The sequence below is a fragment of the Emydura macquarii genome, unplaced genomic scaffold, assembly GCF_026122565.2.
Source record: "Emydura macquarii macquarii isolate MOO-44397 ecotype Brisbane River unplaced genomic scaffold, CSIRO-AGI_Emac_v2 contig_3295, whole genome shotgun sequence".
NCBI lineage: Eukaryota > Metazoa > Chordata > Testudines > Chelidae > Emydura > Emydura macquarii.
The window spans coordinates 967288-1039376 of NW_027133432.1; the positions used below are offsets into that span (position 1 = coordinate 967288).

At 40.7% G+C, this 72089-nt stretch overlaps 1 protein-coding gene across 1 annotated transcript; it reads right to left on the reverse strand.

Annotated features, from left to right (window-relative positions):
* Positions 1–7659: 7659 nt before the first annotated feature.
* On the reverse strand, positions 7660–35885 carry ASRGL1 (asparaginase and isoaspartyl peptidase 1). Its single transcript, XM_067532637.1, has 8 exons — positions 35241–35885; positions 33614–33726; positions 32307–32512; positions 26992–27134; positions 18506–18660; positions 15456–15574; positions 11969–12079; positions 7660–9131 (listed from the first exon to the last, which is right to left on the reverse strand). Exons 3-8 carry the CDS (start codon positions 32491–32493, stop codon positions 8908–8910), a joined length of 939 nt encoding a protein of 312 aa, XP_067388738.1. The 5' UTR covers positions 32494–32512; positions 33614–33726; positions 35241–35885; the 3' UTR covers positions 7660–8907.
* Positions 35886–72089: the final 36204 nt, after the last annotated feature.

Sequence of the window (72089 nt, forward strand, 5' to 3'; positions counted from 1 at the left end):
GTCCTGCAGCCCCTTGTGGATCACAGGAGTCGTTTTACCGATATCTATGTGGGGTGATATGGAAAGGTGCATGACGCGCACGTATTTCAGAACTCGAGGCTGTTCTCTAACATGCAGACGGGCACTTTCTTCCCAGACCAAAAAATTCACATCAGGGGTGTTGAAATGTCAATAGTGATCCTGTGGGATCCTGCTTATCCCTTGCTCCCTTGGCTAATGAAGCCATACACAGGGCACCTCGACAGTGACAAGGAGCATTTTAATAATAGGCTCAACAAGTGCAGAATGGTTGTTGAACGTGCTTTTGGGTGTTTAAAGGCCAGATGGAGAAGTCTCCTCACTAGGCTGGACAGGAGTGAAAAGAACATCCCCTCAGTGGTATCTGCGTGCTGTGTTCTTCATAATATGTGTGAAGTGAAAGGGTGAAAGGTTCCCCCAGGGTTGGGCTGTGGAGGCAGAAAGACTGGCCGCCAATTATGAGCAGCCAGATGCCAGCAATACACTGAGAGCTAACTGCGTAGTGCTTTGCATTAGGGAAGCACTGAAAACCAGGTTCTGCAATGAGTTGCAGTAACGATTTCTGTTCCTATATATTATATGCCTTTGCTTAAAATTCCCCCTACCATGGACGTCAGTACACTCCAAATCCCTCCCAAGCAAGATATGATTTAATAAAGAAACTTGCTGAAACGATGCAAACTTTTATTTATGAACATTCAAGTCAGTGAAGGAGGGGGGCTAGTGTTCATTCACAGTCTCAAATGGTAGTGTGATGGCTTGCAGGCCAGCTGTTAGCGGGGCCTTCGCTGCTTTCTGCTCGCCTCCACAGGGGTGGAGTGCACCACATACTGAAGCCTGGCCATTCTACTCCAAGACCGCTTGGGGGTGGGGGAGGGCAGCAAAGCCATAGGCTGAGGAGCGTTATGGAGGGGCTGCAGTGGGACTCTGCCTGGCCGCCGCTCCTCCTGAAGTTCCACAAGCCAGCGGAGCATGTCTGCTTGGTTGCGCATGATTCGCAGCATCTCATGCGTGGTACTGCGATCATGCTCCTGCATCGCTCTTGGACTCTTCCTGTCCATGTTCTGGGACAAGGTCATCTGCCATGCTCAGAGTTCTGTCTCTGCAGCCGTGGAGGCGTTCATGAGCTCGCCAAACATGTCGTCTCTTGTTTGTTTTTTTCCCCTCTTCCTCATCTGCAATAGTCTTTCCACAGCAGTTCGAGTGGGCTGGGCCAAGGCCAAGGTGTCTACAGAACAAAAAGAAATGCACAATGTTGCCATTGTTAGCATACCCAGGGAAATGAAAGAAATGCAACAATGTATAAGAAACTCCCCTTGCTGTGCACAAGGGTGAGACAGACCCTCATTCCATTCCACACATCCCAGAAGGGTCGGCTCGCTGTGCCGTTGCAGAGATGGTAAGCTAGGGGCACTTTACTCTGTTTTAGAGAGGATTAAAAAAGCTCATTTCAAATGCCCGGTATGAAAGGGGTGCCTGGGTGCCATGGTTTAATTAAGATGACTATTTTATCACGAGGTGGCCACAGGGGATCTGGGGACAGTGCGGGGGCGGGGGGTTAATAGCGTCCTCTGAAACAAATAATAGACAAATAATTAAAGTGACTTTCTTGGGACAATACAATGGGGAATAAACATGTGCCGTCTTCCCTAAGAGACCATGAGCGATATCAGTCTCCTGAGGGTAATGCACGAGGAAAGGGAAGATTTGCTGCACACAGCGGGGTACTGGCCTGGCCCTTATGCCGCTATGCTGTGTTCTGCCATGATGCCGGCTCCCTTGATTGCAGCGTGGTGCGGCAAAGTATTCTACCCGGGAGGCAGGAACAAGGCCCAGAAACCTTTTGCAAAGGATAACAGATTACCTACATGAAAGTTTCCTTGAGATATCAACTGATGATTCTCGGAGCATATCTCTGCACATAAATAATCTGTTGTGCAGTAGCCGCCCAAGACAGTACACTAAATCCCTGAAATCCCCTTTCCTCTCCCCCTCTCCCTTAAAAAAGAACATAACTGCTAAGAAGAAAAAAACCTCACCATATGTGCCTTCCCCGGGATCATTAGTGCTTTTCTGCGTGCTGCTGGACTGCTCTGGGGTCAGGAATAGGTCCTGACTGTGGGAGAAGGGACACCCCACTCTCCCGTACCCTGCTCTCTGCATCCTCCTCCTCCTCCTCATCCATGGAGTCCTCATCATTGTCCCTGGAGTGGAATGGAGCAGAGGTATCGATGCTGCGTGGTGGCACCGTGGTGGGGTCCCCGCCGAGAATGGCATGCAGCTCCTCATAGAAGCAGCATATTTTGGGCGAGGAGCCAGAATGGCTGTTAGCTTCTCTGGCCTTTTGATATGCTTGCCGCAGCTCCTTGATCTTCACGTGGCACTGCTGCACATCCCTGTTGTGTCCCTTCTCCAGCATGCCTTGGGATATCTTCCCATAAATGTCCAAATTTCTTTTGTTGGCTCTGAGCGGATCCATAACAGACTCCTTGCTTCACAGACTGATGAGATCCAAGACTTCTGGTCGACTCCATGCTGGAGTGTGTTTGGGCCTTGCAGTAGCCATGAAGAGTTCAGCTACCAGCTCCCTCCATGCTGGCAGGACAGGAAATGAAAACTGAAATTTTCCCGGGGCATGAAGGGAGGGACCATTTCCGGTGAGCATAACCACGTAACAGCAGAGCACGAATGTCCAGATCGGTCACAATGGGGTATTGTGGGATACCTCCTGGAGGCCATGAACATCGAATTACGATACGTTGGGTCTACACTGATGCAAAATTGAACCAATAAAATCGAATTAGGCGCTACGCCACTTGAGGAGGTGGTTTTATTATGTCAACTTTTGCCACGTGTTAAGTCGATGGGACTGCCGCGCCAGTGTAGACGCAGGTTTTCAGAGATCGACGTAAGTGACGTTACGTCAACCTCTGTCGCCAGTGTAGGCCAGGCCTTAGAAAAGCAAATCGGGGACTCTTTAAGAGTAAGTGTGCTGAATAACTAAGTACCAATTGTGTAAGTGATAATATAATAACGGGAGTTGTAACTGCAGCCAACGTAACTAAACGTAAGACACCAAATTGCCACAAAGTCAGAAATCCAGTTCCCTGGTGGAATGAAGCCAGTAAAGCAATTAAAGAAAGAAATAAACCATACAAGCAAGCAAAAAGTACAATGAATAGAAAGGAGTTAACTATAAAATATGTAAAGCATGGCACAAAGCAAAAAATGCAAAGATAGAGTTGGAAAAAGTATTCTGGGAAAGTGAACAGAGATTCCAAGGTTTCCGAGATAAACAAGTTAAAAGAATGAATGGGATTCGGGGTAAAGACAAATATATGCCTGGTCTTATAGTAAGTGATAAAGTTGAAATGTCTAATTTAGGAAAAACGAACATTTTAGCAAAAGAGTTTCAAAAAGTTTAGTGATACAAATCAAAGAACGGTGTTTTGTGAACAAAATATATTTGCCGAAGAAAATTGTGAGCTCTGACATGGCAGGGTAGAATATAAAGATGATGTTGTGAATGAAAATTTCAACATACAGGAGTGCAAAAAAGCTATAGACAAAAGTAAAAATGCAGCTCCAAATAAAGATAGCTTATGTAATGCCATGCTTAAGCATCTACCGAAAGAGAGTTTGAGTTTTATTGAAATTATGTAATATATGGGGAAAAGGAATACTACCAGCAGCATGGAAGCAAGCGATGGTTATACTGCTAGGAAAACCTAGCGAATTGCACAAAGACCTGATGCATATAGATCTATTGCCCTCACATCCTGCGTGGACAAAACTATTAAAAGACTGATAAATGAGAGATTAGTAGCATACTTGGAAAAAATGAAATTATAAACTGTGTGCAAAATGGTTTCCAGAAAGGAAGATGCACAGTTGATCATATTGTAAGATTAGAAACAAATACAAAACATAGTTTGATAGCTGTTTTTTTGGATGCTGAAAAACGTATGATATGGTGTGAAGGGAAGCTTGCTGTATAAACTAGCCACAATTGGAATAAGAGGAAGAACGTTCTGGTGGATAAGAGCCTTCTTAAGTGATAGAACCATACAAGTCAGGTGGGCTTTGTTGAATATTTATAAACTTACTAATGGTATTTCATAAGGGAGTGTTATCAGCCGAACCCTGTTTAACCTTATTATTAATGATCTCCAGGAGAGTATACGGGCAGGAATAGGGCTCAGTCTATTTGTGAATGACTGTGATATATGGGCCAAACATGGAAAACTTAAGATAAACATGGAGAGGATCAATGAGGCACTCGGGGATTTCAGAATGGGGAGATACTTGGGGATTTCGGTTCGCACTTGCTAAAACAAAGGGATTGCTCTTCACAAAAGAAAGACTGGGGAAGAATGGAACCTCTCCATACAGAAAAAAATCAGGTAGTTCAAAATTTTACATTCTTAGGAGTTATGTTCGATAAACTAACTTGGAAGGGTTATACAGATAAATCAAGATTAAATGTAAAGATAATTAAATGCTTAAAAGTATTGCTGGAAACAACTGGGAGTGCAGATAAGAACAAACTGTTGATGCTATATAGGGCATTAATAGGACCAGTTATAGATTATGGATACCGAGATTTTAATTCAGCTTCTAAATCAACACTAAAAAAGTCAGAGCCGGTCCAAGCCTAAACTCTGTGAATCACATGTTATGAGAGTATTATGACTCCCTTGTGTGTGCTGCAGGAGGCAATCCAAGCAATATCTATACATTTAAGGTTGAAATGGTTAGATTTAACCTTTTGGGCTAAGGGTAATGGAAATAGTGAAGGTAAAAGCACTAAACGAATATACGAGGATTGTTAGGAATTAAGTAGACAAGAAGTAACTGGGCACCACAAACTCCCACATACTAACAGAGTCAAAAGGTGGGTAAAAGACTTGAGTGAAAAGGAAGGTCTGGAAAAAATTAAAATCTTTAGTCATGGGAAATCAAACTATAGCTGAAGGGATGTCTTTCCAGTTGTGGATTTGGAATTATATGATAAAACAAAGAGAAGAGCAGGACCGTCGAATATAACAGCTAGGATTTACGAGTTATACTTAGCAAATGGGGTCAGCATTGCCAAATCTATAGTGACTGCGCTAGAGATGACAACACAGGTAGAGTAGAAAGAACCTTTTGTATCCCTGAATATGGAAGTAAGAGATCTATAAAACTATCCAATTTTGTGGCCATTATGATGGTCGAATCAGTGGGCATACTGTTGATTAGAAAGGGAGCTCGAAAAGCAGGAATGGTTCAATCAATTATTCTTAACTAAAAAGAGGGTACAACTGTGTATACATATAGTAATAGTGTGGATTCCGGCACTTGTTGGGATACTGAACAATGATATGGCAGATAAAGTAATGAAAAATGCCTTAAAAATGAGGAGGTTGACATAAAGATCCCTCTGAGTAAACAGGATTTCAAAAGTTTGCTTAAAGAGAACTAAGAAGGAATGTCAAGAACTATGGACCAAAGAGAAAAAAGGACTAAGGTTCTATATATAAAATGTCCTATACTTGAGGATAATACTTAATAGCTATAAAAAGTGAAGTAACTATATATTTAGCGTGCTAGCAGGTCCACTGTGAGTTGAATGGTAATTTATATTTTCTCAACAAGCACAAATATTGGTTATGGACAAATGCATAGTCCAAGAAACAACTGTGCATCTGCTGTGGCAATGCTGGGGCAGTTACATAGAATGAAAGGTTTTGTTAAGAAGAACTAAGCCGCCTCAAGGTGAAAGAACAGTCTGAAAGTATTGATGAGTGACAGGAAAGTGGGGTAGCATTTGTAGGCACCCTGTACTTCAGGGGCCTTGGAACTTAATTGGAAGTTTTACAATTGGGAAGATCCTGGGAGACTACAACTCCCATGATAGAATCATAGAATATTAGAGTTGGAAGGGACCTCAGAGGTCATCTAGTCCAACCCCCTTCTCAAAGCAGGACTAACCTCAGCTATATCATCCCACCCAGGGCTTTGTCAAGCCTCAGCTTAAAAACCTCTAAAGATGGAGATTCCACCACCTCCCTAGGTAACCCATTCCAGTGCTTCACCACCCTCCTACGGAAAAACTTTTTCCTAATGTCCAACCTAGACCTCCCCAACTGCAACTTGAGACCATTGCTCCTTGTTCTATCATCTGCCACCACCGAGAACAGCCTAGCCCCATCCTCCCTGGAACCCCTTTTCAGGTAGTTAAAGGCTGCTATCAAATCCCTCCTCATTCTTCTCTTTTGCAGACTAAACAAGCCCAGTTTCCTTAGCCTCTCCTCATAAGTCTTGTGCTCCAGCCCCCTAATCATTTTTGTTGCCCTCCGCTGTACTCTCTCCAACTTGTCCACATCCTTTTTGTAGTGGGGGGCCCAAAACTGGACACAGTACTCTAAATGCGGCCTTACCAATGCCGAATAGAGGGGAATAATCACTTCCCGCAACCTGCTGGCAATGCTCCTCCTAATGCAGCCCAATATGTTATTAGCCTTCTTGACAACAGGGCACACTGCTGACTCATATCCAGCTTTTTATCCACTGTTACCCCCACATCCTTTTCTGCAGAAAAGTAGATGCCTTTGGGAAAAAGGAGAGAAACTCTTCCCCTTCCAGGAAGTGAGAAAAAAGCATGTGGGGGACTCCACTTTGGTGCTGGGGTGGAGTGCAGCCGAGGCTGGAAGCTGCTGGGGTCTTGAAGCTGCTGCTGACTGCTGCCAGGGTCCCAAAGCTGCTGCTGGGAGCCTGCTGGAGTTTTGATCAAGCAGGGAGCTTCAGAGATTGGTGGCATTGCCCAAGCCAGGGCGGGGACTGAGCCCGGAGCTGACTGAGGTGGGCCTGCAGTGAAGGTGGTGTGAGTGCCCACCCCCCACACTCTTTTGTTTGGGGCAGGGCTTGTAAAGGAAGGGGCACAGCAGAGAGACTTTGACTGGGCCTGAGAAGAAGCAGAGAGAGAGATAGTCCCTTCAAGCAGGGCCAGGACTGCTGACATTTGGTTGGGCCAACTCCAAATCTCCAGCTTGATACCTGGGCTGAACTGGTACACTGAACCCACAGAGTGCTGTCTTCTTCTTCAGATCTTCAAGCACACCCACACAAGCGAGGGGTTAGGGCTCTGAACTCAAGGGGAGTGTACACTCTGAAGGTGGGGTAAATAGTGGCAATGTAGAGGCCAGTTAGACAAGTTTCATTTATTACTGTACACTATTTTTATTAATTGATTTATTCAACTGCCCTTGTAGATTTAAAATAACAGTGATGTTTAATTTTAGTCTGTTATGCCATATTTCCTTAATTTGTTAAGTAAAGGTGTGTTAACTCTAATTTAAGTATATTGGATGTTTAGTTTGCATAATTGCAATTGTTGAGTTAGACCTGTCTCAGATTATTATAATTATCAGACTAGGTTTAGTATTGGAAGCTCCCAAGGCCCACTATTGAGCGAGTGCAGGGGCCAGCCAGGTGGAGGTACCACCAATTTTAAATTCCTTTAGGAGTAAAGGGACTGCAGCAGAAGGGTGGATAGAGGATTCCCACCTATCTTACATCATCACTGGAATACTCAGGATCTCCTTTGTTTGTTGCACCCTTGCACACTGATACGTGTTGCCTGTTCCCAAGTAAAAAAAAAAGGGGGTTACACATTCAAAAATAATTACTTTGTTTTTTTAAGGATCAGGACTAGGTGAGAGGATATAGATTTTGCTTATGCAAGCACTGCTGTAGGTGGTGGTCATAGCCTCATCCTATGAGGCTACTGAACCAGGAAACAACAGGAAGCATAAAGAAAAAAAGAGGCTTTGTGGAGAGAGTGAAGAATTCTGCATTCACTCTTCAGATACAAGAGAGTAGCAAGACCCTGAGGGTCAAGGAGGAAGTCCAGGAAGAGAGTTGGTCCTAGGATCCTCTTATGAGAAGTCTGGCAAGAGGCCAGGTGAGACACAATGCAGCCACTAGGACTGAACAAGCTTCAGTATAGTGAGCTCTGATAAAAGGGCAGGATCTGGACTTCCAGAAATAGCCCTGGCAGGTGTGTAACTGTGTAAGGGAAACTCAGGAGGGATGAAAAGTGAAGTTAAGCAGAAGATGGGTTAAATTGTACTCTTGGTATGAGATTTACTGGAGGATTCCTGGGGGGAGTCCTGGTCCTGAGAGAAGGGTGAATTTAGAGAGGTTGAGGGAGAGGCCTGCTGACAGACTTGGTAGGAAGAAGTCCAAGGAGGCAACAGTAAGGAGTCTGACATGGTAGACTTTGCTGCTGGTTGTAAGGTCCTTGGACTGGACCTCAGTGTCGTGGGAGGGTCTGGGTTCCCCTGCTAGCCACCAGGGAAGGTGGCATGAAGCCCCTGATTTAAGGAGAAATGGACTTTTGACAGCCTTGAAATAAGCGGCTCTAAGGACTACAAGGGGCCAGAGTCGGGGCTGAAGACCTTTTGTAAAGGCATTGGATTATTTGTTGGACTTTACTATTCTGGAAGGGGTGGGACTAAATTATGACCTGGCTGGATTGCTAAATCACAAAGAGGCAGACCACCATAGGGCAGGAGCATCTGTTGGCGGGGGGATGTTAGAGGAAGAGAGCCTGCTATACCAGGCCCAGACATGAGGAGACACTCTTCTGCATGCCCATACTCTACCAGGTCTTTGGAAAGAGGACACCAGATGCCAGTGCTTTCTAGAGACATTTAAATGACCATGGTTTCCACATCCATCATCATTAAGCCTGGTACCTCTCTGCCTAGGTTTCAGTTTGCTTCTAAAATGTGGTGAATTCTGGGAACATTTAATAGAGGGTAAATCCTTTCATAGATCCCCATGAAGACAGATCTCTGCCCTGCTGTACTGTCTGCTTTTCTTCATCCCCAGAATTGGTTGGATTCACTTGGATTCAAGTGCTTCTGAAACAGATCTTGTATGCAACTCTCCAGTGTAAATGCCATACTGCAACTGGTCATCCTTCACTGAAGCCCAGGCCATCTGTTTGGTGGAGAACCTTGCTGTCCAGTCCCCTGAATTGCTGACAACAATGACACCTCCTAATCCATCCACCCTCGTTTTCATATAATTCAGGGCAGTGTCAGCAGCCTCCTCCGGTGACATTCCTGAAAACAAAAACATGGAAGAGTGATGATCATTTGGTATCTGCTTCTGGTCCTATTGAAGTCAATGGCAAAGCTCTCTTCAGACTTCACTCTGTGCAGAACTAGGTCCACTGCATTTCTTTCCTTTGCTGAATGCCAAGAAGTTACAAGTGTAATGGCTGGAAAATGCTTCATTTATGGAAGGGATTTGAACAGCTGCAAATAGCTGCTATGCTGTAGTAATATTGGAGAGACAGGGTTTATGTCGCTTCCCATTATTCTGAGGTTTCAGTATTTTTGACTTAGCATAAGTGGTAAGCTCTCTAGTTCAGTGACAAATAACGTGACTTTTTGAAGGGGTGGGAGTCACTGTTGGCAGTCTACAAACATGCCACTAGCGACCTACCAGAGAATTTCAGTCTAGTACGCTTATGACTTGAATACTCACAATAATTCATAGAGTCAGAGTATAAGGCCAGGAAGAACCATCAGATCACCTAGTCTGACCTCCTGTATATCACAGGTCCCAGCACCCACACACTAAACCAACAACCAAAATTAGATAAAAATGACCACCCCCAGGAGACTAGTCTATTATGTGCTACAGGTAGAGAATAGGAGGGACAGAAATGCATGATGCCCAAGGCTCAAACAATGACATGGAAACGATTGAGATATACCCAGATAATCCTGGCAAATGACCCATACCCACAGGCTGTGGAGGAAGGTGAAAAACCCCCAAGGTCACTACCAATCTGACTTGGGTGAAAATTCTTTCCCAACTCCACATGTGTTGATTAGTTAGACCCTGAGAGTATGAGCAAGAACCAGTCAGCCAAATGCCAGAGAGAATGCATGGAAAATTGAATTGAAACGTTACTCTGGGAATCCCCTACAAAGTTAGACCAATGAACACTGAGGAGCACAGAGTGTGAATTCTATTTCTGATTAATTTTTGTTATGTGGACACTGATGCTACTGTGGGTGCAGCCACTGGTGAGGGCAGGATCTGCTTGTCAGCCTTCATGTTGTTACTGGACTAAGCCTTTACCACACTTAATTCATACTGATGGGAGTACTTCATAAACAAATCGAAGAACATTTTGTCCTACACTGAAGTCGGTTAATAGTTGTCATGTCTGTGTTCACAACTGTAAAACACACACACACACTCCACAGAGTAAACTGGCTATATGCATTAGCCCTCCTTCAAACTTTCTGTGAAAAAACAGAATAGAAACTAGTCACAATCTTTGACACTGGTAAAATGGCACTCCATTCTCTAACACTATGTTGAAATCTTGATGACAAGTAAATGGGAGTTTTGCCACTGACTTCAATAGGGTCAGGATTTCACTCTATAACTTGTCACCAAGGCAACAGCTGCCACCATAAGGCAGAAATTCCAATAGCTGTTAAAATATTTTTTCCAAACAAGTCACAGATTTGGCCCTCTTTTGAAATGCTGAAGAATTGTTCATTTGCTGGGGTTTTTGCCTGGAAGCTGGGTTGCTCCTCAATACTGCAGGGAAGGCTGAGTGATGGCAAGCTAACAATGGTTTTACTCTGCACACTAAGGAATTTAGAAATGTTTAAAAAGTGTTTGAGTGTGATTCTCCTCTCAGGCTAAATCAGGTGTAACTCCATTGAAAACAATGGAGTTACTCTAATGTAAAACCAGGGTAAATAAGAAAAGAACCTGGCTCAATTCTTTATGGTAAATTAAAGATTGGGAGGCCATTTATGAAAGGAATGAACTCTGGTGAAACAGGACAGTGAAGTGGGGCTGTGGCATTTTAGGCTTTGCAGAATAATTTGTATTATATTTATATTATATTTTACACTTTTTTACTATATTTTCTTTTGGCTCTGCAAAAAAGGAACCCTGAATAGCATATGCAGGGATTACAAAACATGTAGCAGTTACAGGAATCTTGTCAGCTGTTACTTGCCTTCTTGTTTCATGTTTCTCTGATGAACAGGAATGTAAATTTAAAATGTTCTTCTGTAGTTCAGATTCCGTTAAGAGTCTCAAAAGTTATTGCTCTTTAATACTTACAAACCATAGCTTTCTAAAAATAGTGGTGAGGTCTACATTAATGGTTCTGTAACTGCATGCAATACAAGTATGTTGTCTGACTGTTTACAGGCTGTAATAGAATCAAGGGTTTAGATGACAGCCTAACTGATGGAGGTAAAGCTTTAAAGGGTCACCCACAGTTAGATTGTGTTACAGTCAGATGAGACACTCCATGCCAGCTGTTTACCACATATGCACCTGGTCTACTTAACATACAGTTTAGTACACTTTCCAAAACAAAACTAAAATTCAGTCATATTAATTCCTTTTCGAATAGAGAGAAAATGGTTGTAAGAAAGTTTCTGTTGCTACAAGCAATTCAGTCCTGTGAGTTGTTATAGCCTGTTGGTATAGAATCTCTAAGCTTCTTGTGTTATGGAAGCTTTGCACTTTCCTTTATTTTATGTTTGACTGAAGCTTTCCTTTACAATTTTAAGTGATTTCATAAGAAGAGAATTGAAAATATGCAAATGCAAAAAAATATTAGTAAAAATAGTACAAATGTATATGGATCTGACATTTTATGATGCTGTATCTAAAACATGAGGGAACAAAAATATCCACACTATTTGATATTCCAAGAACACGATTGGAATTTATTTGGCTTGCAGTTTTAGTCTTTCTAATTTTTGGGTGTGTTTTGAGATAATCCAACCATAAATTGCTTAGAAACTTTTTTTTGTGTGTGAGACAACTGTACTGCTAAAAGTTTAATTTATATAAACCCGTTAGTTCCAATCTTACTTTCCTTCAGCTTACTGGAAAGTTTATACTGTACCTTGTTCCATGTGATAGAGAATAAGTCTGGCTAGGACCACTTTCATCATGCTTTCTCCATAACCTGTGGTAGAGGTGGCACCAATTTGGTTATCAGCATAGCCTCCGCTTCCTGCTCAAAGAAGAAGTATGACACTAATGTTTTATAGCAAAAGACATTTACAAGCAATGCATAATTTCAATTGCAGGCTAATTTCTAAAGTTCTGGAGCTCCTGTTTGCTTCTAGGGACAAAAATCTTAAGGTTCATATGTGACCATCTTGTTTATGATTTCTTCCCAAAGTTTCAGCAACAGTGTGAAAAAAATCAGCCACCACAGCTGGAAGAAGTTGGTTGCTGAGTTATAGGGTTGTAAAGATAATAGCACAATGGGGAAGGAGGAATACTGGGGAGCCGGATGTTGGGATGGAAAGGAGTGAGCATTAATAGTAGCCAGATCAGCAGCAGGTAGATGGAGGAGAGGATGGTGGTGATAGTGAAATAGGAAGCCAGAAGCTGAGGAAGTGAGGCAGCAGAACCTGCACTAATGATTGACTGGCTGCGGAGGTACTGATCAACGAGCAATAAAGATGTGATAAGAACCAGCCAAGTAGCAGTACTAAGATTACACGGTGATGCAGCATGGGAGAAAAGCCCAAACAGGAGAGATGCTTCCAAGTTAGTTTTATAAATTCAAAAGGTAGCACTGCTGCAAATCTGCTGATGTCAGAGGAGCCCCGAGGTGCCATGCTTTAAGCAATGGGTGTTTGTGCTTCTCAGTTGGTCACTAGAACCAGCACCAAAATTAAGGTCCTACAGCCACCTGATATCCCAACTCTACTAAAACCACCATTAACTGATTTATTTATTTTTTTTAAAGTCCGTATAGGGCTCATGATTCATAGAATATTAGAGTTGGAAGGGACCTCAGGAGGTCATCTAGTCCAACCGCCTGATCAAAGCAGGACTAACCTCAGCTAAATCATCCCAGCCAGGGCTTTGTCAAGCCTCAGCTTAAAAACCTCTAAAGATGGAGATTCCACCACCTCCCTAGGTAACCCATTCCAGTGCTTCACCACCTTCCTAGTAAAAAACTTTCTCTTAATATCCACCTATACCTCCCCCACTGCAACTTGAGACCATTGCTCCTTGTTCTGTCATCTACTACCACTGAGAACAGCCTAGCTCCATCCGCCCTGGAACCCCCTTTCAGGCAAGTTAAAGGCTGCTATCAAATCCCCCCTCATTCTTCTCTTTTGCAGACTAAACAAGCCTAGTTCCCTCAGCCTCTCCTCATAAGTCTTGTGCTCCAGCCCCCTAATCATTTTTGTTGCCCTCCGTTGGACTCTCTCCAACTTGTCCACATCCTTTTTGTAGTGGGGGCCCCAAAACTGGAAACAATACTTCAAATGCAGCCTCACCAGTGCTGAATAGAGGGGAATAATCACTTCCCGTGACCTGCTGGCAATGCTCCTATAAAGGCAGCCCAATATGCTATTAGCCTTCTTGGCAACCAGGGCACACTGCTGACTCATATCCGGCTTCTTATCCACTGGAACCCCCAGGTCCTTTTCTGCAGAACTGCTGCCTAGCCTGTCGGTTCCCAGTCTGTAGCTCTGCCTGGATAGAGCAATTAATAGTTATAATGTCCAGGAGCCATGGAAAACTAAGTCAAATTATCAGTTGCTTTTACTTTTAAAATTCTTTGAATTACAAAAAAAAAAAAAAAAAAAAAGAAAAAAGAAAACCAGTAGAAAATCTTACATTCAGAAGCAATGTGATTTCATGCATGATCTTTTTTATGAATGTTGTGCCTCCCCTTGAACAATTAACATTAAAAAAGCCAAACACTGATGATGGTCATGAAAGCAGAAAGTCCTGGCAGCTAATATTTTTGAACAGGAAATTCCTGCAGACCCCTTGAAGGCCACATACAGGGTGCCTTATTCCTGCAGACCAAAGGGAAGACACAGGAGATGGGCTCCACCCAGGGAAGTGCATCACCCTTGCTAAGCATTAGGAGACTGGTTAGGGGCTCCCAACTCCCATTCCCCTGCAAATCTTAAAATGTTGTTCAGGGGTCAAACAAAATCTCTCCCTCCGGTAATCCTATTTAGGCTTTGAGATCTTTCAAGCCTAATAAGGCTCTTTGTGAGTGCAGATGTTTTTGAGGAACCCCATTGAGACAATTAAGGTAGATCAATGTCCAGCTAGTGTCCACAGACTTGTGGGGGTCGGGCCCTGATGAGCCTCCTAAGAACCACGGAGTGAGGAATCTAGGTCCTCAGGAGAAGCAGACTGTTCCCCATGCTGATGACCTCTCTTCCTGTCATCATCCAACCTCAGGGAGATAAGACTGAAGGGACAACTAACAAGTACATCAGAGGTGGAGAGTCTCCTTTCCTGCCTCTCCCCAGCCCCAGGAGACCTGCAGCTGCATTGGGGTGTCTGAAAGTAGGCACTGCTCCTGCCACACTGCTACGGTCTGGATGAGATAAAGCTCAAGGAAAAGGCAATTTAGTATGAGACCATGTTGGTTCAGTATATGCTCAAGTTGCAAACTAGGCCAAAAATAACCAGTGGGTGTCATAAATGCCTGGAAGCTCAGCAATTCAGGATGTAAGGCAATGGTGGCTCTAAGCTTACTACTCAGCTGCTGCCAGCGGGAGTGCTGGCTTAAGTTTGGAACATGTTTTACTAAAAATTATTGGTTTTCCAGTTTCTGGTTCAGCAATCACTGAATACAAGTCTGTCCCAGTAGAGGAACTCACTGGAGAAAGGATTAAAAGTCTCTTTATCAACAGATGAAAGAAGTCTTATTTCCTCTATTCTCCTCCATACCACCATGCTTTCCTTTAGCTCTTTAAGAACAGGAACTTATTGAAAGAGCCAAAGCGTTAAATAAGAGTTACTTAAGTTGCCAGTCATTTTAAAGATTTCTAGAAAAATTCTCATTGCTGTAATGAAACTCTTATTACAATTGGAGTTGCAGCTGATTTACACTAGTATAAGTGGGAGAAGAATCTGGTGCATTCAGTTAATTTTTCTCATTAGTTTTTACCCTTTTCTTTGGGAGACTCCTGGATTAAACACAATCTGAGCAACTACTAGACACTGCCTTAGAGAGGAGCAGGTTGCAATTTTGTCTGCGTTGCAAGGGAACATATTGGGGTCCAAAGCAGATGAGCTCTTTGTTTATGCATAAAAGAGTATCACAGTATGAAAGGAAGGATTGCTAGGGAAAAACCTAGACGATAGATACTGTTTCCAGGGAAAGGGAGGGGTGTCTCCTATTTGTTTGTTCAGACTTACCAGAACGCTGGACAGCAAGTGTAAAGCATCTACCCCTCCTGCAACCTCCTGGTTACGTTGAAGGAGTGGCCATTAAAAGGATAAAGTGACTCATTTTAATGTGTGTAAATTTAAGCCTCAATTCTAGATCAGCTAGTGTCAATGTTTCATTTCAATCATAGAAAATGTGAGTGTTAACTGATTTCATTGACCCCTACCTATACATGCTGAATCACCAACTCGGCCAACCAGTTTATTAGAGAGTCCCCCAGTGGATGTTGCACAAGCTACGTTTCCTTCATTGTCTATAGCAACAGCACCAACTGTTCCAGGGTCTCTGCCAAGAATAATATTTCACAGAATGAGACAGGGTTAAGAATACTTGCCAAAGCATATTGAATCCATTCTGCAGGTAGCTTTAAAAAATGTGAGTTTACAACAGACGTCTACAATTGAATGTCATTAACTTTAATCTAGCCTCATGTCAAAATCACTTCATTTTCATATTATTGTGGGGTTTTTTTAAATGTAGGGAGTTTCATTATGAAAAACCATTATCCATTCAGATAACAAGCAATATGTAATAATTCTGACACAGTATCAACATTATAATTGGTAGCACAGATGTCAAACCCTTGACCTGCTTGATCTATTTTTCTGATCGCCCCACAATAAATTTGTATAGTACAGTATGAAAGCTTTCATTTGGAAAGAATAATCAAAATTCCTAGCCCTGTTGACTGTGAAGATAATCTTTCAAATGGGACCCACTGTAGCTCTGACTTAACTTGAAACATCAACTCTGAAGTGGGAATTGCCTCCATTGTTTCAGTTGAATGAGAACTCTGAATCCTAGTGATGATACACACAAAAAGACAAATGAACAAAGAAACAGCAGTGGTCCTAAAAATGCCCTCCTTCCCCTGCCCCAGTCTAGTTGAATGCAACAGTAATTTTCTAACAGTTAAGATACATTCGACTCTCAGTCTGTAAAAGTCTCCTTATAACAGTGAGAAATCAAGAGTAATATATGGCCTGAATTTTGCAGCCTCACTCTATCGACTATATTCTAGACAATAAGATTCCAGAATTGTCACTCTGAAGCTTACACTGTCTGAGTCAGTGTGAAGTGACAGAAACAGCTTTAAGCATGGTTGAGAGCTCTTGATTCAGAATATCACCGTGTTGAATCATCACTGAGTTGTGCAATCTGTTGCCATCCTGTCTTTTGACTTTACAAATTACAGCCATGTGGTGTTCAGTTTAAGTTCTCAGCCATTTTTGGCTTTGTTTTAGATACACGGCTTTACGAATTGCAACCATGCAACAGCATGGGCTTTCAGCTAAACTAGTTAAGAATATATCATACCCTGTCTAATCTACAGTATGAGCTTGGCTGACCTCTGAGATGTACTGTGTGTCATACTACTTAACTATTCCATTAAGTAGTACAGTAACTATACATAATACAATGTTGTCTTTTTTTTTTTTTTTAAGGAGTTTTTGCCCCTTCCACTATCAGAAAACTGACATTCAAGCCATTTAGTATTATTAAACTCCCCCACACAGTGACACAGGGTAAGCCCTCCCCATCACCCCCGGTGGGGAAGTTCAAAAGGGTTACGAAGGGAATGGGGCGCCCTCCGTGAGTGCAGTCGACAAGACTGTGTCCCCTCGGCCCTGAACCCTGCATGTCCAAGGCCTATCAGCTGGCTCCCATGATGGGTAACACAGCCTAGAGGTCAGAGCTAATAACCACACTCAGGTCAGGGAGGTACAGCCTAGAGATCAAAGTCAATAGTCGACACCAGATTGGAGCGGTACAGCCTAGCAGCCAGAGTCAATATTTGCCCTCAGGGCAGCATGGTCTGGCAGTCCATTGGGATAGTGGGGTGCCCCCTTTGGGGGGAGTGTGGCACATGGGGTAGGGGGGCTCAGGCCCTCCCTGCTCCTCTGAGCCCCAGCCCAGGGCCCTATTGGCGTCGGGGTACCCCAACACTGGGTCAGCAGGGATCCTCCCGAAACATGCTGACTAGTACCTCTCTCCACTCTCTGTTACACCCTGCCAGCCCCCTGGGCTACTTCCTGCCCAGTCGTCGATGGGGTCATCCCTTGGTCTCCAGGTTCCCCTTTCTGCTAAGCTGCCACCCGCATCTCCCCTGGGTCATGGAGCCCCTTGGAAAAGGCGTCTTCTTGGATGTCTGGCTCCAGGCAGCTCTCTGGTGAGGTCTCCCGGGTTCCTGGCTCCCACCATCAGGGGCTGAAGCGGCTCCTGTCTCGGAGTTTCCTGCTCGCCTCCTCCCCCATTGGTGAATGAACTGAGCTGCTCCTTTTTAATGTTAGGGCAGCAGTTGGAACATGCCCAGCAGAGTCTGGGGTGCAGGACTTTCGCTGCCCATAGATTTGGCTTAATTCCTTCAGTGCAGGGTAAGTCCACCCCATCACAGTCAAATCATTTTGTTAGTTGATTATTCTCTCTGCCATTTCCCCCATTTTGTTATAAAAAGTTTATTTCTTTTAAATGTCTTTCATTCTGATGCTGTCTCCCACTCTCTGCTAACGGTTCGTTTTTCTCCCTCGTCCCCCAGAACTGTTTTTTTAGCCATGCATGCTTAGCACCACACTTTCTGGTCTGCTTATTTTCTCAGTGACTAAGTACCATTGCCAACCCCTGAAGAGGAGAACCATTAGTCAAAATTTGATAGATTATAACTTAATTGTTTGATTCAGTTTAAAACAAATCCCAGTCTATCTCAGTTATGGAGACTTATTTTCGATAGATATGTATGTTCTGCATAGCTCTGGCTGTCAGTTTATCAATGAAGACAGTACCTCATTTACACTGCACCTCCCCTCTGAAGAGTGACTGTATATAGATGGCACCTCCTTGCTCACCAGATCTGCTCAGTGTTTTTGTTCAGGATCCTATGTGCTAACTTCAGTAGAAATATATTTTCCCCCTACCTGCCAACCATGGAGGGCCTATGTTGCTAAGTGAGAATGAGCTGGATTCTCTTCCTTCTTGAGCATCAACAGGATTATTACCCAGATTCCATCAGTTACACTTGACCAAGCTTACTGGAGGACATAATTTGAGAACAATGTGGAAGACGTGTAAATCAGGGCAGAATTAAGCTTGCAGAGCAACTTTCAGATCCCAGAATGAGTCTGCATGGCTGTTGGTTAGAGAAAGCACATCGTTTTACTGATGCCACAAAGTGAGTGTATCAGAGACATTAGAATGTAACATTTTTTGTGCAGTACCTACTTTTTAAACTCCTGAGGGTTAGAATCTGGCTCAAGGTTCTTGCTCCATCTCTCCCTGGATCTTTCTGTTATAAGTTTCTCTCCTGGAATCTCAGGAACACCCATGGCCTTAGCAAAAAGGTATGCCCCATGATCAGTCAGCAACATGTGATCTGTCTGATAGGAATAGAAAAGAAACACTCTTGACACTAATTTAAGTTCATAACCTACCTGTACAGTCTTATAGAAACACTTCATTGTTTTTTAAAAATGTATGCAAAGGAAGTTTTGTTTTAAGTTCTTGGAAAACCAATAAAAGGCACCAATTATTGCCCTAATCCTGCTCCCACTGACTTAATTAGGAGTATGTTTGGATTCCGATTTGCTTTTTTGGTGGAACAGGAGATTTCGGATTCAATCATACAAAAAACCTCAAAACAATTAGCATTAACAGAATATAGTTGCCTTCTAATATTCAATATTCATTAGATGGGAAAAATAGAATTCCCCCATAGCAAAAATTTTTCTGAAAGTAGAAAGGACACACCGCTGCTATTGTGATCTTTTATACAACTTGTTCTGCAATTTCTTCCAATCAATCTTTGGGATTTTGCTTATCTACGTGATTGGTTTGACCAGGTCACAGAATAACCTAAACAATTATTGTTATTCTAAGAGAAATATACTCAGTGGTGACCTGCAGAAAAATGTATCCTCTGTTCAAATGCTGCTATTCTTTATAAATAATAAAATCATAATTCTAAACTTATCACACATTAATGTACATTATTCCTAACTTATAAAATGACTAAACTGACATTAACCCAACTCCAAACTATTTACTGATCTATTAAGGCCCAGCTCTGGTTCTTATGCATTCATATGCCATTCCCAGATTTTATGTGACAACCGATTCAAATATCCTCTATCAGTTTGGTGAGGGTCCATGTATTATTTCTTACTCTGTTAAGGCCCTGATTTAGCAAAGCACTTAAGTACAGTTTTCTCTCACTCTGAAGTCAATGGGTCTTAAGTACACATTCTTAAAGTAGGTACATGCTTAAGTGCTCTGCTGAATCAGGGCCTGAATGAATGTCCTGCTTAAACTTCTGAACCCCTTCCTACTCCCCCAAAAAAGTCCCCATGAATTTACTCGGTGTAGCACTCGAGTCATTCTGTTTTACTAGGAGAGTTATAACTTTCTATGACAGGATGAGGAAAGAAAATTTTAAACAAGAAAAGCATTTAAAAACATTAAGGTCCTTTAACCAGTGCCCCTAATCGGAGCAGTGGGGCCTGGCCTGGGTATTTTTGTTCAAGGGAGGATTTGCCCCTAACAGTCTGATCCAGTGAGATGTACCAACTCCCATTGACTTTTAAGTTTGTGACAAAATAAAACAAAAAACCCCCACCCACACCGAAGCCAGGACACAGTGTTCCAATGGTTTCTGGTTTTGGTCACAACAAACTAGAGACCTAAGACGAACACACAGTCAACCTGTCAAACACTTCTTACATTTTTTTTTGGTCAGACCAAGTCCTTATTCACGAGAACACAGAGACATGGAGTCATTTTCACTGTAGAAGTGGGGGCATGAGACAGGAGTCTTTTGTTTTTTCGTAACAATGCACCATACAGTCTTAAATACTGAGTGATGTTACCAAACAATTGAAGACTACCTGTACTGTGAACCTATTAATATTTGTCAGGGAGAAAAATAAAGACCATGTATTTGGACAACACTGAAATGCTTTCGCACTTTGCTGAACTAAACTTCCCTTGTATAATACTGGCCCCCCTCTGTCTTTGTAAGTAACCCTCCAGCAACCTGTGATCTAACACCTCCGAGAACAGGAGTGGGAAGAGAGACACTTAAATACATACATTTCAAAGAAAATTTTAAGACATCTACCTCCAACACCTGCTCTCTTCCGCCTCCTCCCAACACAGGGAAGATGAGCAATGGAAACCACTTCATAGTATTTATTTAAAAAGCGACCAGAAATTCTGTTTTAAATCAACTTTGCTAGAGGCCATTGAATGTCTAAATAAACAACATAATAGGGCATGTGAGATGAAAAGTTATTTAATTTTAAAAAGTCTGTTTAGCAAAGCAGCTCCCAGCATACACAGCTCTGGTGATGCCTTCACATCCTAGTGTAGGTTCTGAATGAGGAATCTTTGCCTATAGGGAGAAATGTCACAGAGGTCCATTCCTTTAAGTTGGCTCTTACTAGAAAGGAATATAAGATAGGCCTTCAGTGTTTCATCTAGCACTTTTCTAAAAGGTTGGTTTGTGCAATAATCTTATTGCATAGACTATAACAGAAAACCCAGTTGGAATACTGAAAAATGACTTCCCCTCCCTCTAGAGGCAGATATAATACTCACTTCTCCTCCCATCTCTCTTTTCTGGGGCCTTTTGAATATTCTTGTTAAATTATATGCCGCTTGTTGCCAATATCTGCAATATTGTTAAATAATACATAGAGAAACTAGAGTTTCCAAAATGAACAAGAGAGGTCCCAGGATTAGTGAGGTAAATAACAAATGGTCATGGCTGCCAGTTTAAAAGACTTCTGCAGCCACCCTTGAATTCAGACTAAGATTGTTGTTTGTTTATTCAAGAACTTGGCACAATACAGAAATCAGCAAAGATACTATCTCTGTATTAAAGATTTTATATTATGTATTAGAATCTTCTGGAGTCTAATTTAGGGAGGTGGATTGCACAGTAGTTGAAATGTATTCACATGTAACTCAATCATTGCATGGAAAAGCAAGTAAACCAGTATTCTAACCATTACACGATCTTTGCCTATTTGAAGTTTTTTCCCCCGTGAGAATGCCTAATAATCCTTTTTCATTTTTGGCTGGCTATTTTCACACACATACACCCCATACATCAGTTTTCTATTTCTGTGCATTGCAAATAATAATAATTTAACAGGAATTGCCTACTAAGGGATTTGGTGGCTCAGTACATTAACCTACTAAGCCTTTCACCTCTGGACACTGCTAAATTTTGTCTTATGGTAAGTCATCAGCTAATGTTATTCCGGTACTTTCATTTTCATCCACATCAAAAAACTGCTATGCCATTTGGCAAAGTTTGGCCTAGATGACAGTTTGAATAACAGAAAACTAGGATACCAAGGGCTGTTGAAGGATTTAAAGGAGTAATTTTGGCCACCAGAGGGAGCCCATATTGTTCCATACACAGAACTGAAACCCTGATAATTACAAAACAGTCTTGTTATTAATTATTATCTTGTTATTAATTATTACTAATTATTATTAATAATAAGGCTGTTTTTCAAAGGAATTTAAGGGAGTTAGGCACCTGATTTACACTGAAATCCAAGAGGATCTGAGCACCCAATTATCTTAGGCTCCTTTAAAAATCCCAGCCTTCATCTTCCATGTGTTATGGAGTTCAAAGTGTTCCTAGTTCATACAAATAAAATCTATGTAATATGCAAATATTAGACCTCCATTCAATTTATTAGCAGCTAAACAAGTTTTATTACCTTCCATAAATAGGGTACGCATTAAAATGATCATAGTGCATGATCTTAGTCTTTGTACAGCCCTAACTACTCTAAGTAAAAGTCACACTGGGGCAGAGGATGGCTACAAGGCACTCGTACCAACTCAGCCATCTGGTAAGGATGTGGTTGCAGCAGCCAACCTGGAGGCCTCTGCACCTTTTGTGCGCCACAGAGATGAGATCTGTACTGCCTACAAATATGCTGGTGGCCCAACATTTCTGTTCATGGGGACAGCAGCTGGTATTCCAGCCAACAGACTAGAATTCTGGGCAATGGAAGGGAAGAGGTGAATTTCCCTGCTGGCTCAGGATATATAAACTAAATCCCCACCACCCACTCAGAGTTCTCCACGTGAAGTCTGGTTACTAGAGCTTTGGGCAAAGAAGAGTTAATTTCACCAGAAAAAAAATCTCATTGCTTGTATTACTCTGAGAAAATGAAACAATCTGATTCTGTATAGTAGCACTCTATTATTTGATTTAAAATGTAGCCTCAACATTTTTGACACTACCAAAAAAAATTTACCTGCCATTGTACAAAGACTTTACCATGACTGCAGGGAAAGACAGGGGCAAGTAAATAATAATACCATGCAACTCTTGAAAAGTGCTTTTCATCAATAGATCTCAAAACATTTTACAAAGGTAGTCAGTACCATAATCCCCATTTTACCAGTGGGTGGGGGAGGACTGAGGAAATAGAAAAGGGAAGTTATTTGTTCTACATCACCCAGTAGGTCAGTGGCATTTCAGGGACCGGGATCTGGGTCTCCCTAGTCCCAGTTCTGTTACTTGGGATGGGCTTTTCAAAAGTGCTTACTGTTGGCCTAATTCTGTTCCTGCTCAAGTCAAAGGTGGTTTTACCATGTAAGGACCATAACTGAACAAAGGGTAATAAAGATGACATGTTAAAAAAACAAAACAAAAACAAAAACCTGCCTCTTTTAGGATGTTGAAAAAGGCCTGGAAACATTCCTCCCGGACTTATTTTTACATTAGAAATGTTAGGCCTCATCTACCCTGGTTTTGCCTGGACAACTCTATGAACATCTATAGAACTAATGAGATAAATATCACAGGTGAATGAAACCTGAGTAACTGACTAAAAAAGGGATTTTTGGGGTCAGAATCCTTAATAAAAACCAATCTAGGGCTACGGCTACACTGACGGCAGCAAAGTTGCCGCCGTCAGATCCATTTCTCTGGATCGACTGAGCGGTCAGTGAAGTTACGGGAGTTACGCAAGTAACTGAGGTAAGTGTAGACGGTCTAGGTTTTTTAAAAAACACATTTGTTTAACCCAGTGTTTTGATGACAAACACTGTTTGGTGGAAAGCTCTCTGTGTTAGAGATTCAAACTCCCTATCCTTCTATTGAGGGCGAAGATAGTTCCCACTCCAGTTCTCTAGTCCTTCAAGAAGCCTTTCAGGACAAGTTTTAATATTCCTGCTCCTACTATCATATCATACTAAGAAGAGAAACAAATGCCTTTAACCTACTTTGTAAGTCACCTTTCAAGTAGTCAGGAGGAGACTGAGGTTAAAGAAGCATGAAAAGATAAACTCACTTAGGTCTTGTCTACATAAAAATATTTCTTACCCTTGTTCAGCTATGGTGGAGCTGCACTGGTACTATTGACAGTGTAAACTCTAGTTTAGACAGGGTTGCAAGCTCTTTTAATCACGTCATATAATCCTAACTGGTAAAAACAGTGACACGCAGCCACAGTGGTGCAACCAATAGGGCAAGGTCTGTCTAGAGAAGACTATGCCATTGCTGAAAAAAACAGGTAAGTAATTTCCTCATGTAGACATCAATTAAGAAGTACTTGTCACTGGAGAAAAGTGACATTGTAGCAGTTAACATGTAGTCAAATCTGTGGTGACAGTATAATATCTAGTGACCGGCACTCGCCCCCGCTCGCCCCCTCCTGCTCGGCAATTACAGTAGACCTGACACCTTACCTTATCGGGACCTTTACTGACACACCTAAGATAGCACGTCTGAAATGGCAAACAATGGGACGTTGCAAAAAGCCCAGGGCAGCCATTGGCTGTTACGAATACTGCACACCTCTCACGAACAGGGGCAACCATCGGCTGTTATGAATATTGCACACCCCTCATGTACCAAGCATAGCCCGAGTGCATAATAACTGCTGCATTTCAGCGGGTCTGGCAGAAGAGCTGTCGGCCCACCAGACTGATCACATGGAGCTGCTACCTCTTCCCGCCCCCAAGTCCTCTGCTGGGCGAGAGTCGAGTCGAGTGTAACCGGTCCGAGTTTTGAACCCGAGCTTTTCTCGTTCCCCCATTGGTCAGGCGTCATGACCCTGTTCCTCATGGTGGTAAGATTTTAAATAGTACTCTTGTTATAGTTTTTAGGTGTTAGTAACATTAATTTGATTATACTTTTGAAACTCATATAATCGTTATTTAGTGTACTCTGTGTCTTGTTCTTCTTTTAATCTGCTTAAATCCCCCTGTTAAGGAAAGTAGATAGTTCTGTTATATGTATTGTTCCTTTTCCTCTCGTAAAACTCCACATCCCCTTGGCTCCAACTGAACTTGTAAATAGTTAAGAAACTGTTTTCTCAGCGTGGTGCTTGGTAATCAGGGGATCCCTTTACCTGACAGCAACATGGCGTCACGAACAGGATCCCCGGTTACCAACCCGCAATGCCCCTATCAGAATCCGGGTGCCACTAGCAGGGACCTCCAATTTGAACACCTTCAGCACCACCTCCTAGTTAATAGAGGGTCCCCGTCAGCCCTTGAATGGGTCTGTTCCATAGGAGAAGGGACACATTGTAAATCCTATACTGTTCCCTTAACACCCGACTCTGTAGGATGTTTAACTGTATGCCACCCTCAATTCAGAGCTACCCCTAGTGACACCAGTCTCCAACCCAAGTGTACCTCCACGGGAGACCGGGATACCGATACGGATCCCGCAGAACTATGGTCTCATTGTACCCGGGTCCTCAAGACTGCAGGGGGCCGCCCGCCCAAATTTACCCCAACCCCTCGCATCTTCCCCGGCGGGCCCAGCCACAGCCTCTTAGTCCAACTTATTGAGGCCCTAGAGGAAATCAAAAAAACAAAAAAGTTTAGACCCGACACTTATAAAGCTGACAAGGTGGCCACCTGTCTTCACGACATACTAGGCAAAACCCTGGACAAGCTAACTGTAATCCAGGGGGCGTTGGTCACAATCCCAAATGTCCACCGCCCCCACTACCCCGCCCGCTTCTTCGACCGGCCTCCCCGTCCCTCCCCCATATGAGCCTGAGCCCGAAGCAAAACCCCTCCTGACCAAACCTAAAAGCTTCTACCCCCCCTTACCGGAATCATTGAACCCAGAGCCCTCGGCTCCTGTCGAGGCCCTTCCCGTAACCGTCACCCGCCTTAAGGTGGACGGCCAGGGCCAACGAACCCAGGTCTCCGAGTCTAGGACTCGCACTAAACCTGAAATGAAGGAATTTATGTGGGATACCGGCCGAGGACCGCTTGAAGCCCCACTAATTTGGCTTGGGCGCATAATGTTGGAAAATGGTCAGGACTGGTTAGACCCTGCAGAGGTGACCATTATTGCCCACACGGCCAATTGGGCCAGGGGGTTACCTGGTCACGCGGTCACCACCAATACAATCTGGAATCTCACGACCCCGGCCGTAGCGCTTCTTCACCTTCATGGGTCGGCCCGGGGGATGCATATCCCCGCCAACAGTATTAAAACACCCCAACAGCTCATCTACACTATTGCCGGGGCATCTCTCACGGTATGGAGCCCCCACACCCACCCTCTCGGCCTTACCCAGGCTCAGGTGACCTCACCCTCACCATTCCTCTTCCTAACCGACCCCACCCAAATTCCTATCAATGAAGGAGCAATTGACGTGGCTCTTGAAGGCTGTTCCCACGTAGATACTGGGGCCCTCATCTGGCTGCGCACCTTTCAAAGTTACCCCATTAGTTGATTGTATGAAGCCGGCGACCACATTAAGTGGCCCCAGGATGCTCGGGAAGCCTTAACCACCTTGGTCTCACGGGAATGCCCAGATCCCCAAGACCCCCATTACTAAACCAAGACCTGATAAACCCCGTTTCCCTGAATGCACCAAAGTCAAAAGGGCCATGTTCAGGTTCCTCCTTAGCCAAGGGATTAATAAAGATGCCCTGAGCAAAATGACAGATAATGAACAAAAACAGTTAGCCATAAAATTGGGATGGACCGATTACGGCACCTCAGGGGAAAATTCAGCAACAAAATCCAGATGCTCATGATTTTATTTGGCACATATACAGATAAATTAGATATGTGTTCAAACAAGCTTAGTTACCACAAGGTGCATCTTTCACTGCTACCTATGCCTAGTCACAGTGCTAGTCTGTGACATCACTAATCTTTCCAGGCCAATCATCTGATTGTTTCACAAACAAAGTAGAAGTGGAAAGGTCATCTAGTGTATCTATTAAGCCATCTAATAGAGTCACTATTATGTCATTTACTTTTACCTCTAAACATTGCAGGATTGTGCCCTACCATACAGTCTCCAGTACATTGTCCCACTTTTTTTCCTGCAGGATCAAGTAGGAGAGCTGTGAGAGACACCGCCCTTATTAAAACAAACATCTGCAGTATTCGCTCAGAGAAAACTGAAAACAAATGGCAAAGTAAATTATGCATTTCAATTTCTCCTCAAGTTTGCAAGTGTATGCAACCTCTTTTAATGTTGGATAAAATTAGCACTTCAATTAATTTAAAAACCTTAACATAAAAAATAGTCTTGCTTCTTTATATTCATGCCCATGGTCTCTACCAGCATCACTGATTTTCTTCCTCCTTCTCAGATTTAAAATACTACACAAACAACATAGTCAGTGAGGTGTATCAATACATGCGATGAAGTCCTAAGGGAAAGAATGTTTCTTATTCAAGTGCACATTCAGCATACCTTTTCCATGACAAGACGAGCAAGCTTTATTGGGTTAGCTATACATTTAACTGCTGATACTGCTCCTGAGGCTAGATTTTTTCCATCCATGATAATGGCATCCATTTCTACTTCACCCTTTTCATTTAAAACAGATCCATAGCCTAAAGACCAAAAGAGGGGGAAGAAAGACAGTAAGAACTAAACATGGGGTGATTCAGTTTTATTGGCTTTTATTAGGCAAACGTTTTTTCCAATTTGTGCTTTAGCTTGTTTTAAGCCTCCTAAATGCCAAAACAGGTTTTGAAAAGAGAAACATTCCTGTTCAAACAGAAATGATTAATACACAGTCATAATAGGACAGTATATGGAACTTAGATACCATTAAAATTCAATTATATATTAAGTCATATTAGTTACGAAAGACAGAGTCATAAACAGCCAATAAATGAGACTGTTTCTACCCCAATATCACTTTTAACACATATAAAATCTATTTTAGCTCCACATTTCTCCATCAGTAGATGCAGTGCAACCTATTAGAATATCTTAGGGTTCAATCCTTTAAAGTGCTGAAGTCAATGGAAGATGAAGGCCCACGGTATCTTGCAAGGCCAAACAACAAGAGTTTAGCCATTTTTGGATTTGGAGCCATGGCATAAATGCAAAATTCAAGCAAGAGTGAAAAAATGTATTTTCCATTCACCAAAAGTCTGAAATACTGTGAAAAATTTATCATTAGCAAAAATAAATGAAGGAGTTAAGAAAAACACTAAGCCAAATAAAATGCTGTTAGCATCTGAGCAGTTAATTTATGCCAATTCTGTAGTGAAACCTTTTCTTTTAATAAAGGGATGTACTGTGTGATATGCAGGGTGATATTGCAAAAAGCTCTTTAATAACTGGAATATTTACCCTGGGTGCTCGTTAGTAATTGATCATCACTGAAATCAACACAAATGTGTAAGTCTTGCAAAGAGTGGGGAGGGAGGGGAAATACAACTCTATTTGAAACCAAGTTCCTAGTCAAAACACTTTCAGTACCTTGTTAACAGGATTGGCGCTTTATCTGTGCTTAAACTGTGAAAAGGTATTTTCCTGTTAGTAAACCCAGTTTCCACCCTTCTTAAATATTGGTTTAACAATCTCTGACATTAGATTCTTAGGCCAAAATATTGCTCACCTGAGTAAAATCATGCATGTGCTGATGTACAGGGGATAAAGTACTGGGAAGCTTAAATCCCCACTTTCTGCTAAAAGCAGAGAGCTCCCCTTTTCCCCATTCTGTAATTTGAATTCCCCCACAGCTGCTCCTGCACTATCCAGGTCAGCAAGTTAGCAGTCCATGATTACCACTGGCTGATATCTCCCAGCTGGGTCTCATATCTGCTCCTACCTCACATGTCCAGGAAGACAAGTTAATGCAGGTGTTTCAAACCCTAGGGCATCCAAACATGGACAGCAGCTGTGCATTGAGCTGGGCTTCACTGCATCAGAAGCCACTACGTTTGCAGCAGCACTGAAAAAAACATGTGTCATTTGGCCCAGCTTTGAATCAAGGGCAGGAAGCAAGTGCCAAGGAAAATCCAAGGGCCAGCAAGCAGTGGGCCTGACCTCTTCCAAGTTGTAGTGTGGGTAGCAGGGGCAGTACACTTAACTAGCAGATGAGAGGGAATGTGTGCTTTTGTCTACTCTTACTGTAGCCTGCTTCTCTACTGGTCTGGCTATCTATAGCACAGTGTGGCTGGGGCTGCAAGTGAGAAGAGAGCATAAAGAGCCTTATACTCATGACATAGGAGCTGTAGTCCTCGTACTGTGTCATGTACATGGTAGGTTCGGGGCAGGGGTGCTGGAAGAATTTGTATTGTGCAGGTGCTGAAAGCCACTGCACCAAACTTGTAAGCCTTGTATTTCATGGAAATCACTTCAATGCAGGGGGTGTGGTAGCACACCCAGCACTTCTAGTTTTTGCACCTGTGGTTCAGAGCTGCTACTAGCAGGTTGGGCTTTCTGTACCTGACATGGACTGGCTGCAGAGCTTTCTTCCCAGAGAGATACATCAGAGACTTAAGTTCACACCAGCTATTCCTGGTAGTATATTAAAGTGTCTTAAGGTATGTTATACACAGCACCACCTCGTGGCTGAACCATGTAACACAGTGTGGAATGGATTCTAAACTGAGCGTAAACTTGCACTGCTAGTCCCCACAGAGGTGGTGGGAAAGGGGTGTGATCATGGCCCCTCCTTACCTCAGCCAGTGGAGCTAACTAGCTTCATAAGGGGTGTATATGCTGCATGCCCTGTGCATGCTGTTAGTGCTGGAAGACATTGTGCCTCTTGTGCTCTTGCAAAGGCTGGGACACTCCACATCATTTACAACACAGGTCTGTGAGGGTAAGGCCCAACTGAACCCTGTGGTTTGAGAAGAGACCTGCATCACTTGGTCCTTACCCCTATTTCCTCCCCATCCCCCTCCTCGTCTCTTAGCAATGCTGGTGTTTTCCAGCAAACATTACAATAAAACCACTTTCTTTTTTATGGAGATAAACACCACATGGTGGGTTTTAAACAGCCACTCCAATCAGGCCTCTCTTCACATAGCTTTCAGCTCATTTTCTCCTGCTCATTGAGAACAGCTGTATTTAATGAGCTTTAACACATGTAGATGTATATGTAAGTGCTTACAACTACTTACCATGTACATTAGGGAAGCCAAACTTTAACAAGTGGGCTGCATAACTGTTTCAACTGAAAGCTTAGGTCCACAACCTTAGCAATTTTTTTGTTAAAAGTCAGTTGTCATTTAATGCATGAAGTACATTATGAACAGAGCAAAAAATACAGTTATTTGAGCAAAGAGTAACATTATGAAGCAAATCAATCTATTTCAGGCTTAAAATATCCTGATTTGCTCATTTAGAACAAAAAGTGGCCACAAGACTCAGTCCATGAAAAGGGAAGCCATATACATGTACTTTGCATTATATGATAATTAAATGTCAAAATTGTTGGCTGATGATCTTTTTGGTATGGAATAATCTGAGGTTTTATCAGCCATTTGTGATGGTTTGATAAATTCTGAGGAGCAGCTGCTTGCAGTCATTAAATCAGCAAAATAACAGTTTAAACACATGGGGCTAAATTCCCTTCTCAGTTACATTGGTCCACTGAAGCCATAGGGTTCAATGCAGTGAAGCTAATGAAGTAACACCAGTGAAACAGAAGGAAAATTTCACCAACAGATTCTTGGCCATGTGGTACACCCACTCCATTTTAAATTGATTTTTATAGTTGGTTAATACTGGGGTAGTAAATTCTTACAGTGCTCTGTCAGAAAGGACATGACTAAGAACCTCAAGTCTTGTATTCTAGAAAATGGGGCTAGGCTTCCTGTTGATGGCAGTGCTTTGCAGAAGATCAGTTTTCCTGCCCGAGAGAAAAATAGGTAACTTTTAAGATATCAGTTACTGTCTGTCTGAGCTTCATGTCTACAAGATCGACGACTCAGACAAGGAATAAAGACAAAGTGAAGGGTGATGAAAATATCCTCAGATGGACAAACTGGGTAAATAGCTGGTGGTGGCAAAAGAATGGTCTGCCTTTCCCTAGCCAACTTATTTTTTCTGCTCCCTCCCCCACCATCCCAGTAGGAATCAAAAGGAGTAATCCCAGGAGTCACAAGATACTGTATAAAGGGATATGGAGAGCTTCTGGTCAGCTTTTGGGTATTACCAGTTATATTATTTCAGTGGCCATAGTAGTCAGCCAGTTTCTGATCTTATGAAATATATTAAAAAAAAATTAAATTGCAATAATGGAACCCAGATATACTGTTAAAAGCACGACACACAAGTAAATCTTACTCATCCAAGAAGCTCTATAGTCTTCAAATAGATGCTTTTGTCTGAATAAAGATTACACATGTGAAAATGTATTTTTAATTTGTAGAACCATCTACACTTCTGCATAACAAACCAAGAGATCACATGATCTTTTGATTGTAATTCTTCCCTTTCCCTTCCCCTCCCCTCCTCTGTTTTTCATCATCATCACACATAATAAGTTTAAATGCCCAAATCCTGTGACTGGCTCCATGCTGGCAGATGAGGACCTACGACCACGTGAAGCTGCATTAAAGTTGGTGGGGTTCCTCAGGGGATCAGGGATTTGCCTGTGCAGACTTAGCTGATGTCTTATATGGCAAAAATGCAATGTCTGAACAGAGAAGTGCTTGTCCTACACGTACAAGATAAAGCTTTACAGTACTGAAGCATTAAAATAAAATAATGAAACAAAGATACTGATCTGTTAACATAAGCAAAACAAATACCCAAAAGTTGGAGGAGAGAATAAAGACAGGATAGGCAAAGAAAAGTGCAAGCTTAAGAAGAAAGAACAAATCTAGGGCTGGTTCTATAACAATCCCACTGCACACACCATGTTTGCCCCATGATTTTGTTTCCATTTTGCTAACTCAGAAAGGTTTATCACCAGCAGTCCATTCTACACAAGTCAGTCACAGAACACTATAAATTCTAGCACATAATGAAATGACTTTTCAGTTACAGGGTGGGGAAAGCCATATGATGCTCTCTGAACTAGGTGTTCATGCTGGAAACAAGTGCTTCTACATAAAGCACCAAACTGCAGGCCTTTTTCTTCAGCTCCATACCTGATATACTGAATGGGAGCACTAAAGGAGAAAAAGGAGCACTATTCTCACTCAGTTTAAGAAGATGGTAAAATGGGGTTGGTGGGAAGGGGAAAATATTAGACAGCATCACTGAAGATGGGGGTTCATAACTGGTGTTCTTAGCCATGAGCGTACTTGTAAGAATTCACAAATTAACTACTGCCTTGACAGCACTGGTATTCTGAAGAGAATAATCCCACTCAGGCAGTAGATATAGGCCAAGCACTGACCAAATAGATTGAGGTCCAAGTTTTGCCCAGAGTTGTATTCAGGTGATTTAAATGGGAATGCCAGGGTTTATAAATGAAGATATAATTCACTCCTGAGGGTGGGTCTCTTATTAAAATGAAGGAACATTTGCAGAACAACACCACTGCAGAGCAAGAACAAAGCTGCAGGTATTAAAAAAAACTTGAGAACCAAAAATAGAAATTCTTCTGCTTATGTGAATGCTCTTAATGTCCAATGAGAAATAAAGCATCTTGAGATGCCAGCATCCAAACAGTGCAGTCTGTGCTCACCTAAATGCACATCCCTGCCCCTTCCCCCCCCCCCACTCCTCCAACAGAGCAAATACACTAGGATTACAATGAGGTCTACATAGGCAGATTGCATTTTGTGCTTATATGCTTGAAAAATTACCTGCATTAAAATGTGGATCGTCTTCCATTGATGTCACTGCTCCTTCAACTGCATCTAATGCACTGCCTTCTTGTTTAAGGATACTGTAACCTTTCAGTGCTGCTCTGGTAACACCTGAACGAGATCCTTCTTCCCGGTCTTTAAAGATGCGACCAGCTCCACCATGAACCACAATAACAGGCCTCATATTGCCAAAAACTTGCCAGCTACAGATGAACAAACATGTTATTCAGAACTAATTTTTCTAAAACACACAAGGCAACAAGCTTTAGTGATTGCTCCCTTCTTCATGTTCCAGTCCCACAGCTGAAATCCACGACAGTGCTCAGTGTGATATTCACTGGGTTTATGTTTAAGGAGATTGAGCATTTTCAATACGGGTTCTTCATTCTGTAATTCACCTCAAGTACTGACAGGGCATAAGTATGTTGACCTTCACAGCATGTTGCAAAGACCATCTATTTACTCAGCCTTTTCCCAAGGGATGGGTTGAGGAGGGAGGGTTTTAAAGGTCCATTCCTGCTGTCACTACAGTCAATGGAATTTTTGCATGTTACTTTAGTAGAGGCAGGACAGACCCTTCATACCTTATGTGGAAAGATAATTTGGTTTGAACTATTATTTGATATTTTTTCAATTATATTATTCATGTGTCTAGAGATATTGTGATAGGCACACATTTTATACACTGAGGAAATAAATTAGAGCTCAACAAATGAGAAGTAGAATTATATTGAAAAATGGCAAAAGAGAAAAATGCCTCCTGGGAGAAACATGATCATACTTAAATACTTCGGTCTATAAACTTTCTGCATTATGATTGTACATTTAGCGGTAAATAAAGTCCAGAAACAGCAGGTGCAAACTGCTTGAATCATATGGTTAAGTGGGAGGAAAAAAAGAAAAAACAATGAAGTCATGACAATTCTGTTGCGGAAATGGTTTTGGTCCCAGGTTACTCTTTTTATACATTGATGGCAGAATTTGGTCTTAAGTTATATGCAGGCAGCCTTCATCCACTTCGGTGAAGGTTGTAATTTTTTTTAATGAATCCTAACTTTGACAAGCTTTTAAAAATACGTTTTTACACAAATATTTAAATATATAGCTACACATTTCAATATATTGTTCTTGTCTCCTTCCATCTGTTTGAAGAAGTTTCACATACATGATGTAGAGAAATCTACAAGTTGTACAGAAATTAAAACTTGGGGCTTGTTTCTGTAACCCTTCGTTCATGTTAGGTGAATAACTCTTACCCTAGACTTTAATCAACATGTTTGCATAAGTAAGTTAAAGCTACTCACCCGATAAGAAGGACTTGTTAAGCAAGATCTGGACTTTGTTTAAAACTTAACTGATGTTTTTGCTTGGATTTCAAACCTTTGACCCCTTGCAAGGAAAGCGCAAACTTTGTACTCTGTAAAACACAAGATGTTAAAGGCTAATAGTGAACAATTTAATTTTTATCTTTTATTGTATACAAAGGATCATTAATTGTTTTGCCTCTCTATAAAGAATAAGAGCCGTCCCAAACATCATTGGTGAAAACAAAGGTATCTTTGTCTTTATGGTCATTTTTGCTGTGCTTTTCCTCCATCTCTGTTTTACTTCTAATACTCATGAGGCATCTCACCATATGAAATTAGTACATCAGGACTAACTATTATTATTATGAAGATGACACATGCCGATGGGAGGAATGGCTTGGATATAATACATCTTTTCACAGAAAGGTGGTAAACTGTGAGCCATGTGATACAGTAAATTACATTTATCATGCAATTTTTATAGTCTTATCTGGACTCTGCCTCCATCTTCCCTAGGACAACTTCTGACATTACAAGGCTCTGAATTAAGAAAACAAGTTAGCCTGATGCAAAAAATCACTTTATTCTTTACTTTCCTGAATGTTTACTCAGAGGTATAGGATTGGCATTATTTACTCCTGGACTACTTACAGGTTTAAAGGCCTAATCTCTTATAAGCCATAGGGTTTTGGAAAGATCTTTTTACCTTATTACCAGTGTTATTTATTATAGCACACTAAATGTGCTAGGCATTGTACAAATACATAGGAAGGCACAGTGCCTATTGCAAAGGGGTAACAATCTACAAATGGGGCACACACTTACTTGATTATAGCTGTGAACTGTACTGAACTATTGGGCTTTAAAGCTGAGGTATTTAGGTAGGATACTATTTAGATTTTTAAACAAACAATACTTTTCTCTTTGTCAGGAGGAGTCCCATGGTTAGAAGGGAGTTTGGCTTTAATGGAGGAGGGATACAAAATACTATGGGTTTTTAAAAAATGCTGTAAAACCAATTTCTGGTAAGTATGTGACACAAAGATAAATGGTGTGATGTGACAAAGTTAAGTGGCAGAGTTTTAGGGTGACCTGCATAACTCATTCATAACTTTGGAATGGGTAAGAGGTTACCCATCCCCAACGTTTGCAGATCAAACCTTTATACCCCAGAGTTACGAATCCTCTCAATAGATTAGATGTTGGAACTGAACCAAGAGGGGGATATTGCTCACTGAGCTTAAATGAAGGAGGAAAATACAGCTCTTCTAGCATCAAACGACACAACTGAGAAATACAGATTTCTTCCCCTGCTCTTTGGGACTGGGAATGGATTTCAGAACTCAGCCTTCACACACGCTCCTTCTGGGAAGGAAGGATTTTGCTAGGTGAGTTTCAGTAACGAGACATTAAATGTCGCCTTCATTCACCATTCCCCCTCCCCCAGCACCTGCAGACAGGAGCCAGACCCTAGAGGTTGCTGAGAATCCCCGTGTCCCACACCAGTGAGAGCAGCAGAAACAAAGCAAGAAGCTGTCGCAGCAGGAGGGAGGGAGGCAGGCATTCACTCATTCATTCGCGCCATTGCAGGCTGCTTGGTTTGTTACAGGGCAGAGTTACTCACAGGTGGTTGTTCTTGCAGCCTTCACTCGTCAGTAGGACAGCTTAAGGGTGGCCAGAACAGGAGCCAAGCGTCTGCCAGTGCTGCTCGGTCTCACTTCCGGAGCGGAGATGGCTGGGCTGGAGTGGGGATCACATGAGTAGCAAGTCTGACGCATGTCTGCCCTTAGTAAAAAGAGCTGCTGTCATCCTGGCTTTGGATGGATTTGAAGCAAGGGGCTCCCTTAGTTAAAATGGCTCCTAGTTCCCCAGTCCTCTCAGAAGCGAGGCTAGTAAAGACTGCCATCTCCCATTGCTGTCAATAGGTCTGACGCGAAAATGCCCTCTCTTGAGATTTCTAAACCACCCTCCCCTCTTATCCTCTAGCAGTGACCTCAGTTTTTTCTGCCTTCTGCTCTCCCTGTGAGGTGAGGAGGGAAAAGGGCCCAGGCAGCAGAAGGCAGGGAAGGGGCGGTGCAGAGTAGAAGGGAAAACAGAGCCAACTACCCCGTTTTCTTGCTGTCAAATCCCCCACCTAGGAGCTTTCTGCTGTGTGAGTTTCAGGTTGGATTTGCAATGGAAAATGCACACACACACTTTGTGGGGAGGCATCTAACTGAAGATCAGCAACATAAGGCACACAGAAACCTAACCTGATGTGATGTTTTTAATATGCTGATTATAAATTAGGGAAACTGAAAGCTGGTTAAGTTGAGCAACTGGAACTTTATTAAACCCTGTGGGCTGCTCTGTCCACCTGGCTGAGTTGCATCCATCCTAACTCCCTATGCTCCCCTCACCAGGGGTGTCCCATCAATAAAAGTCTCTCCAGGGAAGATGGGCTCTGACAATGAGACAGCATTCAGGTTTTTGAATTCATGAGCCCGTGTGTGCTGCCCCCCTTAGGTTGTGCTTAAAGTGACCAGATGCCCCGATTTTATAGGGACGGTTCTGACATTCAGGGCTTTTTCTTATATAGGTGCCTATTATCCTCCCACCCCACAGCCCAATTTTTCACACAGGCTAACTCGTCACCCTAGTTGTGCTGCTGGCTGGTTAGGCACAACAGCTTAGATCATCAAAGGTATTTAGATAGAGATAAATATCTTCGAGGATCTGGGCAAAAGCCTGCAGGCACTCTTGCACCCCCGGATGGACACTGGATGTGATTTCACTATTGTAAATGCACACGTTTATAAGCCACTCTCTCCCACAAAGATTGGCATAGGTAAACACCCCAAACACCTTTCGTTCGTGCCTGTTTAACCACAGCAGCAGCCTAGACTGCAGGCACTGTTATGCCACACGGTAGCCTGAGGAGCACTGTGGACATGCACCTACTCAGTTAGCCTGTCCCAGGCAAAGCCACCTGTGTGAATCACTCCCTTACTTTGGCTCATGTCACAGGAGTCCTGTCCTATACATTGAGAACTGGAATTGGTCAGGCATTTTCTATCAATTATATTTTTCATAAGAAAATGCAGTTTTGGCAAAATCAAAATCCACTGGTGTGATATCAGGATTCTGCCTGTCCCAGTGCAGAGAAAGGTCAAAAAGCCTCATGAATTTATGGACTGTTCTGCAAAATTCAGAGCAGATGCCTTCCCTAGATGTGAGCAGGCGTTTTTTAAAAGCAATAAAATAGTTTTGTTTTGTGGAAATGAGGATTTCTACAGATATGATGGTGTTGCAGAACTCCTACTTTGTCCCATGATGATGAGACCGCTACCTGAGTTAACCCTTTGTGCCACAAGTGATTTATTCACTTTTAAATATCAGGTGTTGCCACTGCCTCAATTTCCTTGTCACTCACCACATAATTTCATTTATCCATCTGGCTACATTCAGAAAACTCTACCCCTTCCTGAGAAAACTAAAGTTCAGAATAAACAATGATTTGAATCAGGCATTCTTTTCCTTCTCTGTGCCATAGACCTCTTTTGAGGGTCTGAGCAAGTCGATTGGTGTCCAGGGACAGCATTCATGAGTAATTTTAGACTGTTCATTTTCAAGACTTGTAATACTGTAGTTTACATTTAAGCTTGACTCAAGGATAGATATGATTATGGCTTGTAAAGAGACTTATAAGTTAAGCCCTAGCTCCAGGTTGGAGCAGCTCAGAAGACAGTTAAGTTGCCTGGGTCAATTCAAATCATATATTGATTACAAAGGCAAGAAGTAGGTGTTTGTCAATATTATGTTCATGGCATGCAAATAGAGCTGTTAGAGTGTGTATGTTTTATCTTTCTGGAAGGTTGCAATATGACACTACTTTATTTCATAAAATCCAAAATCTTAATGCACAAGTGCCAAAAACAGAGAGAGAGAAAACAGACAACTCCCTAACCCAGAAAGGAACAACTCACTCTGCCTTGCTCTAGGTTGGTTCTTTGCAGACTGAAAGTTCAAAGCCCTAGCTCATTCTCTGTCCTACAGAACCCACTAACAGGACCAGGAAACCCCCCTAAGAATTTACAGTGATGAATTATCATTTTAAAAACAGTATTCAGTACAACACAGTCAATTTTCATTAATGGTCAGCAGGTGAATGGTTCTTCACTGAAAGGAACTCAGGCAAACTAAAACATTCTCTTTAGGTTTTATTCTAAATCCAGTCCCAGAGTTCCCTCTCATCAGGGCCAAGGCAAACAAAGGCTAGGTCTACACTGCGCACCACTGGTGGAGGCATGTGGGATAGTACAATTATAAAAATATGCTACATGCTGCAGTGGAAAGCAAGTTGTGTCTCTGCTGTGTTGTGTGTCTTTGTGCATCTGTGAAAGATTCTGGCAGAGGGGCAAGGCTCTAGCTGTAGGACACTACAATTATAAAAATAGCACTGAGGAGGTGTCTTTACTTGCCTAAGCAGTTCCTCACCATCTACACTGCTATTTATACCCATGCTAGAGGTGTGTGCAGTGTATGTTCTCTACACGCTTCTGTAAGGAGGTGCAGTATAGATGCAAACTCCCAAATTTGCAGCTGTAGCCAACAAGCAGCCTTCTTTCTTCATCATAGCTGTTTGACTTACTAGCCCCTTAGCTTCCTCTTCCTCCCCCTTTTAGTTGGGGAGTTCATCTGCTTCTGGGCACAAAATGAATGGGCATGACAAATAGTGGGGAGCAGATAGACAAGAATTTACAGCAATACGTGGTTGCTTGGTTTAGGTATGTTTTAATCCTTAGTGTTATAATAGTTTAAAATTAATTAAATTTGTAGTTTAAATTGAAAGAGAAACTAGCCTGGATATTTTCCACTGTCACTGATAGGATTAATAATAAACCAGGGATTTAAATTTTACACGCAGGTCATGTAAGTGCATTATGCACTTTTTTTAGTTGCAGACTCTCCTGGTTGTCTACACAAGATAATTTTACTGATTAACTAAATTGATTTAGAAGCTGATTCAGTTAAATTAATGCAGAACCCTTGTGTGCATAACTTAAGCTAAACTGACATAAGGCACTAACATTGAAATCAGACTGTCTACACAATGAGGTTACATCACTTTAAACAAGAATAGTGTGTCAATTTGATATAAATCATATTGGCACAACTTCTTTGTGTGTAGACAAACCCTAAGTCAGTTTCTGAATGCCTAATGAAATTGGCTGAATTTTCATATGCAGACAAGAATTTGAACTCCTGAGGCAGGTTATTTCCTTGTTGGGATAGAAACAAGTGGACACAAATGCAGATTGTCACCTACCTAGTGTGTATTTATTACTAGTGTGTATACTCTCAAACAGAAATGTTGATGCAAAACAAATGGAAGTTTATTGCATTAATATGCAGCGCTACTTTCAGAACTTCTGCAGAACAGCTGTGTGGAGATTTGCAGCCAGACAGCAGCTTCACCCCAGATGCTGCTTTCAGCTCTGTTTATGACTCTGTCTCAGCTCCTCACCAAACACACTAAATTCATTTTTATGCTGAAGTTTTCCAAATGAAGTCACTACTAACATCTAGAACATCTCCACACCAGCACCAATCCATCTGAGGTTCCTAGGTTGTTCAGAAGGCAGCCCCTTATTATTTTTACCTTTGAGACACTGGGTGCAATAGATACCAAATAAGGCAATAGAGTTATAGCAGCTGTCCCAAGAGTTCATCACTTATGTGTCTCAGCACCAAACTATTAACCCATCATGTTGTTTGGGAGTACAACAGTGCCTTTTAACAGTTTGTATAGAGATGGTGTATCTCAAAAAATGATCTATTTAACATTCCTTTCATATTTTTGTTATTTCTTTTACAATGGAAAACTGTTGCATACAGAAGGGTTGAGTCAAGGCATAGAAAGCAAAATACTTATAGAAAAATCCTATAGAACTAGACGGAAATCAATCCAATTGGATTCTATATACGATCCTATAAATACCTATCGAATTAAGAGAATGTTATTCTTTCTGAAAGTTTATTAAAGCCACAGATTTTAGTTAGACCAAAGTATTTCAGTCCTCAGGAGACTAAACTGTGTGCCAATACCACGGCCCCCATAATGGCAGGGAATTGACTAGGTGAGATATACTTAGATGATCCCACCAGGTGAACCACACTTCATGGTGGAGAGGAAGGCAAACAAGCCACTTAATTACATATCAGGGATCTATTTTTAAATCCTTATTTAAACTAATATAGATATTTAGAGAAACTTCTGTAAAATCCTGTTTATTTAATCCCTGCAAAATTCCAAAAGGAAAGACTTTGCATGTTGTAATTACCAGGGGAAAGTCTTTCAAAAAGTTGACAACATAAATTTGTTTTATTGAATGGTGCAGCATTGCAGAGACCAGCTTTCTTGTATGTTAGACTGACTGTAATATTTATGAGAGAGGTGGGAAAATATTATGGTAGCTGAGTTTGGGCCAGGGTGATGAAGCTGGGGGATGCTGAGTAATTTCACCACCTGTGATTAGAGGATGTTTGTGTAAAAACTGCTAAATAGACTAATATGTACTTTGCATCTTGGATGATTAGAACATCACAGAAATCATGCCTTTTATTTTTCTACCAAAAACTTTGCAAATAGGACATTCATACCTGCTCCTGGAGAAACCAGTCCCCAAGAAATGCATCATTATATGTGTTTATTCATTTATGTTTTCCTAAAATTATTTTTAAAACGGCTCTGTAAAAGAATTAAAGGGAAAAAAGGCGCTATCCCTTTAAGGCTCCAGATTTGGAGTGGCTACAGATCTGCTGTCATGGAAAGTGATACAACAGATATGTTCTCTTTAAGATACTTTAATGCACCACCAGACATGTCTGTTACCAGCACAGGTAAGGTGGGTTTCACACGGTGCTATCTACTGGCTGAATATAATACACTTTTATGGCTCCATCATAGATAGGCAGCAGCCTACAGCCTGGGGATAATCAATAAGGCCCAGCCCTGCCCTAGGAGCTGAGTTACATAAACAGGAACAAGGAGAAGAGTAGTGAAGCCAGACAGGCTGCAAGGGGTGGTAGTCATTCCCTGAGGCACCTGAAGCCAAGCCTAACAGGAACTTGGCTATGGGCTGTAAGTTGGTGAGCCCTGAATAACTGTTTTCTGTAATGTTTCCTAGGCTGAAGCCTTATGAAAAGGGACGTGGCATTTGCTTAGTGTATGTTGTCTTCTCCTTACCCCTGGGCTGTTAAACCGGAATCTACTACAGCTCCACTTAGGAAAATGAAGAGAGGGTACACTGGGCTGCAAAGGGGTGGCTCAAGAACTGCCCATACCTTTACTAACCCTTACACATCATGCAGTGTTTTCCCTCATTGGTGTAAGAGCTTATAAATGAACCTGTCTATGTTCTGTAAGCTGTATAAAAAAATCTTGATCGGACTCATCTAGAAAATACAAGAGAGACACGGTAAATGAGGTAATATCTTCTATTAGATCACCTTCTGTTTCTGGAAGGTACAAACTTTCGACCTTCAAAGAGCTCTTCTGCGGGTCTGGAGAAGAAAACCAGAGTGACTTTCCCCAGAAGCTGTAGAAGGGCTCTGTGAAGCTCAAAACTTGTATCTTCCATAAACCGAAGTTGATCTAATAGAAGATATTACCTCATCTATCTTGTCTCTCTCATATCCTGGGACCAACATGGCTACAACAACACTGCAAACATTTAGAAAATACAGCAGTTCTCTCCATTATTGCAGTAGCACCCAGAGTCAGTCAGGACCAGAGTACCTTTGGGATAGGCATCATACAGACATGTACAAAGACTGAAGAAGGGCTTAGTATTTATCTTTAAAAAGGGAAACCAAGAGGACTCAGGGAATTATTGACCAGTCAGCCTAACTTTGATGCCTTCAACAAATTATTAAACAATCAGTTTGTAAGCACCTAAGGGTTATAAGGAAGAGCCAGCATGGATTTGTCAAGAACAAGTCATACTAAACAAAGTTAATTTCCTTCTCTGACAGGGGAGAAGCAGCTGACATAATAGGTCTTGTTTTTAGTAAAGCTTTTGACAGTCTCATAAGCAAAACTGGTCTAGATGACATTACTATAAGATGGTGCACAACTGGTTGAGAGACTGTACTCAAAGAGTAGTTTTTCATGGTTGGCTGTCAAACTGGGAGGGCATATCTAGTGGGGTCCCACGAGGGGCTATCCTAACTCTGGTCCTATCCAATGTTTTCGTTAGATGATTTGGATAATGAAGAGGAGAATATGCTTAAGACTTGTGGATGACACCAAGCTGAGGGGGTTTGCTAGCACTTTGAAAGACAGAGTCAGAATTCAAAAGAAGCTTGTCAAATTGGACTGAAGTCAACAAGATGAAATTCAAGAGACAAGTGGAAAGTACTTCAATTAGGAAAGAAAACTATCAAATGTTTGACTACAAAATGGGGAGTAAGTGGCTAGGCAGTAGTACTGCCAGATGGCGGTTATAGTGTATCACAAAATGAATGAGTCAACAATGTAATACAGTTGTAAAAGAAAAAACTAATATTCTGTGGTGCATTAAGAGGAATGTCATATGTAAAACACAGGAGATATTTGTCCCACTCTATGCAGCTCTGGTGAGGCCTCAGCTAGAGTACTGAGTGTAGTTTTGGGTGCCACACTTTAGGAAAGATGCAGAGATATTGGAGAGAGTCCAGAGGAGAGCAACAAAATGATAAAAGGTTTAGAAAGCCTGACTCCTGAGGAAAATTTTAAAAAGCTGGTTGTGTTTAGTCTTGAGAATAGATGACCAAGGGTGGACCTGATATATCTTCAGATACGTTAAGGACTGTGTGATCATATTCTTGAAGGTCCAAGCTAAACTTCAAGGCAGATCTCAGTAGTGTGCAAAAATCCATAGAGTTTGAAGCATTTCATACTCACCCACCTGGGCTGGTGTTCCATGCAACCATCTGTTAGGCCTCTCACAGTCAGCACAGACCACCCAATAATGTCTTTATAAGAAATATTCCTGTGAAGAAAACAAACTCAATAGGCCTATGCCAGACCTACTTTCCTCCTGGAGGGGCCCTGGCAGTTAGCAGTCTCTGCAGGAGTTCTGGGTTGGTCCTTTCCTCAGGAAGCAATTTGATTATTAATTTGTTCTGGTATCTTTCCAGGTATCAAAGTTAGGCTGACTGATCTATAATTCCCTAGATCCTATTTGTTCCCTTTTTAAAAAAACTGGTACAATATTCACCCTTCTCCAGTTCTCTTGCAATCTCACCTGTCCTCCATGAGTTCTCAAAGGAAAATGACTAAGGATTCTAAGTACCGTAGGATGAATTTTGTCAGGCCCTACTGACTTGCATATATCTAACTTATTGAAATATTCTTTAACCTGTTCTTTTGCTATTCTGGCTTTTGTTCCTTCCCCCTTGTTGTTAATAATAATTGTGTTAAACAGCTGGTCACAATTAACCTTTTCAGTAAAGACTGAAGTAAAATAGGCTTTAAACCTACTTGGTAAAATCCATTATTAGGTCTCCTTCCCCTCTAAGTAGTGGGCCTACACTTTCTTTGTCTTTCTCTTGCCCCCAATATATTTACAGAACCTTTTCCTATTGTCTTAACTATCTCTTGCTAGTTGTAACTAACTCATTTTGTGCCTTAGACTGATTTTGTCCCTGTGTGCTTGCACTATACTTTAACACTCATCCGTAGTGATTTCTCTATGGTTCCACTTTTTATAGAAATCTTTTTTCATTTTTCAGGTTATCAAAGTGCTCCTAATGCAGCCACATTCACCTCTTACTATTCTTCCTATCATTCCCTGGCATTGAGAGAGTTTGCTGTTAAGCTTCAAAATACTGTCTCTGAGAAACTTCCAGTTCTCCTGAAACCATTTTTCCCTTATATTTTCTTCCCATGGGACCTTACCTCCCAGTGATGAGTTTGTTAAAGTCTGCTTTTTTGGCGTCCATTGTCCTTATTCTGCTGCTCTCATTCCTTCCTTTCCTTAGAATCATGAAGCTTATCATTTCATGATCCCTTTCATCCAAACTGCCTTCCATTTTCAGGCTGACTACCAACTCCTCTCTGTTAATCAGAATGAAGTTTAAAATGGTTGCCTCCCTGGTCTACTTCCTCCACCTTCTGAAACAAGAAGTTGCCTCCAACAAATTTCAAGAACTTAGTGGAAATTTTTAAGTTGTGCCATATTACTTTTCAAAGATACCTAGATAGTTGAAAGTCCCCCATTACTACTTGGTCTTGTATGTTGGATATTTTTGTTATTTGTTCTAGAAAAACTTCATCCACCTCCTTCTCCTAATTTGGTGTTCTATGATAGACTCCTACAATGATGTTGCCCCTTTTTCTTTCCTCTTTTTTCACCCAGAGACTTTCAACTGGCCTGCCTTTCACCTCTTTCTGGACCTCAGAAAGAGTCTATATATTCTGGATACACAGTGCAACATCACCTCCCTTTTTTCCCCTGTGTGTTCTTCCTTAGTAAGCTATATCCCTCTGTACCAATAGGCTACTCATGAAATTTATCCCATAGAGTCTGAGGTCAACTAAGTCATAATTTAGCTTGAGTATTAAGATTTCCAGTTTTTCTTTATTCCCATGCTCCTTGCATTTGTGTATACACAAGATGTTGAGCAGATTCCCCCACTGTTTTTCCTCTTGTTGCTCCTATGACTCCCCCATTGTAATTTTTCATTTCCCCCTAACTTCCAAGCCTCTGTCAGTTACTTTTTTTTTTTTTTTTTTTTTTTTTAAATACCTACCTCTGAGTTTTTGTCATCTGCCCCCTTTTAATCTAGTATAAAGCCCTCCTTGCTAGGTTACATAATACAACTGCACTGTGAATGAGACTTATGTTTCTAAATCATGCTTTTGGGACTCCCACCCATTCTTGCTAAACTCCATCTTGCTCCATCCTCAAATACTTTAACTCTGACCTGGTGAATACCAAGTCTTTGTCCTTTCTATAAGTCACTTGCAGTTCTCCCTTACTAATACAAATGCAACTCTTCATTCTAGGCTTATTAGTCTCTGTTATATAGTCACTTCTGCCATTCCAATCTTGTCAATTCTTATTACACATGAGAAACACACACACACACACACAAACCTAGTCATACATGCTACACTAAAATTGTCCCACCACTTTCCGGTGACAGCAGGAATGATCTCAAACAAATGACAGAGCAAGGTTTTTGTTTTAAAAGGGCATTATGAGAGAATTAGTTGATGGCTAGCAAAGGTCTCATGCAGCTAGTTATTTGAACACTCAAGCATGCTTACTGTAGAAACTTAAGTCGACCTATATTAGGTTATCTTACATACAGCACAGTAATTACTGTGGTGGTTCATGTCCATACTCCCGCCTGCTGTCGGTGGTGTGCATCCTCACCAGGAGCACTGCCACTGATTTAGGAGGGGTGGTGTCCGTTGCTGAAAGCCTGGGCTGCCCCTCAGGCCCTTGGCTCCCTGCCTCTGGGAGTCCAGCTCCCCCTCTTAGCTGTCCTCCCCTAGGCTCTCTGCTCCCTGCCCAGAGTCCGGGCAGCAGCTGGGATCCCAGTGAGGAGCCGGGAGCCTCCGGGCAGCAGCAAGTTGAAAGCTAACTGGAGCCCTTCACCTGTCCTCAGGGTGACCGCCCAGCTGGAGCTGTGAAATTGACAAGAATGACAGCTGATATAAATAACTTGCAGTGTCTACATGGACACTGTGTTGCCCTAACTACACCAACATAAGGCCTCTGCCTTTTGTGGAGGTGGATTTATGATGTCAGAGTAGCAGGGCACTTTCATTGGCAGGATAAGGCTGTAGTGTGTACAGTGATATAATTGGTCAACATCAGCTGCCTGACTCAGTAATGACTCTGTATAAGTAAGGGAGCATTATTAAATTTGAAATAAATTTTCACAGCATGCTACTTTGGGGTTTTTATGGGGGGAGGGGGTTGTCTGTTTTGAATCAGTGTTCACCTGCTCAAATTTCAGAAATAATTGACTGTATGTCAAGTTACACAACAAAGTGGGCACATTTTATTTTTATTTCACAAATACAAATCTGAAATTGCTGCATTTTGCCCAAATTTTGATTTGATTTCTGCCTTGGCTGTAGTAAGAGTTCATTTTGAAATGCATACTTTGAGAACTGCAGTTACACGGGGCAGGGATTAAAATTAAATTTTATAGTTTACAGTTTAAAAATGAACCCTTCTGTTGGGGAAACGTTGCCATATGGGAAATCTGAGTTCAGATCCTAATCTGAATTGTGAATTTCTAAACCAACAGGCTGAAGGGAGGCTGCACACTCAGAACTGGGAAGAATAGTGGATATTCTGGGCCAATGCACAGTGGTTTGGTGAACATCAGATTCTAAGCTAAAAAACAAAACCAAAAAACCCCACACTCCCCTTACAGACACTGCAATACTGGCAAAAGTTACTAGTGCAGACCTGGTGTTGATGTCTCAGTTCCTCTAGAAATATGAAAATGTTTTGTGGCTTCATCTTCACTACGTGGGAAAAAAAGCTATGTGCTTAACGTAAGTTAGCTAACGTGGTCATTAAAACAAGGTAAAATACTAGTGAAGACAAGTCATTTATAATTTTCATACATTGGCAGGTCAAGTTACAGACTATGAAGAAGGCAAGGGTTTACCTCAACCTACAACCTACCTTGTCCTAAGTAACTCAAGGTACAATCCTATTGAACTAACGTTGCAATCTTAAACTAATACACAGTCTTTATGCTTTAGTTCCCCACCTGTGAAATGAGGATAATAATACTCCCTTACCTCATAGAGCTGCTGTGAAGCTAATCTCCAAATGCCGGGAGGCACTCAGATGCTAGAATGATGGGTGATATTAATACCTAGGACAGTTGAATCCTTTTATTGATTCCCTTATTTCTTTCTAGAAGGAAACAAACAACACACTCTAGACTGCCCAGAAATCACAACAATTACGTTAAAAACTAAGTAGTTGGAAGTTAGTTCTTCCTTTTACTTGCCTCCCATAATTGTGTTTCCACTATAAATATTGAAATATTGGGGACATTAGGATAGATGCAGGTCTCTTAATTCTTCAGGTGTTAGTGATCTCATCAACTGCTGCAGAAGCAACACAGATAAGATGTTTAACTGCGGAGTTAAAGCAGTTGGGCTTCCCCCACCCAGGCTGTAATTCAACCAGTTTAGCGCGTGATATAGGCAGAGTGCCATTACACGAGACTTTTAAAATGTTAGTTAGAACTACAGCTGGTCAGGAATTTTTGTTTTGTTTTGTTTTTATCAGAATGTGCCAATTAGTTGAAACTAAAACTTTTTGCAGAAGTACTGAGCTATTGGCTATTCTGGGGTGGATGTCTTTTTTGTTAAGTGAAAAATATTGACAGATTTAGTTTTTGTTCCAATGTGGAAGAAAAACAAATGTCAAAACATCAAAAGATTTGGTCAAACTAAATTCTTGTTTTCTGGCTAGCTCCACTTAGAACATCTTCATGAACAGAAGCTTACAACACACTTTTAAATCCTACTCTAAACAACACCTCAGACACAGGGCTTAAAACTTTTGAACATCTCAGGAGTTACTAAATAACATAAAATCCCTTGCGATTACAAGGGGCCAAATCATGACATTCTTTCTCATGCATGTAATCTCAGAGAAGACAATGGAACTGGATACCAACAATTTACACAAGTGTGGGTTTCAGACTCAACTCCAAATTTGGAGGCCTGTCACTATATATATCTCCAGAGGGAGAAAAGACATCACAGTTTCTCAAAGTTAAAAATAATTCAGGCAAGTTTTTTCCTGCCTCCCAGGATAAGGAGAAAGAAAAAGAATAAAAAAAGTCAAATGAAGAAAACTCACTAAAGAGTGTTTCTTTCTTCATTACTTTCTCTTGCACAAATATAGATTCCTTGTGACACTGAGGGGTGTGCACAGGATGCACAACATGAAGGGGCACTAGTATGGCAGATATACACTGTGTGTCATGACATTTTATGGAACAAAATGAAGCCGTGAGTTAAAGGACATTGTCATGGAGTTAACAAAGTGATCACTCTTGAGTGAGTTGGAGGCTTGACAAAGCAACAAAGTAAAGGGACAAGGGAGAAAAGCTTGAACTGGATCTAAGAGTTCATCAAAAGTTTTTAAATCAAAAGGCAACTTTACTGTGGCTGTACCATTTAGTGACCTTGTAATTTAAAGAAAGGATCTTAAAAAAAAAAATCTTAAGTAAAACTTCATGGGATTTAACTAAGAATGACATAGTAATTATCAGCAGTTGCTTAATCTCGTGTACAAAACAACTATACAAGGAAGACAAAGAGATGATGGTAAAACAAAAATAAAAGGCCAAGATTTCTAAAAGGTGGATGCCTAAATTATTTTCCTAAATAGAGATTTAGGCATCTAAATAAATGGCCAGTTTTTCAGCAGTCCGAGGGCCAGGACACACCCATGGATTTCAATCAATAAATATGGATTTAGGAGTCCAATTTAGGCATTTATTTTTGAAAACTTGACCAATTAGAATTAAATAATATAGTACAAGCTAGGCAATATACAGCATCCCTTCCAGAGGACTGTGATGTATAAATTAAAAGTGTTCAGTCATAAGGCCAGTAACAGTGAGAGAGAGAGAAATTAAGTGTCCTGAGGAAAGATACATTTTAAGACGAGAATTGAAATGAAATGGCGAGATAGAGGAGGTTTGTTTCAGATGCTAGGCGCTGTACAGAAGTCTATCAGTAGTAGTGAATTTGAGAGAGGGATTAGAATGGGGCCTGTTGCAAGATGAATAGAGGGAGCAGACCTAGTGTAAGGGGAGACCACGTCTATGAGGAAGGCTGGAATAAGCCCAAGGAAAATTTTGGAAACAGAGCACTTTTAACTTAATTCTGATATGAATGGGGAGCTCTTGAACATGAGAGATGTAATTACATTATTGTCAAAAATGTGGGAAGGATAGGGTAGCCTCCACATAGGGTACTTGCCAGTATCAGGCTGTAGCACAACCAGTGTGTTTGCCTCAGTTTCCCCGTTAGGGTCCCCGAAATAGCCCTTACAGGTTTTTGAATCATAACAAGAGTCCCATAGCCATAGTCCAGAATACTCTAGCACAGTCCCGACAGTACATGCAACACACCAAGTCCAGCTCTGGCACCTCTCACTGTGTCAGGCTCTCCAGTACAGCTCTGGCATCTCTCAACACATCTCACAACCACTCCTCAGCCCTCTTCGGCCCTCCAGCTTTAGCTCTCTGATTCAGAGAGCCAACCAGTATCTTCCTCTGTTGCTTTCAGCCTCCACTGGCTCAGGAAGGTCAGCCCTCAGGGCCCTGCATGGGCTTCCTAGCAATTTCTCCCTCTTTCCTGGGACAGTTTTCAGAAACCTTTCTTTAGCTTTCCCCAGAGAACATCTCTAGTCTCCTGATCCCCAGGCAGCTCTCACTAGTCCTTTTCCTGAGTCACCATCTTTCTATTTCCTCTCAGGCCCAGGTGCCCTCTTTTAAGCCCACCTGAGGAGTCAAACCCTGTTCCTTCATAAAGGGCCAGTGATACCCTGTAACAGAAAGCAACAGCATTCTGCCTATACTGAAGGAGGAGGTGGTTGGGTGTGAGGGAGAGAAAGAGATAAATGATTTTGGGAGTTCATGGACAAGAAGGTTCAAAGTGAGAGGCCATGAAAGACTTCAGCAGAGGTACAGATTCAATAGTGAAGTGTGTGGGGGAGAGTTAGAGGTGATTCTATTGTCTTGGGGTCTTTGGCTGTTAAATCTTTAAAAGTGGGCACAAAACAATATAGTGAACCTGACTTTTGAGATGCAAAAACCTGACTTGCAGGTATGCACAGAGGGACAAATACCTCAAAATTAGGGAAGTCAGAATTATATGTGTGCTCCTTGGTATATCTGGAAATCTTCAATGTAGAAGGATAGCTCAGGGTTAAGCATGATTCTAAAGTTACAGATTGAGGGGGTGATGATTGGTGGTTCTGTCTGTACCACTTCTGAACTGTGCATGATTCTATGAAATTGTATTGTTAAATCATGTCATGGAAAGACTATATGCATGTGGATCCACCATGAGTTAGTAGGGTTGTCTCATGTCTCTGCCAGGCCAAAAACAAGGGTGAGCAATCATCACTCAATGATTGTCTACTCAAAGTAAAACACCTGGGACAATGGGCGTGCTCTAGCTGGGAGAAGACACTTCCTCTTTTTGTCTGAAGGGAAGAGAGGGTTGAGAGTAATGGGAAATTACCAGAAGCAGAACAAAAAGAAGTAGGTGACCCCAACAGGAGTTTATACATGGACTTAAAAGGGGGAACTAGAAAGAGAGCCATTTTGCACCTGATTAAGATGAGAGAGGCGGCTACAGCATCAGACGAGGCAAGGGGGTAGAGGACCCTACTGACCGGCCTGCCTGATGGAACACAGATGATCCCCCAAGGATGCCCAAGGAAAAGGTGAGCTAGTGAAGGACATTGAATTTAGGATGTTTGAATTGTTTTGCATGATCTGTCCTCTCCGTGTGACCTATATAACCAGTCCAGGCCAACCAACACATCTCAAATTTTGAATATCAAATCCTCCCAGTGTTCTTGCTGGGAAAGCCAGATACTATGAAAAGCAATGCTCACTGTTCTGGAACAATCACCATACATACCATAGAGTAAAGCTAGCTATCCACTCATTATGTGGTCAGGAACACTTGTAGCTGGTGGCGTTGTGCAAAGGCCCATACTCTTAGTTGTCTAAGGTATCAAAAGTCCAACTCAGCCTGTTACATAAAATGGTTTATGAAAGACAGCCAAAGCTAAAGACAGACTGAATTAATCCAAACAAAAGGCTACTGGTGCTCCACAAGGACTGTGTTAAGGTCATGATTGGAGAATGGAAATACACCAATTTTGGTTCATTAATTTTTTATCAGACATTATGCCTACCTGGTGGACAAAATAATAAGGAAGGGTATTCCACTCATCACCTGTTTTGGGATCCTTCAAAAGAGAATTTGAGGAGGACTCATGATGCTACGGTGGATGGGTGGACTGCCACTCCCAGCCTGCCATCATGGCTGCCACCCCCATCGAGTTTTCACTGTCCTGATCCTAAGGGATGTCCTGACCAGACTCGGCCAGAGAAAGGGAACATGATGACATAGCCAAATCAAGTGGAGGTGGCAAAGTCCTGAACAACACCTGTAAGACTCGCCCACCTAATTTCTTTTTCTTATCTTTCTCTTTTTGCCTTCTGTTTCATAAGAGTTCAGGCTGACATGGCCAAGACAGTCTCTTTTGTAACACTGCTGTGAGCCTGTGACCAGTGAGGCAGCTAAAAGCAGTGCTCTAAACAGCCCAACATTGTTACAAATTTGCCAGATCTCAGAGTAGCTGATAAGACCATGTGCTGTGCTCAAGTTTTTCCAGCAGTTAGACTGCATATCAGTGTCAGCACCAAAGACAGAAGCTGAATTTTCTGTATTTGCTCTTCTTTACTCTCCCCTTTTGTGTGCATTTATCTTGTTTTGTCTTAAAGAAAGCAGAAACGGACTTTAACAAGAACAGTTTAAGCCCATCTCAACTAACTTTATATCTTTGCCCCCCAAAAAGGACAATTTCCATCTTTAATACCATCTAAAAGACTACCAAACAGGGGGGTGTTCCCTATTAAAAACACTCTGCAGCTAAAAGGGAAGAGAATAAGGGATATTGTTAAAATGAAAGCCTTACTTAATATTTTATATTTCAAATTCTTCAACTGTTTCTTTTTTCTGTATCTTTTAATAAAAGGTTCTAAAGATTTTTAATGGTGGTTGTTGCCATCGGACTTAGCAAGACAAAGTCTCTGTACTCAAAACCCCAAACCTTGTTTAACTGTTCAGTGTTGCATATGACCCGGTCACATTAACACCTTTGACTCACTGGCCACATTTATTCCATCAAAATTAACACAACCTTGGACTAAGTATAAATGTAGTACTTCACAGCAACCTCAGTCCACAGTGGAATACCTGCTGATGCCAGTGGAAGGTTTGCACAAAACCACAGGTAAAATAAGGTCTTTACGTAGTAACTGAACGTGTAATTATTTTTTCAGTACCCAATAGTTGTTCGCTGCATCAGACAGGGTGAAATATGCTTAATGTTAGGACCATTGCTACTTCTGCCTTTTGTTTCGCTTTCATCCTCATCTTCCTTTCTTTATTCCTGTCCCTATTCCCAGTCTTTATATCTCTCATCCCTTCTTCACTGTGAATTTCTTTCCTTCAGCAACAACAAATTCCCCGCAGGGTTCTTCCTCATTCTATCTTCTAAAATTATCAGCAGTTAAATAACGAATGCTGACAAAAATAAGTTTTAGAACTAACACTCCAAGTGAGATTCATGGGGGAGATGACAACTCAGATTTATTATTTCAGGCTGCCTACAGACTCAGGAAGATGACATGGCATCATTCACATTCGGAAAGTTACCTTTGCAAACGAGCTCATCAAGCAATAGCAACACTAATAGTAGAGTTGAGAGTAATGGACAGAGAGTAGTTAATGTTCTGGACATTTGTACTACTGCATCTGTGGGGGTAGATGGTTAAATTTGTATTGTATTATTTGAGTCTGCTTGTTTGTTTTTTTTCCCCTTGCTTTGAGTAAAAAAAAGTTTTCCATTATGAATAAATTGTGTACATATTTATTTGAACTGATGATTTTATCAGCTCCCTCTTTTAAAAAAATAAGAGTTTTTATGATCATGGTATTGTGAATACATGATGTGTAAAAACAATAGAAATGCTTCAAAGCAGGTTGAAAGAAGGAATCTGTAGGCTTCCTGGATGCTTTCTTAGCAAATGTGTGATATGGGGACATCAAACTTGTTTTAACAATGGCAACTTTTTTTTCATGTATAAAAATAGATCACAGTGCAGTGACCCCAGGGAGAGAGAGTGAGAGAGACTGTAAAGAAGAATGTTTCTATAAGACTCCTGACTATATCGTTACAATCTGTGTCAAAGAATGAGAAATCAGAATTTAATTGCTTCCTATATTCTTTGAATTAAAGTTTGAATTACGATATACTGTTTTGATGTCTTCAGTACTTTTTAATTTTATTAAGACTCATGTTTCTCCAGCTAGTCCAGGTACAAGGGCACAGAAGAAATAGCCATTTATCACTGCAATAGCAGTTCACCGTTTTCCATTTCAAGTGATATATTTTGAATGTAATTTATGCTACTTCATTTTTTTGCAAACTGGCTGATGATGAATTTTAAAGGAGAAAAGAATAGAAATGGAGCAAAGTTAACCTGTGTTCATTAGAGAGTGCCCAAACTGGCAGGAAACATTTCTGCTACTTCTCAGTCAGCAATTTGGAGTCCCACAGGTGGCTGGAATGTTTTTCCACTCATAACTGTCTTATCAAGATGTTAAAACTTGAACTGCATAGCTCAGGTAATTGGCAATGCAATATGGAGCCTTTCATCTCAAGGTCACTGGTCTGAATCAAGGTAAGATTATAATGATTGAAGGTTATTATGATCCAATAGCTGTTCAGTGGCCTATTTAAAATGAACTTGTCTCAGTAATGTTCCTAGTTCACAAGTGTTTGCATTAAAAAAATAACAAAACTTCCTAATTGACACAGTCCTTGACAATCTCAGTAAGGAGACCTATCTGTGTCTTTTATATTAGTCCATCCAAGTTGACTTAAATACTTGCAATTACTATTTTTTAAATGTAAATAATAATACCAATAAAAAAATTAAATTCTTTAGGTTCAAGCATAAAGATGAATTTAATATAGTGGAGGACTGTGAATGTCACAATGAGAGATATAATTAAAGACTTTATTTAAAATAAAATAATTAAAGTAGTTAATGCAAACAGGCAATACAGAATAACCATACATTGCATTTTATACTCACATTCCAAGATGAAATGGTGCATCCAAGGGTGATCAGTCCCTGGAAGAAAAAAATGAGTATAAAATCCTTTCTCCGAACGGTGGTAGATGAGCACACAAATCTAAAATTAGCATGCTACCCTCTTTATAATCATTTACAATAACACCCCTTAATTTATTAGCATTATGCCTGCCTTTTACCATATGAATAGTTCTGCTACCATAATTAAAATACTTCTATTCCTTCATTGGCTATTTAATATTAAACATTGTCTTAATTAACATCTGCCTAAGTACCATTTCAGTAGCTATCAGCATAGATGGCATTCTTCCAGAACATTCGTATTTTGCCTAAAAAACTCTTGTGAAAACCAGTTAGGCCAAAACACATTTACAACATGACCTGGGATTATGTCCTAATATCTCTCTAACATGCCTCTGAGCTGTTTCATTTCACAGTACCAACAATTTACTAGGCCTCATTATCATCAAGCCTAAATTTAAGCCCAAAAACCTGTTCTCTACTTACATTTTATTACATTTATATTTAACGAAAACAAACATCACTTTTATAGGCTACACAGGCTGAGGTGGTTGACATACCTAGAAAGCTATCCTGAGAGAGTCTGAATGGCTGTTGCTTATGCTTTATATGCTGAGTGCGTATGGAGAAGATATCAGCTTTGTCTGCTGTCAGTCAGGTACTTTTCATAAACAGACTGAGAAAAACATCTAATTAATAGACCCTCCAATTTCTGCCAAGGGGAAAAACCAAAAGTGCTTTTTAATTATAAAACTTCTATCACTGATCCATTACACAAAATTCAAGAGCAATGATCTTGCATCTGAAACCTGATGAACTTCATGTTTACTCCCGATCTACACCAGTGTAACTGAGAGCAGGATTCATCCCATTTTGTGCCCATTTTTTGTTACCATGATGTACTTTAATATTCCAAGGACTTTGAGGGCTTTGACACTGGCTAGAAATGAATATTATACTGAATTAATTGTAACCTGAGAAGGTAATCAACTGGCTGCTACTCCACCTCAGTTGTTTAATATGATAAAGCTCAATTATAGAAATTACTGATAAAAGTTCAAGACTAGAACTGTTGGAAATACTTAATGTTCAATTAAAAAACTCACTTAACCTATTTTGGAATGTGTGGAGAGGCAATAAACATTCAGTGTTTCATATGTTTATCTTCATGTCAGCAACAAATTGTCAGCTAAGGGCAAAATATTTCTTGTGCTATCTAAATGTCAATGAAAATTTAAAGGCTGCTTTTCATGGATATATTTTGATTTCTGAATTTCATGCTCAGTTTGGTTCCATGGTGGCCATTGAATGTTTGAAGTTGAGCCTGGCTATTCAGCAAAAGTCATCTAGATTTGTTTTCTCAGAGGTAGTGCCTTCATTTTGTGTTGCTTGCTGGTTCAGTCATAACCGTAACTAGTAACTTATTTCTGAAGGGGCCTGAGTGCTGAGATGCTGGCTGCCACAGGGAGCCTGAGCTCTATGATCAATCAGTACATAATACTGATTTTTTTTTTTTTTTTTACAGTGCTTGGTGACCTATTTGCTAGAATTGACTTGCTGTGATTTGAGTTTACCAATTTCAGATGTGTAATTCACTATGGCAAGTGAAGAACTCACAAGATCATTTTTGGTATGGAAGGCCATGTTTATAGATAAAGTACAAAAATGGGGCAACAAGCATGGAATAAATAGCTTCAGAGCACAAAGAGATGCTTTGGTCTATCTTGAGTAGCTATAAGGGAAAATATTAAGAGTAAAAAAACGGTTGAGGTAATCTAGAAGAACAAAAACCCAAAGACATTAGAAAAAGTGAAATATATTGCAAAAAGATTAAAAGAAAGCTAAAGGTGAGATACATTGGGCACTGTGTTTGTAGTGAAGGAGTTCAGATGACAATCAGGTTTGGAAAGTGGAAAGAGTTTCCACTTTAAAGCATATATTAATCAAAATATATAGTGAAGATATTCAATGTAGATAAGCCTCAATCTGATGGATATGTTCAAATCCCACTTTCCAGGACTTTAAAAAGCAAATGAAGGACAATAGTGTCAGAAAGGATGCACTGACATAACCAAGGGAGCAAGAACATTATTTATAGTCTCCGGAACTGTCTTATGAAGCTCACTTGCGAGATACTAGATAATATGGCAGAACCAACCTGTCAACTTACTGTTCCATAAAGAAGATTTATCTATAATGGGAAGCATTAAAACTGAGTAACAAGAAACTACTTGAGAAACTAATGAATTCATTTTTGTTCTAAATATACCCTTATTAGAAGGTAACAGAATTCTGCTATACAGTATGTCTTGTTTTGTACCTCAAACTGAATGCATCTGTTAATAAGGCATGTGAGAAGTTCAGCCTTCTTAGAATATATCACTGGACATGCATGTTGTAAATAAATGTTCTCCTTACCCGATGCAAAACTTTAAGCAATATATAATACAATGAGATCTCAGATATGGACTTTTGAAATTATATGACTCAAACTGCTATTATTTAACAGAGAATTATAATTGCTTCTCCTGTGAGTGACAAATGTGATTCATTACACTTGGTCTTGTTTTTACCTTGAGAATCCTACTGATGCCAGCTCATAGACTAACTTTTGGCAAGGCAGAGAGATGCTGTAGTTTGGATAGTTTCTTTGTCAATTTGAAATGCCCAAGCTGTAGCTTTGAACTCTGCAGTAAACACTCCAGACTAGCACCAAAAAAGTTCAAATAATAAAACAATAGAAGCCTTTTATCTATTATCGGAAATCCATAGATACAAAGTGAGTATATATAAACATTTTACTTTAATATTTCAGATCTTGCTTCCACTTAAGAAGTTTAAAGGTCTTTCACTAAGAGTGGACGTAAGCCAAACTGAATCACTAAGCTGATCATGAATTTTTAACATGAGAAGATCCTATAAAATACAACACTGTTTCATAAGGAATGAACATGTACTGAAAATACCTAAGTATGGCTAAAATTAGGTTCTTACACTGGGTAGCAGCATGTGAGCTGTTGCAGTGTTTCTGACATTGTTGATCATGTTGAAAACTGTTCACAACAATTAAAATAAGCTGTTTTTCCTGCTGTTCTTTAGAGCTGTTTCCAAATTAAAAATGAAAACCTATTAGGAATTCTAAACAGCACTGACAAGAAAGAACCTCAGAGCAACTAGTGCTGAAACAAACAGGGTCAACTCTGGATTACTTTCACTTTAAGGAACCTGCAGCAGTTCATTACTCATCATTCCAACTAGACTCATAAAAAAAAGGTTCAACAAGGAGGGGGAGAAAGATGCAGAGCATGGGTGTGCAGGTTATGGCCCCTTTGCTAATGACATAGTTAACTGTGAATCTCAGGTTACTTATGTGATACTAAATACTTTCACTTCTTAATAATTTGCACCCTTTGTCGGCACATAGCATTCACATCTGGAATCAAAAGTATCCTATGATTGCTTATTTGTATTCCCTGGAGGATATAATGTTAATATTACTTTCTATCTCAAAGTACAAATGTCAACCCTTCCAGGTCTCCGTATTTATCTTCCAAAAAGGAAAGTGAACAACATTCTTGAATGAGTTTATAGAGATTTTAAAAGAACAATTTAAAACTAAAAACATTGTCTGAGTCCCAGCAAACCAAACATTTGAGGACCCAATCACTGATCTTTAAAGAAGCAGCATCTATGTAAGGCTTACAGGGTAGACCTTTGTAAGTCCGGGGGCCTGAAACCTCCAGAGAGTAGGGAGCTTGCTATTGACACCTGTTGGTGAACCAGGAGAAGAATGACTCAGAGCTGTTTGAGAACTCCCAGTGGACAGAAACTCCATAGGGGAGGGAGTTCTCTGCTGACATCTGTTGGTGACTAAGGGGAAATCATGGAATGGGGCAGGCCTCATTTGCATTTCTGTTATGTTATAATTTTGGGCATTTTGGTCAATATTCAGTTAAGTTTTAGGTGTAGGGGTAATAAAACATTACTGTTTCTGCTGAGTAATGAAAGGTGAAGAGACCTGCATCATATGTATCTCAGGGGTAACTCTAACCAAATCGCAGTTTGGCAGAGATGGGTAGTAGAGCCCAGCCACAACCAGAGAGAGAGGTTTTTATCTTTTACTGAGAATGTACTCATAAGGGGCTGGAGATGAACCTGCCCAAACTCAGGACTCTGCAAAACCTAGATAACAACTAGCAAGCGGGGGGGGGGGTGCATCAGAGTAAAGGGGAAGGAAGATGACTAGTGGAGGAATACATTACCTTTGTGGACACTTATAACTGCAAGTGGAGGACTGAATTTAAGACTATTGCCAAGACATTGTGAGGTATGAGAGTCTTAATGGATATATACAGGTATTGATAATTAATTATTACTGGCTTTCCCAAGTTTATTTTGTGCCCCTTCTCTTCTTCCCCCTCCCCCCTCGCCAATAAAGTTTTCTTGATTGTACAATGGACTCAATGCTTTTGAGGAAGTATTGCTTATCAAGGGTGCCTGAGTGTATTTAGTTTTTCCTGATTTTCTGAGTTGGGGCTTAAGCCATTGTTGTTGTTTTTCAGAAGGAACCCCATGATGATTGCACCCAGCCTTTTTTGCTGAGATAAACCTCTGTAGGTTGACAGTATCCTTTAAATGTACATATGGTTTGAATTTGGTAACCAGAAACTGATGCATAGCTGTATTATTTATGGAAGCTACATCTGTGCTCAAATTGACAAAGATTTGGGCTTAAATAAAGTACAGAATTCTTGGTATTCTTAAAACATGTCTGTACAAAAGAGATTCAAGAAAGTATTTAGGAGAAGGATAAGCATGCATATGGATGTGCCCTGTGCTAAAGTTGGTGAATCTTAGGTTACAGTCATGTGCTGTAAATGTGAGATACATAAATTAGAATTGCTTGGGGATAGTCTCACTTGCACAATTCTCTTCTCCAATATTTCTCATCTGTGAGCAAATGTGCTTTTTATGAACACTGCTATCTCTTTTAATCTTCTCAAGCTGCCCTCCTGCTGCCTACCGACTTGCAGATGTCCATGTATCAGATGGGTCACAAAATGTACACAAGCAATCCATGTATCTCAATACTGATTTAATGTAGTTTATATGGAAGGGACACTTCACTAAGTCTTCTCACACGATACATAGGACAGAGTTAAAATGGAATATAAGGTATTTAAGAAAAGAGCCCTCAAGGAGGGTCTCTATTCTTCCTCCAAAATAAGGCCCATTTCTGCTCTCATTAAAGTCAATGGCAAACTTCCGATCATTTAGATTTGATATCCATATTGGTACTGAAGGGTAGATTCTGCCTCACTCAGTCTCACCCATTCCGTACACGCCAATATTTCTTCTTGGCATTCTAAAGTTCTTTTTTCTCTGTTATACCAAATCCATCATTGCACCTAGTTTTCAGCTGATCCAGACTAGTGAGGAAGAAGCTTCCTGAAAGACCACTGCTGATATTGCTAGGTTCATTAGCCAGAAGATAGTGCTTGTAGAGTAGCTCAGGAGCCCTAGCTTTACTGACCTGAGGATGAAGAATCCCACAAAACTGCTTTTATGCTAGAGTTTTTGACATGAGATCAATATACTGCTAGAGCTGGTTGAACTCCACCATATTTTTTGCATCTGGGGCCAGATGGGGAATGTTGTCATGAAGGTGTCTGGCACCATACACATGGGACAGTGTTAGAGAACTATGGGAAGAGGACCTCTTACATTCTTTATTGGACCCCATCTGGCCTTTTCAACTTCCAAAATGAGCATATGTATCAAACACATGAATCTCAAGCCCCTTTCAGTTACACTTGTTCATGTACTTTGAACCCCATATATTTTCACCAGTATATAATCTAGATGAGGGTCACCCTCAGTGACTATTGCAATATGGTTTGTAATGTTGTTTGTAGCTGTGCTGGTCCCCAGATATTAGAAAGACAAAGTTGGCCCACTACAAGATATTACCTTGCCCCATCCTGTCTCTCTATCTGAATATGGGTTATTTAAGGAAGACTGTCATTTATTTGTACTGGAGTAGCATCCAGAAGCTCTAATCCGAGTGGGGATCCATGTTGCTAAGTGCCATACAGACATATAGAAAGACATGGTCCTTGCCACAAACAGCTGATGAATCATTATGAATCATTGATTAAACATATAAATGATAAGAAATAATTTTGTACTTCACATTGTACTATGTTATATGTATGCATCTGGGCCTCTACCAAAACACTGTCACTATTTGGCAGATGAAAAGTTGTTGAGAACTGAAATACACCTGCCTATTTGCATGATATGCATGTAGGTAAGGGTACAGAAGTTTCATTGTAGCGAGTCCATCCATTTACAAAGATAGTACAACCAATCCTTGCATTAGTAGGAGCATTGCCAGCAAATCAGGGGAAGTGATATTCCCCTCTATTCGGCACTGGTGAGGCCTCATTTGGGGTATTGTGTCCAGTTTTGGGCCCCCCACTACAGAAAGAATGTGGACAAATTGGAAAGAATCCAGCGGAGGGCAACAAAAATGATTAGGGGGCTGGAGCACCTGACTTATGAGGAGAGGCTGAGGGAACTAGGCTTGTTTAGTCTGCAAAAGAGAAGAATGAGGGTGGATTTGATAGCAGCCTTTAACTACCTGAAAAGGGAGCTCCAGGGAGGAGGGAGCTAGGCTGTTCTTAATGGTAGTAGATGGCAGCACAAGGAGCAATGGTCTCAAGTTGCTGTGCGGGGGGGTCTAGGTTCGATATTAGGAAAAAGTTTTTCACTAGGAGGGTGGTGAAGCACTGGAATGGGTTCCCAAGGGAGGTGGTGGAATTTCCAACCCTAATCTTCTACAATTCTATGATTCTACTTGATGAGTCTCACATTTCGTTTCAGTTCCAGGTGCCTTATTCTGCTATCCAGTACCCTAATCCCCTGGATAAAGATGTCTACAGATTGAAATGATTTAAGGTTTTGTACAGCTATGTCTATTCATGAAAATAAAAAGGTTTTTCAACATTAGTCAAAACTGACACAAGAGGAAAGTTTTAAATCATTAACATTGTGAAGTGGCTGGCACAGCTTTTGTATATTGCTAGGAAATAAGCAGTCCTTTCTAAAAATCTCCTCTTTTAAAATTAATTTTATCTGAATGCATTTCAAATGGGATGTTAGAAGGGCCAGCAATGATCTTGTAGTCTTTATAAAGAAAGGACATTGACTTACATTGGCACAGTTCAAATGACCCTCTTCTATTTTAAGCAATACAAACATTATTTCTGTTTGCATAGTAGTAGCCAGATGAACCCCGTCACTGAGAGTAAATATTAGAATTAAAGGCTGAAGTATTTGCACTTAGCAATATTTGGGAAACATTATTGAAAAACAGTCATTACTAGGAGTTTTCAAATTTGAGAAATGTAATGGCTTTTCTCAATTTCCTGTGAGAAAGAAAAAAATCTAAAATCTTTTTTTTCAGGTCCGAGTGACAGAACACTCATCTTTTAAAATCATCAATTTCCTCATTAGAAGTTCTAACTTGGGTGTTTATAGAATTCTGCAAAAACAATCATTTATCTTCTGTTGAGCAGCAGATTCCTTTAATTATATACTGCTAGAAGAAATCTGCATCTTTCTTACCTAATCTATCAAAAGGCATCACTTCCATTCTTGTTCTCATTTTTGATTGAATCCCCTTCTTAATTTCAGAGTAAAAAATTCAGTCTTATGTTGGCTAATTTTTAGATGTTGTCTGGTCTCAAACAATTCTACGTCTTTCTCTGGGGTTCTTCTGCTTTACTTTCAATTTCCTGAGGTGCATTCCAATTTTATTCCTTAGCCCAGACAGTTACATATGTATGCTGAATAGCTTTTTAAGAGCCCCACATAAATATTCCTGTTACACTCAATCAATTTATTTTGAGTTTTAAAATAAACTGAAATGTTCTGTTTGATTAAATAGCTGACAGTGAAGGGATAATGTGCAATCATACTAGAGCATGGTCTAAGGGAACATATTTTGTACAGTAGCCTCCATGACAACCACTGCAAATGTGTGAGAGATCAAAAACATCAAGTCACAATGTAAGAACAAGCATAAGGGAATCTTATGTTAGGAAAAAGGGAAATTGAAGAGATTCTAACTGCAACCTATAATATGTAAACTGATAATAAATTATAGCCTCAACTCTGCAAAGCCTTACACATCTGCATTCAACAGGACTATTCACCTGTATTTTTTATTTCAGAAGGCCTATTCAAAAGACTAAAAGTTTGTAAGACAAAACTCTAAATAATAAACAAGTGAGAATAGTATAAAACAATATAAAACAATGCGAACCATCCCTATCAAAGATTATTATAATGAAATATTATCCAACTTTGATCCCCTACCAAACACTTATTTCATTTAGCAAATATATTTAAAGAGGGAGAGAAACTATAATTCAAATCATATATGGAAGTCTGGTTTGTACAGTGGCATTCATGACTAGGGCTCCAGCAGTCCATGACTAGGGCGATGGTAATACTGTTTTTTTTCCTGTGTACTCATTATTTGTATCACTGGATCAATAGTCTGAAGAGCTGGAAACTAATTCCAGTTACTGAGGACCTATCCTAATCCTTGGATGCTAAAATTGGCAGTTTACACAATACAGCATTATTTCAGGCTCTCAAATTTTACTGCATCTGGGAAGCTCTGCTTAAAATCTGATAGCACCACGTGGCTCAAAGTCGTGTAGTGGTTAAGGAAAACACATCACTTTGTTTTAAACGTGGATCCTGCAGAACAATCTTGAATTAAATACTGGAGTTGAAGAACTTTTGCTCTTTGTTTATGATGGGGGATTCTGGAGCCAAATGGAGATTAGTGTCACCAAAAAGCCAGATTAATTGAAGGTGTTGCAGGGAAGTGTAAATTACCATATGTGTATGCATGCAGAAGCATCACAGGGCGGAAAGGTCTTCCTCTGTATGACTATGTATGTAACTGCACATGTAATATTGTGTTCAGCTCTTGGCAACTCATTGCTAGAAAGCTATTTACAAATTAGAGGAAGTTCATAAAAGAGCAACAAAAATGGCTAAGAGGTTGGAAGAAGGAAGGAAAGATTAAAAAGGCTAAATACGTACATCTTGGCTGAGTGACAGCTAAGGTCCTATGGAGGCACTATAACAATCTATAAATATTTGAAGGGTGTAAGGTGAGAGAGCAATTAGATAGCGTAATGGAAGGTGTATAATTTGGAACAATGAACTGAAACAAGCACAAGGAAAATTTGGGCTATTAGGAAAACTGTCTGGCAATGATGGGTATAAGATTGTTGGAATAATCTCCTTAAGGAAGTGGTGGAAGCCCCACTGCTTGGCAGAACTAGACTGGACAAAACACCAGTCAATAGGGAACAATCCTGTACAGACAGGAACTTGGACTAAAATTCACAGTTTCATCTGGTCTGACCTCCTGTGTAACTAGAGCATTGAACTAGAGCATTGTGAGGGGCTTGGGCCCCTCCTTTCTACCTAAGGGACTACTATGGGTGTGCTGGTTTTTTTCAGAGCCTACTCTCTTAAACTTCTGTCCTGTGCCAGCTGCTCTTTAAACCCTGTTTTATGCTTTCCCAGGGGCCTTAAAACAGGAGCTTTAGGAAGTCTGTTCCTCTCCACACCTTGTGGGATGGAGGGAAAGGAATACCCATTTAGCTGTTCCCCAGCAATTTCATTCCACTCACTGTCAGTTTTTTGGCTCTGTTCTGTGGGTCGCTCTTTGTAGCCCGCTGCCGAGGATTTTTTTTTAGGTAGACCCCTGTCTCTCTGGCAGCCACCCACTTCTGCCTGAGCTGCAGCTCTTTATCTCCGCTGTTGCTAGTCATTCTTTAGCTGGAGGTGGAGAAGTAGCTGCTCTGTCCATTAATCACTTTGTGTCTGTTGCAGCATAGGGTTTATAGAGCCCATCAGAAGCATTTCTTTTAGAAAAACATCCAATATTGATTGAAAAATTCCCACTGACTGAGAATCCCCTCCCTTGATAAATTGTCCCAATGATTAATTACCCTCACTGTTAAAATTTTACACCTTATTTCCAATCTGATTTGTCTAGCTCCAGCTTCCAGTCATTGGATCATGTTATATCTTTTTCTGCTTAAGAAAAGCCCTTTGTTATCAAATTTCTATTCTCCATGTAGGTACTTACAGACTGTGATCAAGTCACCCCTTCACCACTTCTTTAATAAGCTAAAGAGGTTGAGCTCTTTGGGTCTCTCACTATAAGGCAATTTTCTAACCCTTTAATCATTCTCAAAGCTCTTCTCTGACACCTCTCCAACATCATTCTTGAAGTGTAGGCACCAGAACAGGACGTAATATTCCAGTAGCAGCCACAGCAGAGTCAAATATAGAGGCAATGTTACCTCTCTACTCCTACTTGAGATGCCCCTGGTTATGCATCCAAGGATCTCATTAACCCTTTGGTCATACCATTACACTGTATGCTCATGCCCATTGACTATCCACTATGACCCCCAAGTCTTTTTCAGAGTCGCTGCTTCCTAGGATAGAGTCCCATATCCTGTAAATATGGCCTACATTGTTTCCTAGAACATTACATTTGGCTGTATTGAAATGCATATGGTTTGCTTATGTCTAGTTTACCTGGCCTCTTCATTTTTTACAACTCTCCCAATCTTTGTGTCAGATACAAACTTTTAGTGATGATTTTGTTTTCTTCCAGGTCACTAATAAAAATGTTAAATGGTATAGGGTAAAGAACACATTCTTACAGAGTTCTACTAGAAATACAGGTGCTTGTTGATGTTTCCCCATTCACAATTACATTTTGAGGCTGATCTTTTAGGTAGATTTTTAGTTTCTTAATGAAGATGTTTTGTAGAATCAGGTCAAATGCCTTACAGAAATCTGAATTTATTATCTCAACACTATTACCCTTATCTTTATCAACGAAGCTTGCAATCTCATCAAAAATGATACAAAATTAATTTGAAAAATATTTTATTTTCCATAAACCCATGTTGCTCGGCATTACTTCTGTTACCCTCCTTTAATTCTTTATTAATCGAACCCTGTATCAGTCATTCCATTATTTTAACTATGCAGGTCATCCTGTTTACCATTTAAAAATATTGGCACAACATTCACTTTTTTTCAGTCCTCTGGAACTTCCCCAATTTCCAAGACTTATTAAAAAAAAACAGCATTAAACCATGTATAGAGCTCCCTGGCCAGCTTGTTTAAAGCTGTTGGATGCAAATTATTTTGACCTGTTGATTTAGAAATGTCTAGCTTTTATTAGCTGCTATCATTATCACTATCACCGTACCTTTTTTCTATTTGTTTCATATTTTATATTATTATATATATGGGGATATATGTTATATAAAATTACAGCTGCTTTTACTTTGCCTCTAAACTACATTGGGTTTTTAATTTCTGTAGCCTTTCTCAGTTTTGGATTCTGGGACATTTAGAAAAATATTCTTAAACAGTTCCCAAGTATTATTCACATTTTTCTGTTCAAATTCTTTCTTCCAGCTAATTTGGCTCTTAATTGGTTTCAGCTTTGTGAAATTGTCCCTTTTAAAGCACCAAGCATTTATCTACCGGTTTGGACCTTATTCTGTTTGTACACAACAAATATAATCTACTCATGATCATTTGCACCTGAGCAACCACTAATTTTTAGTTCTGTGATTAATTCCTCTTTAGCTGTAAAGATGAGTTCTAATATAGAATTCTGTGGGTTAGATGCAACATTTTTGGGGTTAAGGAACTGCCATCTATTTTTTTTTTTTTTTTTTTAATTCTGAAAATGTTTTAATGTCAGGAGCATGAGACCTTCAGCATATATCACTCAAATTGAAGTCCTCCAATTCTGTGCTGGTTTACAAGTTTTCTATGTTTGGTGTATTTGAAATCTAGATTTGGTTGCTGACTGTCTGGGCTTATATTGCCCTTCAGTTAGTTGAGTTAGTTAGTTAGCTGGGCTGCCTGACTTCAAGCAGGGCTCTTTGAAGTGAGAGCACTGCAGTTTTTTTGACTGAGGTAGGGATTAGAGATGGCTGAGGTGAGAGAGGATGAGTCACCCATTCCAGCTATGACCTCCAGGGGCCCGGGCTTTAAAAAAGGACCTGGGCTGCCAGTGGCTGGTGAACTCAGTGGCTAGTGAGATGAAGGTAGCTGGGAAACTAAAGAAGAAAGCTGAGTGCACCAGCAGAGGAAGGTATGGAAGTAGCTTTTTCTACAAACTGCAGGTTCTTCACAAGGCAGAACCTGCAATGGGAGGAGAATGGCATGTCACCAACAGAACTGCTAGCTCTTCCTTTGTCTGTGCCTGTGGGGGCTCTGGCCAGACAGGCTTCCTGACCCTGTAGGTTTCTATCCAGCTCCTGTTCTTGATTTGCTGGGATTGTGGCCAGCATGTCACTGCTGAAGAAAGCCAGGTAGGGGAAACCACTAATGTGAGAGGTTGCTGTTGGTGGAGTCCCTAAGGAATCATGTAAGAGAGTTGCAAGAGGAGGTAGCTGGATCTGTGTAGTGGCGGAGAGCATGAGGACTTCATTGACTAGACATCTGGAATAACGGATACAAACCAACTAGAAAAGACTATACTGGCACCAGACAAGGGAGAAGAACTGGCTTCTCTCTGGCGAGAAGACAGGTTTTGGGCTACCTTAGGCAGTAGACAGTGGTCAACCCCAAGTTAGACCCCCCCCCACCATCCAACAGCCAGTATGCTATACTGGGAAGAAGAGGAAAGAAGACCTCAATTTTTAAAGAAGAGAAGTCACCTGGCTTTAAGGTTGGGAGGCTTACAACCACCAGTCCCAAGGGAAGAGATGAAGATTGGTGGTGATTAACAGCAGAATAAGGACAATCGATTCCAAAAAAGCAGACTTTAACAAACTCAGAACTGGTAGGTTCTATGGGAAGAAATGAGATGCTTCACATAATTAATATTAATAACAAGGGAGAAGGAACATGAGACAGAATAAGGAAAGAACAGGTTAAAAATATTTAGACAAGTTAGATGAATTCAAGTCAGCAGGGCCTCATGAAATTCACCCAAGGATATGTAAGGAATTAACTGAAGCAATCTCAGAACAGTTATTGATTATCTTTGAGAACTCATGGAAAACGAGTGAGGTTCCAGAGGACTGAAGAAGGACAAACATAGTATCTATTTTTAAAAAGGGGACAAAAAGGCCCAGAGAACTATAGACCAGTCACCCTTATTTTGATGCATGGAAAGATACTGGAACAAATGATTAAACAATAAATTTGTAAGCACTCAGAGGATACTATGGTGATAAGTAATAGCCAACATGGATTTGTCAACAACGAATTATTCCAAACCAACTTAATTTGAGAGGGTTAGTTGCTAATGGATAGTTCGAGAAGCAGTAGACATGATATTTTTTATTTTAGTATGGCTTTTGGCACAGTCACACATAACATTCTCATAAGCAAATGAGGGAAATGTGATCCAGATGAAATCACTATAAGGTGCGTGCACAGTTTATTGAAAAACTGTATTCAGAGATTAATTATGAATAGTTCACTGTCAAAATGGGAGGATGTACCTATTGGGGTCCTGCAGGGACCTGTCCTGGGTTCAGTACTGATCAATATTTTCTTTACTGACTTAGAATATAAGAACGGACATATTGGGTCAGACCAATGGTCCATTTAGCTCGGTATCCTGTTTTATAAAAGTTACATCCCAGCCTTGGGGCAGTAGGAGAAAACGATGTAGTCCTTTGGAGGTGCTACATTGATGACCACTGTTGATCAATGGGAAAGTGATGGTGATGAGGAAGATGATGGCTAACATTTCAGGTGGTTCTGATGGTGTGAGTATATGCATGTGCAGATGTACATACTATAGTATCTTTATCTGACTGAGTTGGGGTGTTTGTGATTGTGCTAAATGTATTCATAAACTATTTGTAATTATAGAAGAGTTCCTAATGTATGAGTGTTGTAATTATGCACATCGGGGTTCCCAACTGTATAATAATTTGAATAATACTGGGCCTGATCTTGGGACAAGAGCTTGTCAACCCTCAAGATAATAACTGAGGATTCTTAAGTAATCAATATAATCTATCGATCAGACTATACCTGTTGCATGTTGTTTCAAATTGGGCCCCTCTACTGCAGTATGATAGGAGCAGACCCCTGTACCCATGTGGACTGCATTGGGACTGCATCCCATGTGAATTGCACATGTGTCCACACCCATGTGGACTGCAATGGGACTACATGAAGGCATACGGGTCTGCTCAGGGGAAGTCTATTAAAGTAAATAGGAATTCTCAGAGGTTGTCTGGGAAAATCAGATTTTAGGATTGGGAATTTAGATTATAAATTCTTTGGAGTAGAGATTATGTCTATCTATGAGTTTGTACAGCATCCAGCACAATACATCTCTAATACTGCCTGGGGCTTTTGGATACTGACATAATAAAGGGTAGGGATCATCTGCTTTATATAAGATGTATAATTTTTTCACTTCTTTGTCTTATAATGAATATTTTTATTTTTCCTTCAACGTTTGTTAAATTGCTTATTCCTCCTATGAATATGTATCTCCCTATCTGGTTACTTACTCTAATATCTATGAATTTGGAAACAAAGATAACTATTTTAAAAGTTAAACAAAGAATAAGGCTCTAATTTAAACCAACAAAAGCAAAGACATTCAGAATTCCAGGTTGAGGCTAACAATCCATCCTCTGTGAACATTGGAGCTTCCACAACTCTGAAATGAATGGGCAGAGACCCAGATACTGATGCTGAGTTATTGTTACCTTGATATAGCCTCTTCAGATGATAAAAATGAAATAATTCACCGAACACTTGTAAACAAAGTCTTATTTCAATTAAAATGGTAAAATTGATAAAGACGGTCTCTTTACTTTTGGGGAAAGATCCTTAGCTTGTAATTGCATTAATTACAAATATACATAGTTGAAAAGTTATTCAAATGTGAATGTGCTTAATGAGAAGAAAGCAACTGGGAGTATAATTTTTGGTTGTTGCAGTTAATGAAACTATTTGATTTTGATATAATTGGACTTTTAATAATATAAAGTGCTCTCTCACTGATGAGATTTCCTTAATATAGCATCACCCAGCAGCAATGCTAGAACTTCCTGGGGATGGTCCTGCTGCTGTGTGGCTTGCTTCTATAAGTGTGGAGATAGGTGGATCAAATCAGACATTCTGGGAGTAGTTCTATTTGGCTCACAGATATTAGTGTAGTGCTCCAGCTTCCAGGCTAAGCTCAGGGCACTGAAGAGCTACACTCTTCTGAGCCACTGGGCAGGCAATTTACTCCTTAAAATCACAAGGAATAGGAGAGAATAAAGAAATTTCTAGGGCTCTCAGCCTGAGAGTGGAGGGAGAGACCTGATGCCCCAGCCCCTCAGTGACGCTGTTGCAGTGAGACAGGGACTCCTCCTAAAACCCCAGCCAAATAAAACATGTTAGACAATAATATCCTTTCTATAGGTTTTATGAACCAATCTGTCATAGAGAGTTACATCCTTGCCATAGAATCCTGTGGGATGGTTCAAAAAGCTTGCACAAGGGATATAATCCTTTATAGTTTTAAAGAATAATTTCTATAGAACCCTATTGGTTTCATTCTCTTTTATATTCTGTATAATTTTTCCATACAGGCAGTTTCAGAATTTTGTTACCTTCCTGCCCATGCTTAGCCTGATCCACTGTCTCCTAGTTTCTGCACTTCCCTTTCTCTACCAGGTCTACTGGCCTTCCCTTCCAGTTTCCACACTTGTCCCACTGCACCAGTTCTGATTCCTTTCTGCTACCTCCCTTACCATGTCTGTGAAACACCCCTCATGATAGCAACTCTTTACCTTCAACCAGGCCAATCCCAACAGTACACCCCTCTGGCCCGTGTTGTGCCCTGACTTGATTCTATCTTGAGGGATAGCAGACCTTTACCCTTCCGCCTTTGTCTTCAGGGAGTGACTGACTGTCCACTTCTCCCCTCCTAGATCAGCAGGTCAGGCAAGAGCTCTTTGGCCCACTGCCCCATTCTGCTTCTTTGAGGATGGGGCCATCTGAAAGCTGCCACCCCTAAATTCAGGTAGGATCTTCATGCGATAATCTGCCTGCCTGGCCTCCTCATCCATTCTGCTATAGTAAGAGTGGGAAACAATCCTAATTCCAGTAATACTAGGTCTTTAGTGATCTAGGCTAAAACATACAACAATGCACTAAGATATTCTGAAACTCCAGCCTTTGAGAAAATAGTAGCTGAGCAGATCCCGGGCTGGTCAAATTTTTTGAACAAAATGTTTTTCTAAAGAAAGTCTTTTTCTAAAAGAAAAATTCCCTCACCTCAAATTGTTGACATTCTCAAAGTTTTTTTGGTTTAAATAAATAATTGTGCCTTTTCTCTATTCCCCCCCATAATTTTTTATGAAAAATATTACTGAAAATATTATCAAAGTTTTGACAATATTTTTGATAAAATTATTGGGAAAAGGAATTGCAGCAATTTTTTTCCTTAAAAAAGCATCCATTTCAATGTTTTAAAATGAAAACAACTTTGAATTTTCCCTAAAATACATTTTCATTTTTCAATGAGCTCTTATATGAATACATCTACAAATATATACACAGAATGAAGACCAGTAGTTCTTAGCCTATTTACCATTGTGGGCCGCATCCAGTATTACCTGAGGATGTCACATGGGCTTCAGATGTGTGCTGATGGGGTTGCAAGCAGCCCTCGGGCCCCAGGTTGAAAACCACTGATATTGACCATGTATATTTATTAATGTACTATAAATTAGATATTTCATTGCATTACTTTAACACTTTTCAGTCTGGCTTCAGGACCAGATACAGTAGATGTGTGAGAGGGATTCTATGAGTGGCATAGACGAAGGTTTCTAACCATCAGGGGAGTGAAATTCTGGAACAGCCTTCCAAGGGGAGCAGTGGGAGCAAGAAACCTAGCTGGCTTCAAGACTGAGCTTGATACGTTTATGGCAGGGATGGTATGATGGGACAGCCTAATTTGGCATCTTAGATTACTAACGGTAAATCTGCCAAAGGCCTGTGAAGGGATGTTAGATGAGGTGGGTTCTGAGTAACTACAAAGAATTCTTTCTGGGTGTCTGGCTAGTGAGTCTTGGCCACATGCTCAGGGTTAAACTGATTACCATATTTAGGGCCAGGAAGGAATTTCCCCCCAGGGCAGATTGACATAGGCCCTAGGGGTCTTTCATTTTCCTCTATAGCATGGGGCACAGATCACTTGCTGGTGGATTGTCTGTACCTTGAAGCCTTTAAATCATTATTTGAGGACTTCAATAATTCAGTCTTAGGTTAGGGGTCTATTACAGGAGTGGATGGGTAAAGTTCTGTAGCCTGTGTTGTTCAGGAGGTCAGACTAGATGATCATAAGGGTCCCTTCTGACCTTATAGTCTATGCGTGAGAGCAAAGCAGTTGGAAAGCCAGCAGATTCAGCTCTCTGAGGAGTCCCCTTGCATAGAGGAATCCCCAGATGGCACAGACAACACCCTGCCCCTCCTCCTGCCATCCCAGTGTAGGGGTGTTCTGAGGGAAAAGAAGATCCAGCACTCTGGAAAATCCCTAGTGTCTGGAACAGCTCTCAGTGGCCAGGGGCAGTGGGGCATAATGCAGAGCAGTTCAGATTCATTCACCTATGAATTAAGAATACCAAACATTTAAGATCACTGAATAATTTAAAAAATGAATGAATTCCAGGAGACTACAATCTATTTACAGATAATTTATGAACTGCAATGGAGGCAGAATTAAATAAGAACATTTTTGCCCAGCTCTAATTATACTTAACATAATTTGAGTAAATATAAAAATGTTGCCGGTTGTAAATAACCGCAACCTCAAATATTTGCACTATATATACTGAAAAATGGTAGGTTAAGGCATTTTAATTCAGTATAATTGGTTATGCAGAGAAATGGTTAATTTTTTTTCTTTCCGAGCAGCAACTATTTCAAAAGTACAGATGTGAAAAGTTAATTCTTCACAGATATTACCTATAAAGGGAATTTGGAGAAAATATGTGTTTTAAGTTAAATAAATTGTTCGTGGAATCATTTGAAATAAGCTGTCACCTGTTACTATTTTCTTCTGAGCGAAAACGGCCCTCTAAAAACAAAGCTAGGTCGATAAAATGCACATCTTCTAGTGAGGAGAAGTATGTTTATAGAATTAATATTTATCACATATTTTGGGCCGGATCCAAACTCTGTTTGAGTCCTTCCTGTAATTTTAATGGGCTTTGGATCTGGTCTATAGTGTTTTTTTTCCCCTGAGGATCTCAAAGTGCTATGCAAAGGTACATATTATAAATTAAGGCGCAGAGATTTTAAATGAGGTCACAGAGTACATAAATAGCGGAATGGGGAATAGAATCTAATCTCCTCACTCCTTGTCCACTGCTGAGTGTATCTAGATAGCATACTTGTATAGCCCCTATTACTG

Coding starts and splice junctions, on each gene's coding strand:
- ASRGL1 (XM_067532637.1), bottom strand. CDS start 32,493: ATGAGGCCTGTTATTGTGGTTCATGGTGGAGCTGGTCGCATCTTTAAA. Junction 15,575..18,505: donor AACCCTCAGGAGTTTAAAAA/GTAGGTACTGCA, acceptor TATTCTTGGCAG/AGACCCTGGAACAGTTGGTG. Junction 12,080..15,455: donor TGGTGATTCAGCATGTATAG/GTAGGGGTCAAT, acceptor TTCTTTGAGCAG/GAAGCGGAGGCTATGCTGAT.